Consider the following 58,338-nt stretch of genomic DNA (forward strand, 5'->3'; position numbering starts at 1 on the left):
CTTATTTTTCTCCAGATCCGCCTCTGCCACCACGCGCCGCCACTGCCGCTACCGCGCTCTACCGCATCCAGACGCCACCATGTCAACGCACTTGATCATCCAAACATTAGCCCTTTCATGTTGTAAGTAAATTCCCAGATTGACCCTTGAAATACTAACGTGGAATAAGTTATTATCTGAATATTGTTGCAGTCTGGTTGTGAATGAAAAGTGGCCGAGGGCCTTGTGGAACGTTGGGATATAATACAGTAGTTGGTGTTGGAATTGTTGCATGAGGGCCTGGTGAAGCGTTGGGAATCGCGTGTGGTTGTGATTTCTGAATCTGTGTTGTTCTATCATTGGTTGATGTATTTATTGTCATGTCATCCAATAACTGTCTCTTTACACAACTGCATTTTTAATTGTCATTATTTATCTTTATCGTATTTAACTGTGCTTTGCTCTATGTCTGTGCTGTAAAATTTGAAAACTGTGTTTTTGGTGTCAAGAGGCTAATGCGATTTTGGTGGGTGTGTTGGTGTAGCTGCTCTAGTCACTCGAGAGCGTGTAAAACTAAGTGATGTCCCCTAGGTTGTCATCAGGCTACAATGGGCTCAAATGAGATGGCAATGCTCTCATGCTGACTCTGTGGCCTCTCAGCTGGCGGAGGTTAGAGGATGCCTGGTAACTTACGCACTGGATGCAGAGCTGGGCATTACTCATTACGAAGTCATACGCAAGGTCGTTTTTCGTAGTACGACGAAAGGAGTCAAATGTGGATAGTCACTAGGGGAAACTATAGTGCATACCATAACAAAATGAATATTTTGTGTATAAAATGGGATTTTGGTAGGAGTGGGTTATCTATAAATTTTTCTGGTAAAGGGAAAGGAAAAGTAAATTTTGGAATATCTTTTTATGCTTGTTATGTGTGTGTGGTTGTCTATTTCCATTGTTTGTATTTCTTGGTGGTTGATCTGTAGGTTTACTTGCTGAAATTGCAAAATCTCATTATGGTGTTCCCACATGCGATTCCATTTTATGGAACCGTAGACTTTGATGCAAATGACAGATATGAGCATGGAGGACCGACCCCACCTAAGGAGTGATAACCTAGGGTTTATCCTCGTTGTAGTTGATTGGACTCTTATTTTATTTTATTCAGCTACATGACTGTAATAATCTTATGGAAGACTTCTTTGTTGGGTTGTATTTAAATTTTCTAATACTTAGTTTTTGGATTGCCTTATTGTTTTCTGTTTCGTTTATAACTATACACATATTGTATGTATGCACATACTTGCACTCTGCGTTAGGGTGCATGACCCGAGTGGCCATCACCTTGGTGTCGCAACTCCTACCAAATCACACATGGGGGTTGAGGGCACCACATAGAGTGCCTTGTGAAGCAAAAGGGTCAGAAACCATTCAAGTAATGCTAGATATAATTATGAGTTGTAAAAAGTGTTGCGCACTCTTTTAGAAAAGAATGAGTAAATGTAGATTTCATATTTACACACTAGAAATATCATTTCTCTAATCATAGTATAATGGAAAATAAATAACTATTCCTACTTGAAAAGCCCATCAACATATAGAATAAACATCCAAGCCCACTTTCTAGGATGTTATTATGCTATTTGTTGATGCAATTTCTGCCTAAGTGACTCTCTCCTCTCACATGATTTTTCTTGTTGATAGTATGTTTGAGATATTCATTCATGGCTTTCTTAATAATAAATTGTTAGAAATAAAGAAGACCACCATTTATGTGTGGAATGGACGTTTGCAATTTGCATCCCTATCTAACTAGGCCTAATTGGGAGGGATATACATCCCTCCCGGGCTGGGTCGACTTTATCTTAGAAGCCCAGTGTTCAATAGTACAGGCCTATGAATTGTGTAAGGGAGAAGGAGGCCTATGGCCTAAGCGGGAAATTGGTTGACGTGGAAAGATAAGACGCCACCTACCTTGATACCACCCTGCAAAAGTAAGTTGTGACAAAGCCACGCCACATTTAAGGATCAGATATGGGACATAGACAAAGATCACAACAAAATCTCCTATCACTAACAGAGTGCATCGAATGTGGCCACACCCACCCACCTACCTGCCACTCATGCCTCATTAAAGACAACGACGTGGTATCATGTATGGGATACTAGGGCCTCTAGCACGGGATACAAAGTACCATCTCGGCAAGCAGTATAAAAGCCAGACGCCAGGTTAGAATTCGAGACTTGCGTTCTCTTGCTTACTGGAATTCTCTCCAAGGAAAAAAAAAAAAAAAAAAAAAAAACTAACTTAGGCATCAAAGCTAACCCTTCAACCCTAAGCCTTTCATCCTCTTTGTATTGTAGGAAATTGAGTACCTGGTATGCGAAACACGTTATCAACAGTGATGCCGTCTATGAGATCCCCATAAAAATAACTTGTCCTTCGTATGCCGGCTATAACATGTTCTTAGATAACCCACGAACAGAAAACTTCATCACGAACATGAAAGGAAGATTTGCAAAAATGGAAGAGCGCATGAGAAATATGGCGGAGGAAGTGGAGAACCTTTGGCAAGAAAACGAAGCCTTAAAAAGGAGGAACAGTAAGCTGCAGAAGGATGAAGGGCCGAGTCAAAACGAACATGCAGAATCCCAAAGCATTGGCAGGGGAGAGACGTTAGTGAGGAAGAAAGGAGGATGAACCACGAATTGCGCAGTCTTATGAATAAGTATGAGGAGATGGTGAAGAGGATGGGGGCTTCATCGTCGGTTGACTAGCTATTCACTAGCACAAACTTGTCCTATAGGTGTTTTTTTTAATAATCATACTTTATAGCTTTATTATTATTTGTTCGTTCAATTATTAATAATCTCAAATAATCGCCCTTTTTTTTTCTTTTGTTGGGTAATGTATAAATTGTATACATTTTTTAGTTTATGAATTTAAATTAATTCTATTGATTTATTTAAATTGTATACATTTTTTTAGGTTATTGATTTATTTAAATTGTATTTAGATTTTTTTTGGTTTTTTTCTCCCAACCCAAAACAACAGCCCCTGAGCCTTGGACACATGCAACTACGATCAGAGTTCCGACTTCCGCTTTCAACTCTAATTGGATTTTTAGAGTCGAAGCCCACTCCTGATTAGAGTCGGAGTTTGGAATTGGGTTTTCCGACTCTATCAAAGTCAGCCCTAACTATCAGTCAACATAGGAAGAAAATGTGACCATACAAACTTTATTTCCCTTTATTTGAAGCAGATAAGGTGTGTCACGTGTTTCTATGAAGCATATGACAAAAGGAAAGAATAAGGCGCGTATGTTGCATGCACTATGAACTCCATACTCTCTGTTTTGGGCCAATGTGAGATTTGTGTTAATATGTATAGTTGTTTGTAAAAGACAAAGATCTACACACAAATCTTATGGTTTTGAGTCATAAATAAGAAAAATTTGACCTAAACATTACTCAAACACACTTACACAATCTTTCTCTATTTCAAATTTTAAATTTTTTATCTAATCATTGCCTAAAATTACTCAAACACAAAAATCAATACTTTTACAAACTTCAAAACAAAAATTATACTAAAAAATTATATTTAAACAACTTTTCAACTTTATCTATTCACTTTCATAAACTCTAATAAAACATCTCCACTCAAACTATTTCACCATTATTCATTCACCATTATTCATAAAATTTTGAGATACTTTAAGCATCCAAACATGCCCTTAAACGTTAAGAAAACAGTTCTAATTAAGGAGAGGGATTTATCAATAAAAAGTATACATTCATGCACAACAAAAAATAAATTAATTAATCCCATTTTCCACAATTGCACCTTCTGCCTGCATTGATAGAGAGTGAAAGATAGCTTGCTGAATATTATTATTTTTCCAAATCTTTTATAGTATCTAAGAGAGGAGATATCCATTATTTCAGCCTGGAAAATGGAATTAATAGCAATGCTGCATAATCACAAAATTTAAACTCAGAAATTAACAACTGTTTCTGCCTATAATAATAATAATAATAACAAAAAAAAATTATATTACGTATAATCCAGTGTTCAAATTAAAGCCACTAAACACCTAAAACAGGAAGCCAACAAACAAGGCTTCCAATCCTTGTTGTGTGCCAAAAGGAAAAGAAAATGCCTCCAAAGGGGTTCTGTATGGAAGGGTCAAGAAAACCTCAGCATATAAAAAGAATGATCAAACAATAGCTAAATATGAAACCAGAAGAATCGTGAGTGTGCAAGTAAAGGACTTCCACTTGGATGAATGATTCGCCACAGGTATAGGAGAAGTGTTACCACTACTTTGTTTGGTTTCCGGGTTGACGGCAAGAGCAGGGGAAACAGCAGGCGAGTGTGATGGTGTGGTAGGCAGAATGTTCGAATTCTCATCATTGTAGCCTGATGACAGCAAGCCTCATTATAACCACTTAAAAGAGTACACCAGGGGAAGCAAAATTTGCACGTTGAGGAAAAAGAAAAGGAATTTCACTCACAGTTTGAGTCCTTCCAACCCAATACCATCTTCTCACGATCAAAAACTAGGTGATAACCAACCATGAAGTTTTCTGGATGAAAATAAATCAAACAAGCTGTAAGGGGCAATTTTTCAATTCAAATATGTGAGGATACATAATGGGCTTTCAGTTATACATCGAGCCAAGAATATCCAGGTATAAGTGGCAAGGAATAAGATCCTCCTTTAAATTTGAAATGGAAAAAATAAATCCATTTCATACAACATATGGAATATTTTGGCTTTGCCATCCTTCTTATAATACTATGACTGAAATACTCGTATTTTGTATATCAATTCTAAGTGAAATAGAGGATTTAAAGTTACGAACTTGTTCAATGATACAATGATTAAAGAATTTTCATTGTTTCTATTGCAAAAATTATAGTGTCTGATTAAATGAGTGTGATTTGAACCCACACATTGATAATACATTGCTGTATAAAATCTCTCCCCAAATTAGAGACTACTGAAGATGTGCCCAGCCATATTGATTTTTAACCATCATAGAGTGACTATAAGTTAGGAAAGGAAGTCAAGTCTGAGAATTCTAAATTTCTAGTTTCTAAACTGGGAGGGACGACTAAACGTCGGATATCTAACCAATTCACCCAAATGCTTAAAGTACCGATCACGCTCCCTCTACCCCAAGAAACCAATTCCATCAATCCAGAAAGAGTTTCAACCAAAGAAAGGATACGTAGAATTTCCACAACAAGATGGTATCTCCATTAGTTGCCTTATAAAAAATATATGCAAAGTCAAGATTCCAAAATGACAAAACATGAAAATGTGTCCACATTAATAGAAACAAGTTTTAAAATAAACAAAAATAGTCTTACTACTCGATCAAGAAAAGTAACTAAGATATTGATACTCACGTCCAATGATGTTTATATTTTCACTTTTGAGAAGAGCCAGACAATACAAATATCCACCATTCTGGAGAAAATAACATCAAACTTTAGCATAAGTTGGGTAGGAATAGGAAATTAAAGTTTTATAAGTGAGATCATACTGGAGTTTGGACCACTGCAGTTGGATCATTGAGAAAATATTGGTCTCCACCTTTCATTGTCAGATTCATATCAGGAATTGTATAGTTGTTTTGATTTGCGCTGCATATAAAGTGGAAGTCAGCACCTTCGAGTTGAAGGAACAAAATTAATACAAAATAGAAAGGGGTTACATCCAAACTACATCACCTTAGTTCATAACAATATTCAAAGGGGATCTCAGAATCAGGTGAATGCCGCTTTTCTTGGACTTGGGAATTGAACTGTTTAACAACGTAAATAAAAAATAATCACATCTCATAAAATTATAACTCCAAATAATTAATCTCACAGAACAGCATTATTTAAAGAACTTACACTCTCTGAAATAAAAGCATAAGCAGGGTCACTCAGGAGTGTGAATGATGTACCAGAGTCGAATATGGCACTGAACTCAAGCTCAGAAGCACTGGTTCCCACAGTTATTCGAGTGATGCTGATGTTATAAGTTGGGCTGATAACAAGTTCCCAAGGATTACAAGTAGCATGGGATTCAGATCACATATAAGTCTACTTGCCAAACTAAACAAAGCTTTCCCATTAGCATTTGCGATATTAAGAGGTGCCAGTGGCCTTTGGACCAATTGGACTCAACCCCAGCATTTCAAGTGTCAGATCCGGGGTTCAAATCTCGACATCCCCATTCCCTAGGGAAAAAAACAAAAAATAACTTACTGCGATTGCATAACATGGAATGGAGTTTCTCTTTGCTCTGAGCTGCCATTATTTCCAAAATTGATCTTCCCAATCCCATCAGCTCCAAAACACATAGAAAAAGAATTTGAAGCTAGCCCATTTCTTGCTAAGACGCTTGGAACAGATATGTCTTCCATGCCAAGCCCGAACAGACCATTTGGTGCTGCACCCGACAAAAAAGTGCCAGTCTGAATTTGACCACAACTGCAACAAGGTAAGAGGTCAGATTGGAAAGGCCACAGATAACAAAAATCTGCTAAACAGATCTGAATATTAGGTAAAAAACAAGAGGCAACTTCAAGAAATTACAAAGTTATGTTAACCATCAATGAAGGAGATGAAAACCGTTGATGATTGTTTAAAATCTTGGACATATATGTTTCTGATTTTATCACTGACCCCTCTAGAGGTTTCTTTCTGATAAGACCAAGGCAATACAACTTCTTCACTCCTGACAGAATCATTCCTAGTTGAGGAGAAAAAGCCATTCCAAACTCTAGATCTATCATCCATCCGATCTAACATTTGTCAAAATATCACATTCTCCATACTTTGTCATTTTATCAGAAAATTAATAATAATCCCGTTTTAAAAATTGATATCACTAATGATATAACACCGGAATCATATTGATTTCAGAAGCTTGCCATCTGTACCTAGTAAATTTTTTTGATATTACGAAAAGCCAGAGTTTCCAAATATTTCCCCCGAATGTTATTGGTCACAAGGTAATGAGAAACATACCCAAAAGTAATCTGAGCATTAACAACTTTTGGTTGATCATCATCTGTAACTAAGTGCAAAACATCCTCTACCAAGACCCCCATAGATGAGGTGTTACTAGAAAGATATGCAACTTCATAAGCACAGTTACTATTTGCTGATGAGCATGGCCTTTGTTGGCAAAAGGTGCTGTCGCAGGAAACCTTTTTGCTTGTTGATGAAGTATTAGGGCTGTAGATGTTTAGTTTTATTTCCTGCTTGATAAAAGAATTAAGTAATTATCAAAGAATTCAGGACATGAAAGCTTTTTTCACCAGCAATCCACCAAAACAACCAAATACATGGCAAACACAAGTCCAATATAAATCTAAGGTGTGTAGGTTAGATCATAAGATTTTAGCCAATATGCACATAACTGACTTATCCAGATGTTAAAGAACAATAAAAGCTTCTAATATAGACCCCGCATAAATAGAATTTTCTGGGTGTGGCAAAGAAAACTTGATATATATTGAGCAAAGACTAAATAATTTCACATGTAGTCGTTAATGATTTGGAAATTTAGAGTTAATTTTCCCTTCATCCAAATGCTCTCCTTTCACAAAGATGCATGATTATGAAGATTCCAAAAAGTAGAGGCAGGAAAGTCAATATGAGTTTTAAGCATGAATGCTATACGAGAGTGACACATAACTAAGCTGAATAGAAGTAAATAAAAACACACGAATAGAAGTAAATAAGCCACATCAATTTGTAAGTTTGTTTTTCTAAGTACATGCAGCACTTCTCGTATAATATACCTTTCCAGATGATGATGACTTCAAGCCATCAATGCAACTGTCTTTCTTACAATCGCATGGTAGCCAGAACAAATCACTACCAGTGTCTAATGCCACAAGAAATGACATACTTGGTGTCCCTACAGATACATTGGCATAATGCAAACTGAAACACCAAGAAGAACATTGCAAGAAATGGTTAGTTAAGAGAAGTGTCAGGGAGAACTGGAGAAGAAAAACATATACCTTCATTCCTCGTTTGATCAGCAAGAAAATTAAAAGAAATCTCAAACAAAAAATATCCATAATTTTCACATAGAAAGATACGCTTTAAGAACTTATTTTCCGTCTCCGATAATAAATTATAAAGAAACGCAAAAAATCGAAGTGACAAAAAAAAAAAAAAAAAAATGCTACCAAACAGTTCCTTCCCATCTAAAATCCAGTTGAGTAAATACTTCGCAAAAGAAAAGAAAAGAAAAGGCTATAATTATTGGATTTTGAGGTTAATAGAAGTAAAATCCACGTCAAGTAGTAGCAACTAAGTTATTGGGTTCGTCTAACAAGTTAAAGGACCCGTTATCATCCAGCAACAGCAAACATAAAACTCCTATCTCTTCTCTTCTCAACTTTCTCAGCAACCAAACAATCATAATCCAAATTCTTCAAAAGGTCACTAGAATTCCAGCAAACAAAATAAATACTAATAATATATACATAGTAACATAAGGAATGGCTTAAGATCGTACAATCCCAAAGAGCTGATCAAAACAGTGTCGTTTCCATTGGCAAAAGTGAGCGGCGAGGACTGGCCATCGATGGCAGCGAGGTGACGGGCGCGAATTAAGCGGTCACGGTGGGCCATGGAGACGTAGTAGTCCACGCTTCCCTTCACCGGGAGGTCATCGACGCCGAGAAATCCCTTAACTGGATGGGAGAACCGGTGGTGAATGTCAAAACTGAACGTGGGCCCGAACCCATAACAGATCCGGGAACTCAAACCCAACAACAAAACGCACGGTACCCATAAAGTGGCAGAAGTAAAAGGAGGCCAAGCCATGGCTTTGAGGTTGAGGTGGTGGTTGTCGTTGTTGCAGAGTGTGTAATATCAGAGCTCTCTCTCTCTCTCTCTCTCTCTCTATATATATATATATATATGAGGAAAAGTGAATTTTAGGCAGACATAGTATGAACCAATGTGAAGGTATTAAAGACTGGCAAGCAACTGAGGAAGTTGACGCGTTCCCACTTCTTGCCCGGAAGAAGAATACAAAGCACTCTCACAGACACACACAGAGGAGAGGAGAGAGAGAGAGAGAGCGAGAGGGAGAGAGAGAGGTCCTAATCCTAACTATATTTTTGGTGGGTGAATTCTCCAAAAGTCAAAGGTCGCTCTCTGGCAATGGAATGCGAAGATAAAACCGCGGGTGATCCGGAAACATCATTTATTCCAAGTAAAGAAAAACGGGTACCTTCTTATTTCCGACTGTTGAAAGTCCCCTTCCCTCATAAAATATTTGCATCTCTCTCTGAAAAATACTAGTTCAAATATATAAATTTTAAAGAATTATAAGAAACTTATTTATTTAAAATTTATACTTATTTTTCATCATTTAAAAACACATTTATAAATTGAGCGGTACTACTCTACCGTCTGAGTAGCACTGTTTAAAGTGATCGCTAGTTAAAATTAACTATTTTTTTAATCATATTTTTTTATCATTTTAAAACATTTTAAAAAAATATAAAAAAATATCAATACACTAATAGTTCCTTCCTTAACTACTTAGTAAAATTAAAAATTAAAAAAATTAAAAGAAAAAAAAAATGTCAATATGAGGTGTCAAATTTAAGTGTCAAACTAGCATTTTCCTTATAAATTAATATAGCTTATTATTGTATTACAACATTATATTTCAGAAAATTTGAAAACATCTGAGAGAAAGTTGGGCCAATCTGAAAATATGTAAGACCCGGCGGGGCATATATAAATTATAGAGACGAACATGCAGGAACATTTCTATAAAATAAAATAAAAATGTTAAAATAACGGACCGAATGGTCGGAGGTAGTTGGCAAAGCGGTTGACGTTCATATTCGCTGGAAAAATCATCGAAAAAAAAACAAAAAAAAATAAAAAAAGCGGGCCACCACGTGTCAAACACCCACTGTTTAGTTCCAACCACTTCAATTTAAGTAGTATTGGCGTAATTAATATTAATTATGCTATGATGACTTGTATTTTCCTTTTTTCTTATATGCTTCCACTTTGAACGCTCAAAAGAATCACCATAAATTAATTATAATAATAATTATTATTAAAAGGCAGTTTTATAAAAAATATTTTGCATACTCTTATCAAATTTGTTTTAAGGAAATAAGTCTAATGTTTACAGAAAATATTATCTAAAAGATGGAAAAGTGAGCGTTTGGAAAAGTGAAATAAGATGATTTTAAATGAGTTAAATAAAATATTATTATAATATTATTTTTTAATATTATTATTATATAAAAATTTAAAAAAATTATAATGAGCCTAGTCTCCTTTCTCCTCTGTGCATGAGTGCAAGAAGCTTCGGAGACGTCCTTCTTTGACCAAAAAGGAGCAAAGAAAATACTAGCCACTTGGGTGGAGTAATTGTAACGACACGACACCTAGAAAATGATCTTCATCAGTTCTTTGAGGAAAATAAGTCCCTCAAAGTATTTGGGCAGGCAGTCATCAAGTGAGAGAAGGACATAGAAAGTGGGTTTTAAGGATGCTACGTCCAGTCGTAGAGTGTAAGTACTAGATAATAGTTTTGAAAAAGAATAAAATCTACTATTAAAAAATTAACATTTTTTTCATGTAAATTTAATATTTACTCATTTTTTTATAAAGAGATTGTACAGTACTTACATACTCAACAACTGTAAATATCATATCTCATTTAATATTACAGCCAGCAATAGATATTGTAAGACCCATTTTCTCTCACACAATTGAGACCCTCAAGTTCAAGTCTATAACATTAATTAAGGATTTATACTGCTAAAAAATTTCATATAGATAATAAAAACATTTACGACTAATATCAACTAATAAATATTAGCAGATAAGAACTTGAAGGAAGGTTGATACATTGCCTAAGTGAGTGTTGGGAATAATCAACTAGAAGCAGCCATGCAATGAGTACAAAGTGTGCACTGCTACAATGACTTCTCTCTAACATTACTCTTTTCAAAAACTCTACTTTAGCTTAAAGAGAGGTCCAAAACTGCGGCACTCCCACTACCTAATGATAATGATGGTCCCTTTACGTGAAAGGGTTTACTTGACCGTAATTGGTGCTAATTTTACAGAGACTTTCATATGTTTGATGACAATCTACGGTGGATAGCCGGCAGTCGGCAGAAATTTAAGGAGTAAATATCACATCCAAATGACAGTCAGTCCTAAAAGTAATTATAGAATGGAAAACAAAATCACAATACGAAGAAAAAAAAACAATTTTGACAAAATGGCAATTTTTTTTTTTTTTTTTTTTGAATTCTCTGGACATCTAACTGCACAAGAAGGATCATCAGACGGAAAGTAAAAGGCCACTGAAACATCTGTATCTGATTTTTTTTAAGGAAGGGATGAAGTTTTAAGGCATATGAGTCCATCATCTGATGATTTCATTAGATGATGAAAGTCATATGATAATGATAACAATTGGGAAAATACTTGTATTAATTTTGTGAATGTGCACCATGTCCACATTCCGCAGACACCAGACAGGATAGAGATATTCTGGCATACCCATGAGCAAGTGTAATGGGAACCCAAATATAGAGTAAAAGGGGAATCTTAAAGGGGGGCGAATTATATCAACATATGATACAAGGATATGAATCTTACTACAGTCGAGAAACTAAAATTGGTATTAAAAAAAATGATCATAGAAAAAAAAAATGATCATAGAAAAGCTACAACAGCAGAAACAATGTAATGAGAAATTTGAAGTAAGTCAGAGAAGTATGACTACAGAACAATGGCCATGCAGCCGAACCATGGGAACTATTCCCGGTCTCTTTTGTAGACTCTGGAGTAGAGGAGTTACCTAGTCCAGCGGCAACAGCAGGAGGCACCGTGGTACCGTGAGGCTTTGTTGGAGATATATTGTGATCTTCTTTGTCATAACCTGCATAAGGGCCCAAAGGGTGGTTGAGAAGGTTATAGATCAAAACCTGAAAGAACAATATAAGCATACGTGAGAGCAACACTTACAATCAAACTTCTTCCAGCCCAAGACAAGTTTTTCTCGGTCAAATACAACACGGTAACCAGTCATTAAGTTTTCTGCATGTAGAGGAAATTACTGAATTATAAGCAAGCAGAGAGTTCATAGAGAAATAGATAAACAAAAGGAAGCATACTCCTGATCCTAATTGAGATCAAGATTCTAGTTAGTTTCATTGGGAAACCCAACATGGACCTCTCATCAATAATTACTACGGGGTACTATGCAAAAAATAAACCCTGTATATGCCTGTTATTTGGTCAGTTAAATTTTCAGTACTACAAGATCTCCCAGACACTAACCTCGCCCAGGTTTGTACTTGAGTTACATGCAGCAATATAACGTGCACCCAATTCATTGTGAGAATTTGTCAAATGTAATATAGAAGACTTACGTCCAATTATATTCAGTTCTCTGCTCTTGACAACAGCAAGGCAATAAACAAGTTCAGTCTGTGCATATCAATTGGAGGAAAGATATTTTGTATTAGGTATAGATAAACAAAAATAAAATAGTACTGAAGTACCAAACAAAAACTAAATCAAAACAGTACCTGACTGTTGATGACTATTATGGGCTCATGGATGGCAAATTGACTTCCACCTTTCATGGTTAAACTCATGCTAGGTATCAAACTAGCATTGGCCCTAGGACTGCCCACAATAAAGAAAAGCTTCAGATATGGAGGGTAGAAACCAAACTGAAGTATGGATATAACTAAATGGAACCTCATATCATAACAATATTCAAAAGGGATCCTTGAATCTGGCGGATGCCGCTTATCTTGTGCCTGTGAATGGAACTGGCAAAGAATATAAAACTGCTAAGTTCCAGCACTCGATACATATATAATGTATAAAAAGCAAGTAAAATAAATTTAATCATTTTACATGCTTACACTCTCTGCAAGCCTGGCATAGGTTGGCTCAACCAAGTATGTAAAAGAGGTCCCAGAGTCAAAAAGAGCAGTGAAATCCACATCAATTAGAGTTTTGCCAACTCGAAGTTGAGTAACACTGATATTATAGTTGGGGCTACAATAAAAGACAAAAAGACCTAGATAAAAACCCTCTATCAGAGAAAACATAATCAATCTAGATTGATTAACAATTGGCACAAAGTAACAAAGAAATTACCACTTACTGTGATGGATTCAGATTAAAAGGGGTCTCTTCTTGATCAGGACTACCCTTGTCTCCAAAACTGATCCTTCCAATTCCATCATGTCCGAAGCACATGGAGAAAGAATCTGCCGTAAAACCTTCGCTAGATAAAATGCTAGGAACTGATATCTTCTCCATGCCAAGCCCAAACAAACCATTGGGAGCTGCAACATCCAAAAATGAACCACTTTGAACCTGCCCACAGCTGTAGAATTCATGTTGTATCTTAATCTCTGAATAGGTGTGCGGGAGGGAGAAATGGGGGAATAAGAAATGGGAAAATAAGAACATTCCAATAAGCACTCATCAAAATAATGGTGCCGGAATAGGGTTAAGAGTTCAGATAAGTTGAGCTAATCATAGAACTCACCCAAATGTGATGTATGCCTCAAAAAGTTCGTGATAACTATCTTCTGCTGTTAAGTGCAGAACATCCTCTACCAATATCCCAGATGTAGATGTTTCAGCTGAGACATAAGAGACCATGTAAGGGCAATTGTCGAATGTTCCAATGCATCGACTACGGTGTGCACACAGACTGTTGTTGCAAGTAACGTTTCTGCTCGTTGACGACCCTTTAGGATTGTATATATTAAGCTCAAAATCCTGTAGAGTAACTTGCTTTCATTGAAAATCAATGGAAGAGCAGCAAAAAAGCACTCATGAAAAGAAAACAGAAGGGAGAATCTTTTTTTTTTTTTTTTTTACAAGTGAAAAAAGAAAATAAAAGAAAAGAATTTTTTTCCAAACTTTTTTCAATGTGCCTTCAACAATGTTTTGAAAGCAAAACGTAGATATTACCTAATCTAGTATTCTCCACCCTAAACACACTCATGGGTACGAAAGAAGGCTTATCGCTTAGTCAAGAATCAAATCAGACCCCCAAATACTATAGAAATCTCTTGACTTCTCCAAGGAATCAAATAATTTATTGCCCCTCCCCATTAAAAAAAAAAAAAAAAGAAACGAATATTCTCAGGGCTTAAATATGAGAGAAAGAGAACATACAGAAGCATAAACTGTGCCCTCTGTAGGGGCACATCTGCTGCAATCACAGGGAACCCAAAACAGGTCACTCCCAGTGTCCAGCGCTACCATAAACTTCACTCCGGGCGTCCCTAACTGCACCGTCGTGTAATGCAAACTGAACAAAACCTCCACAAAACCCCAAAAAAACGAGAGGTAAAAGATCAAAAAAGATCAACAAAGAAATTACAGATTACAGCACAACAGGCATAGAACCATACAATCCCAGGGAGCTGATACGGAGGGTGGAGTTGCCGTCGGAGAAAGCAAGCGGCTCGTGGAGTTCAGAGAGCTTGCGGCCGCGGAGGATGCGATCACGGTCGGCGAGATCAGCGTAGTACTCGATACTGCCCTTCGCGGGGGCCGGAGAGAGCCTTGATCCGGCAGTCTCGGAAAATTTCTTGACCGGATCAGAGAAGCGGTGATGCATATTGAAGCTGAAAATGCGGCCGCCAAGGCTGGAGCAATGGGCACCCAAGAAAGAGATCAAGAAGATAAGGAGGAGGAGGAGAAGTTTAAAGAAACAGAACATGTTGTTGGGTTGGGAACGCCAGAAAGATTCATGCATTGGGAAATACAGAGTGGGGAAACCCCACTACACAGATCCTGGAAACTACAAAAAAGAAGAAAATGCGTTCTGGGTTGGGGTTTTCTGGCTCGGTTCCCGGAGAGAGTGGTTGGGGGTTGGTGATGGAGGTGGGGAGGATCTTGCAACTGTGACTCTGCGAGTGCAAAAAGGTATGTAGTGTAGTAGTTTTGGACTTTCTGGGTGAGTGTTTTGTCCCCACACTTCTTTTGTTTTTCTCAGTTCTGCAAGTTATGACTCATGACTCGTGAGAAATGCAAAACAGCACGAATTAAACAGTGGGCGCGGGAAAATAGCCTTGTTAAATTAATACTAAATTAATTTAAACTAAATATTTTGTAAAATTAAGCTCGTTTTATTTGTTTTCACAATCATTTACATAAAATAAAATATACAACTTAATTTTTTAAATCTTAAAATAAAAATAATATTAAAAAAATATATTTTAATAATATTTTATTAAATTTTTAAATTTTATCTCATTTCATCTACAAAAACAAACCAAACATATAGAATTTTTGATTTTATAGCAAATACTAATCTTTTTATAATAAAATAATTTTATAATTTAATATATAATACCAAATCAAGTTTTATTAAAACATTTAGAATCTTAAAAAAAAAAATAAAAAAACCTTTTTCTAAAGTAATTGGATATATACGAAAGACAACCTCTCCAACCTCCACACTTCATTTTTTTTAAAATTTTTAAATTTTTTAATATTTAAAAAAAAAATTTTGAGTCTATTCTTTTTAAATTAATTCAATTCTTCTATTCACTATTCATATATTAAATATTTGATATAAGAAAAAAATAATAAAAATTAAAAAAATGTAGTGTGTGGAAGTTGTGTGAATAGTAAGCGGTTGTGTAGATTTTTTCTATATAAAAAGAAAAATTATATGCATCAGCTATTATTCATTAGCTCACACCTCACATCTTATAAAAAATACTCTCACATTCTATAAAAAAAATTATAAATATGAGATGTAAAAATAAATAGTGACTGTTGTATAGAATCTCTCGTGCGAAAAATAATCCTAGTTTGGCCATTATACCAATTTTTTTTTATAGACTTTTTCATTCTTGTATTATTAATTTCGGTTGTTTTGATTCTTCCTTTGTGTACTGGTTTGATTCAATAATAGAATCCGTCACATGGTTCATAAACCATTTAAACGCAACAAGTATCGCAATCTATAAAATAGAAAAGAATATATTTAAAAACAAAAGCAAGTTTATATAAAATAAAATAAAACCACAACCAGATTTGTTGTGGTGGCCACCCTTTTTTTTGTGGTAGCCAACCTTAGTGGGATTTGTTGTGGCCACAAACCACCCCTAATGAGAAATGCCTTTGATATGTGGATGCACACGTGGCTTATATATGACATGGCAGGAGATTAGAGAATCTCACATTTGTTTTGTTATTCATTATTCTCATATACTATATTATATTTATTTAAATTTATTTTTATTTTATTCTTTTTAAAATAATTAAGTTATTTTATTCATCAACCATATATTACATATTTGGTAAGAAAAAAAATAAAAATTAAAAAATTATGTATAGTGTGAGAATGATGAGTATGATTTTTCATCTCACAAATATGTCGAACGAATTTTATTACTCATCATTTTTGCATATCACACATCAGATTTATTTTTATTTATTTTTAATATTTTTTTTAAATTAATTGAATTATTCTACTCATTATCTATATATCATATATTTAGTAAGAGAAGAAATTAAAAAATTATATATAATATAAGAATGATAAGTAGAATTTTCACGTCGAAAACATCCAAAGTAAAAGATTTAAAACAATTAAAATTAAAATAATTGGCCCAATAGTCAAATAACAATGGCTGTTTGAGTATTTTAGTATTTAGGTTTTAACGTAAAATAGATTATATTATATTAGTCATCTATATCAGCTTGCAATTTGTTTTTTGTGAGGAAAAAGCACACGTGAGTATCTCAAAAATTTCTTTTTACTAAGCGCCTATTTATAAATACTAGTGAAATATTTTAAAATTAGATATTTTAATGGATTTTTAAAAAGAGAAACCAAAAGTGAAATAAAAATATATAAAGTTAAAACATTATTTAAAAAAGTGAATATAATTTTTTAATATATTTTTTGTTTTAAAATTTAAAAAAGTAGTACTTTTTTTTTTGAGTTTGAAAAAACTGTAATAATTAGATAATAATTAGATAAAAATAAAAAATTGAAATTAAAAATTATTTTATATTTAAGTAATATTTAAAAATAAAATATTTAAAAATACCTTGTCGCACAAACAAAGCCCAACGAGGAGAAAGACGAAGAGAGCAGTCTTCCCCTAGACTGCAGTTTTATTATTATTATTATTATTATTATTTTAAGTTTTAAGTTTTATCTTTCTCAAATTTGTTTAATATTCTTGAGATATTTTAGCATAATCTTTGATTTTGTAATAGATCTGCTGATTTAGAACTAAGATGAAGCATGTGAGTTTATATCGATTGACGCATGTTATATTTGCCGGATGGCCTATCCTACAAACTATTTTTAAAACATGAAAAGGTGCCAGAGACACAAATGAATTAAACAAAAGTAAATATATAAATTGATATACGATACATTAGATCTAATTTATTATAAAAGTAATTTTATAATTTGAAGTACCATATCAAACTACTTCACTTTGTGATTTTACTTTTATACAATTCCTTTGTAGCTTAAAATAGTAACAGAGTGCTTGGATGAATTTCGATCACACACAATACATGTACCTCTTGTATATTAATATAGTAAGTACTTGTACAACAAAAGAAAGTCATTTATATAGAAAATAAATATACAGCAAGAATCAAGGAATAAATTATTTGGCAATATATGATTCCAACTTTAGAGTCCTTGACTTTGGTGGAACCGCATGACTTGTGGTGTCAGTCTGTGCAGCAGTAAATTCATCAATGGCATCCATAATATTTGTAATAGCCCCCGTCAAGCCAATGGGCGGTGCAACAACATTGAGCTTGGACCTCAAAAAGGAAAAATGCGTGGAAACCAACGGCTTCATAAGCAGATCAACAATTTGGTCTTTAGTGGATAAGAAACGTACATCAAGAGCACGTTGGTGAACCTTCTCACGAACGAAATAATAGTTGATCTCAACGTGCTTAGTGCGAGCATGGAAGACCGGATTGCTAGTTAAATAGGTGGTACCAATATAATCATAGTATAAAATTGGACTGTGAGCAAGAAAAATCCCAAGTTCCCGAACTAAAGATTGCAACCATATGACCTCGGTAGTGGCATGCGTGACGGCACGATATTCAGGTTCAGTGCTTGAACGAGCAACCGTAGGTTACTTCTTAGAACTCCAAGAAATAAGATTCGAACCAAGATAAACACAGTAACCACTGGTGGACTTTTGATAGTCGGGACAATCGACCCAATCAACATCCGAATATACAGAAAGCGGAAAGGAGGAGACCAAGATTCATGGTCTGTTTGAGATAGCGTAAAATACGCTTAACTGCCGTCCAATGGACCTCGGTGGGATTATGCATAAATTGACATACCTTATTCATCGAGAATGAAATATCTGGGCACGTAAGAGACAAGTATTAGAGAGCGCCAACCATGCTTCTATAGAGAGAGGGGTCCGAACATGCAAGAACCAGTAAAGAGAGATAATGGAGCAGAGGTTGACATTGGTAAAGTAATAGGCTTGGCTTCCAACATATGTGTGTGAGAGAGAAGCTTCAAAATGTAACCTCTTTGGGACAAGAAGAGCCCATCCGGAACGGGTGTGGCCTTAACACCTAAAAAATAATACAAATTGTTCATTTTCTTTTTGACGAACTCACGACCAAAAGATTCAATAACCCAAGAAACGGCATGAGCCATGTAGCCGGTGATGAAAATATCATCTACATACACAAGGATAAAGAGAGTGATGTATGAAGCATGATGAATAAAAATAGATGTGTTTGTCTGAGAGTTATGGAAGCCAAGTGCAATAAGTTTGTCACTTAGGTGAGAATACCACGCCCGAGGAGCTTGCATAAGGCCATATAACACCTTATTTAATTTACAAACATGAGTAGGCAGTTGAGGATGAACATAACCTAGAGGTTGAAATATGTAGACCTCATTTGTGATGTATCCACGCAAAAATGCATTTTGCACATCAATCTGATGAATAGACCAGCCCTTTGAAATGACATAGATAAGAATCAAACGAATAGTCGTCAGTTTGATAAACGGACTAAACGTTTCATCAAAATCAAGGCCTTCCTGTTGATGATAGTATTTGGCAACAAGACGAGCTTTAAGACGTTCCAGAGTGTCATCAGATTTTGTCTTAACTCAATACACCCATTTGTTACCAAGAATATTCAAGCTAGAGTCATAAGGAACACGAGTCTATGTGTTATTTTTCATAAGAGCATTGAATTCCAAGTCCATAGCGTCTCTCCAACCGGCATGTTTAACAGCTTCTGAAAAACATGTAGGCTCTACAATAGAGGCATGAGTAGTAAGAAATGCCTTAGTAATTAGATATCTAACCATATCATCTGGGATTTTCTTTGGTTGAATGATGTTGTGTTGTGATCATGTGATCATTTGGTGAGTACGAGCGGAAGGAAGGTGTTGAGCTAGAGCAGGAGGTAAATGAGCTGAAGAAGAGGCATGGTCGGATACGGTAGGAGAGTGGGAACCAGCTGGAAATGAGCGAGATGTTTCTGGTGGAGTAAAAGATAAGGAAGAAGCCGAATTCGGAGCATAATCAGATGAAGAGGGAATTATTGCCGAGTTTGGAGAGGATCCCGAAGCAAGTGGATCGGCTTAGTTTGGGTACTGAGAATACCTCAAGTATTCTGATAATACCTTACTACTATTTATTATTTTATTATTATTTTTTACATATTTTTCACTACTATTCATTATTATTCAATATTTTATTATTATTATTCACAGAATACCTGAGAATACCTCACTACCCAAATACAACTTACATGAGACTTGAAATGGAAAGTAAAGCTGTACACATAATCAAGTGGGGCATGGTATGATTGAGATTGTTTATCGGTGGAGGAGGGAGAGATGTGGGGCACTAAAGGACTGGCAATAGAAAGTTGACGTGAAGTAGGAGAGTGATTTTTAGAAGCATGAGAATGAGACACGATGGGAGAGGAATTTTTGGGAGTGAAGTTTAGCAAAAATCGTGGTAGCATGGAGGATGATTGAGGACGTGATCCATTTGGAGAGACCGACTGTTGTGGAGATATAAAGGAAAAATGATTTTTGGAAATACAACATGCCGTGATAGGAAAAGTTTTCCAAAACTGGGGTCTAAGCATTTAAAAGCCACGATGATGAGGACTGAATCCAAGGAATACACACTGCTTTGATCGGTAATCAAATTTGAGGGTATTAAATGGACGTAGATATGGCCAGCAAGCGCTCCCAAAGACATGAAGTTGCCAAAAATTAGGGGATTGATTGTATAATTTTTCAAATGGAGAAACCGTACCTAAGGGAGATGTAGGTAAGCAATTTATTTGAAACACAGCGAGTTGGGAAGCGTGGTCCCAGTAACAAGTGGGCACAGAGGCATGAGAGAGGAGAGCAAAACCATTTTCCACAATATGAAGATGCTTTCTCTTTACGGTGCCATTTTGAAGGGAAGTATGGGGATAAGATATACGATGATGAATACCAATATCCTAAAAATATTTATGCAAATTTCAGAATTCTCCACCCCAATCGGTATGAACGGATTTTATTCTACGATTAAGAAATCTCCCAACATGCCTTTGAAATGATTTGAATGTGGATAGAACATCAAATTTAGCAGGAATAGGAAACATCCAAACGTATTTTCTGAAATGATCCACAAATGAGACAAAATATTTATTCACAAGAGTTGACATTACAGGAGATGGACCCTAACATCAAGAAATATTAAATATAAAGGACCATTAGAGTGAAAAGTAGATGAATTAAATGGAAGATGATGACTTTTGCCCTGTTGACATGCATCGCAGACAACAGGAGCATTATTGTCAGATACAGGAAGACCAAATTTTGAAACAATGTGACAAATAGTGCGATATGCAGGATGACCAAGCCTTGCATGCCAAACTGGCATATGAGCCCATTGACAAGTCAAGGATTGTGAATAGGTCTATAGGGAATGTGAAGATAGAAATTGGTAGAGCCCATTTTTAGTCCTGCCTCGTTGAAGTTCCTTCCTCGTGCGCTCGTCTGTCATAGAAAAATAATTACGATGAAACTCAACAAAAATATTGTTATCATCAGTAAATTGTTGAATAGAAACTAAGTTCTTCCTAATCCTAGGAACATGTAAGACATTATTCAAAAGAAAAATAGAGTTTGTGGATTTCAAATGAGATTTCCCAAAGTGAGCAATCTCCAAAACTATGCCATCGCCTACTTAGATTTGATACGTGCTTGTGTTGGACTTGGCTTGATATTTAGCTTTTGAAATCATGGGTAATGTGATTTATGGATCCGGAATCTAGGTACCAATTTTGGTCTAGATGAGCTTGTTGAGTGGTGAGAAAAGCTTGCATTTGACTATATTGCATTTGATCTTGATATGCACGATCCAAACAGTGATAGTAAGAGATAGCAACATGACCAATTCTGCCGCACACTTGACAGGTTGGTCTTGATTGACCATAGTTGTTGTAACCTCTTCCACAACTACAGCCACGGCTCCTATTTCCTTGACGATTTTGAGAGCCAGAATTTCTACCACGTCTAGTATTGTTCCATGTGGACTGAGCCAATGGAGAGTTCAGCTGAAAAGTGTTGTTAAAGTCGGAGTTCATAGGCCAGTAAATGTCCAAAGACTTCTTCAAGAGACATGGGATCCACTCTAGTGGATACGGAAGTGACAATTGAATCATAGGAAGAATCCAAGCTAGCCAGCCAACAAATAGGAAACAAGTTCTTTTTTTTTTTAGAGTCTCTCCAACAGCAGCTAGAGTATCTGCAAACGATATGACCTTTTGAAAATAATCAGAAATGGAGAGATTACCTTTCTTCATGGTGGAAAGTTTGAGTCTTGTTTGCACAACTCGAACTTAACAGTTTGTCGCAATACATTGCAGGAATTTGTTAGACCAACCAGATTGGTTAAGATGCTTTCTGAAAGTGAAGACATAAAAAGATCAAGAAGAGCCTGGTCACGTTGGAACCATTGTACAAATACTGGATTTGGGATGAGACTTGGAGAAGCATCACTTGAAGATGTCCCTTGGATCAATGCCGGAGGACAGAGGATACTTCCATCGACATAGTCGTAGAGTTACTAACCGTGCAGGTAAGGTACAACCTGTGCCTTCCAAAGCAAATAATTATTCTTAGTGAGTTTGATCGTCACCAAGTTCTGAATGTTCATAGGGATAGGATTGACATTATTGACAACAAATGTGGTGTTTGTGGAGATGGAAGAAGTGGATAAGTTGGAGACCGAAGAGGTTGAGGATGCCATAAAAAAAAAAAAAAATTGACGTAAGTATAATGCTCTAGTACCATAAAGTAGCAACAAAGTGCTTGGATGAGTTTTCGGTCACACACAATACGTGTACCTCTTGTATATTAATAAAGTAAGTACTTGTACAAGAAAAGAAAATCATTTATATAGAAAACAAATATACAGCAAGAATCAAGGATGGCAATATATGGTTCCAACTTTAGAGTCCTTGACTTTGGTAGAACTGCATGACTTGTGGTGTTGGTCTGTGCAGCAGTAGATTCATCAGTGACATCCATAATTTTCGTAATATAGCTTAAGTATTTCTTTTTTTAAAAATAGATGTTTTTAAAACTCTTAATTGAAAATCTATAAAACTTTTTACAAAATGGTGAAAACTCACATTATTATGCAATTAATTAACCCTATTTTGTACCATAGATGGACAATGGAACTTTTTTATAAAGCTGGGAATTAACCCCTAAAAATATTATAGACATGGTCCAAGCACAACAGAACTTAACAAAATCCTCTTAAACTTACTAAAATGGACCAAAAACTAACCAATTAACCATTTATTATTAAAAAATAGGCCAAGCTGAAATAATTGAGATTTATTGAGTAAGCATTTGGATAGAAACTAAGGGGAAAAAAAGGAAAAGAAATTTGAGAAATCCCACAATGTGATTTGCACTTCTACAATTGATACAAAAATCAAAACAATCCCATCAATATTCACAATTATTACCGATAAAATCTGAAATATGGGGAAAAAGATGAAAGACCATTTAGAAGGCAATTTCCATTACTACACAAATCCCAACTAGAAAATGTGAGAATGATTCCTAGTTTGGGTACTATTCTCATAATACTTCACTACTATTTATTATTTTATTATTACTTTTCACCTACTTTTTATTACTATTCATTATTTTATTATTAATCTTCACTACTATTTATTACTATTCAATATTCTATCATTATTTTTTTACTATTATTTACAGAGTACTTAAGAATAACTACTACCCAAACGCAACCTTAGTTTTTAATAGTAAAAATACATGTTCTTTCCGACATTTTTGGTCTATGACTTTATGGATGAATGAGAAATGATTTGTATAGTTTTAATTTGAAATATCTGCGCAATCTCTTTAAAAGAAAATTGTGCAAATTGGGAACTCATATAAAAAAAATTTAATTTTTAATTGTAGACCCAAATTCGAAGGGAGTACGTGTACTTGTGCATCCTAAGAACAACTCTAGCATTATTCAAAAATGAATATATATATATATATATATATGTATATAATATTAGTGAATGAAAACTATTTTTATAGGAACAATATAAGTTTATATGACTTTTAAGCGGGAGTGTGTATAAGTGGATGAATAATCAACTTGAAACTACAAATAATATTAAGCCAACAATCAAGCACAAGAACATAAAACACAAACACAAGTGGCAAAATCCCCAAGACAAGAACGCAAGAAAAAACACATGACCCAACTCCATAGACTGCATAAAAGTTTTGAACCAAGCAAATGGAAAAAAAATTCAAAAATTAAATACACTAATGAAATCAAACCCAACAACTTTCAAAACTCGAACAAACACTCTAATCCCAGAGATAAATAAAAAAAATTCTTAAAAAAAAAATCAAATCACAAATGCTATTATTGTTGGAATTTATGTAGCAGTGAAGAAATGCAGAAAATGGCCTCTCAAGTCTCATTTGACAGCAATATGGCGTGTATATCCCAGAAAATCACAAAGACTCGTACAGAGTCTTCAAAGCTAGCTATATAATAAAAATAGATAACTTTTTTTGACAATATCATGTACAAGGTGCATTTTAACTCGTTCATCACTTCATCTCATAATATTTACAAGGCACAATGCATGTTATACCACAAAAAAGGGGAAAAAAAAAAAAAAACTACCAAAAACACTCCCATCAAAATGGTATTTTAAGTTTTTATCTCATTTTGGTCGTACTAATACTATCATACTCTTTCTCCACAAACTGCTAGCTGCACATTATTTCCGAAACTCATATTGGGGAAGCAGAGGTGAATCCAAACTTATCGGAGAGCTTGGTTCGCGTAAATGGTGAAACAAGTTCCATCTGATGAACAAACTGCACATCATGAACCAAAGGATTACCCGTTCTTCCCGGAGGAGACCCCGGAAAACATGATGGTGTACAGCCATTGCAGACAGTTTCCCTTCCATCTGTATTCTGCATAATCATGATCCATATCAAACCAATTGATTGATCAACTTCTTCACACTTCAGTCTTCAAAAGTCTTGAGAAAGTGATTAAAATTCACATTCTGACATTCTGGGTTGGGGTAAAACAGCATGCATGTGTGATGAGTCCTTACCTTTTCAGAAATTATGTTCAGAATATCTTTACGTCCATCTGTGTTGAATTGGCTGGTTAGGAAGAAGAGCATCACCATTGTTATTTACCAGGACTAATGTTTCAGTTAATGTAAGAGATGAAGGAAGACAACAACTTTAAAGCTAAAAACTTGTAATATTGAACAATCAAACCTGTGTTTGCTGCATCTCTGGGGCTTGAGAAACTCAGGTATGGCAGCCCCAAGCCGGCGGGGCTTCGGGCAAAGGGGGTGATCATTGTTGCCTCTAGACACAAGGTTGTTTGTCTCTGAACCTGAATCAACAAGATTGCTCTTTCCTCCTGCTAAATGATGCATAACTCTCTTCTACCTTCCTCTCAAAATGCAGAAGAAAAATCCAAAAAAGCCACAAGCAAGTGAAACAATAACTTACTTGTGACCCTTAATTTCAACTCTTTTCTCTTTATTTATCTCTCATTGAAATGGTAAATAATAAAAGCTATCCTTTAATTCAAGATTAGCCACATATTTTTCTCTGAGAGAGAGAGTTGGAAAAGTGAGAAATTACTTGTAAGTGGAGAAGCGTTGGCTTGTAGAGGCTGCTAGAGTGAGGGAAGAAACAGCATCTGCTTGGTTAAGAGTGGATATAGGATGTCTATTGACTAGTTGGCATTATTACCTCCTGGTTTTTCTCTATTTCTCACACTTGCCTATTTTTCATTCCGTCCAAGAAATTTTGTACCAACTTGTCATGGAACTCCTCATCCATTTTTTTTTTAAAGAACATTCTCGAACATAAATTATAAATTTCCTAACAGTCATTTCGAATGTCTCAACGGTTTCTTTTTCATGGTGACTATCATGAGGCATGTCATGCCATATTTGCATGAAACCCCTTCACATCTGCTGCATGGAGTATTGAGACGTTTTCTAATCCTGTTGTTTGCTTTTAAGCATGCACGTTATATAGCATAAACTTGTGATAATTAAAATATAATAATGCCTTCAATCGCCATGCACTATGTGCTTCTTTTCCTCTTTTTTCAAAAGGTCCTCTATCCATCACTCTCGATTTCTAATAATATGATGTAATTTGATGTGATACATTAAATTATTTACTATATAATAAAATATGACCACATACAGATTTGTCAATTTGTCCTTATAAAATATCTTAATAAGCCAAGCATTTCTCATTGTCATTACCAAAAAAAGGTCCCATATTGGCTATCAAGTACAATGTAAGCATCAACTTTAGTCTGATCACTTTTCCTCTACAATTTTTTCTTTTTTTATCCAAACATTTAGAATTTAGAGAGAGATAGATAGAGTCTGTGAACTCCACAACATTAAATGATGCCCTTTGAGCAGTGAGGATACCAATGATTATATCTCTCAAAACTGCTAAGTGCTTAGATAAAAGGAAAAAATTATAAGGAATCCTCATCCATGTTGGATCCCCATATAGTAACAACATAAAGGGAACGTAATTAACTAAAACTAGGTGTAAACTAAACATCATATATTTTGTAAATATAAAATGGAACCTCGCCAGACCCATCCGATCATCCGAATTCTCTATTGAACTAAACCAATCCACATTAGATACATGCACAAGCACATTGTGCCACCCAATCAAGTCTCAAAAGCTTTGAGCATTTGAGCCTAAGAAACAATCAGACTTTAGCAATGGCTCGAGACATGTCGAATACCCATGTGCCTTGCACGATAAAAGCAACATTAACCTCCTGACAAGCCATTTAGTTACCAAGCATTTATAATTAAACTACTCAAAACTACAATCTTTAGTAGATTCAACCAAGTCCCAAAGAAGGGATTATTACTTCCATGAAGCCACTTGTAATAGCTAGTACGAATTCGATCAGCAAAATTGAACCCTATGAATATGATCGCATGTCCTTGGCAGTTGTTTTTTAGCAGTTGAAAACAACGACATTGCTAATTGAAAGGAATAATAGGAAAGCAACTAATCCAATCGTGTACCTTCAATAAAGCTGCTTTAAATATAGCGTTGGCTGCAAAACAAAGTCATAATTTATATTGCATTCATTTCAGACAGCAAGAAACTAGGGGAAACTTTTACAATATATTCCAAAAAGGAATCAGTGATGCAATTACAATATTGAACACCAGAGAAATAATTTTTCTTTACTTTTTTCCCCCAGATTCAGTAAGGCCAACAGAGACGGATCTGCGTAAGTCATCTAACTAATTACAATGTGTAACAGCTCCACTCACGTATGGTATGTATCCCAGTCAAACTTGGGCTGTGAAAATACCTCATAATCTATTGCCCCATCTACAACATTGTCAACAGTTTGTATGCCTTCTAATAGAGCTGGATGAAAACCATCATTACGGGAAGGCAATAGTTTATACATTACTAACAACCCAAGCGTGAATATAGCTTGCAGTTTTGTCGAATCCCCTTGGACTGAGAAGAACAAGAGCATTGAAAGCAGGAAAAGATCTACACAGAACCGCATGATAGACAACACAGTATCCATTAACCTCCCGTCATTGCCAGCAGGAAAACCCCGGACTCTATATACGAACAGAAAGTTGTACTTGTCAACCACATACCTATAGCCAAAATAAACTGCACCAACAGGGACCACAAGTGGAGCAAATGAAGAATAAATCATGGTCAGGGCAAATATTGTCAAATTAAATGCATAATACTGTGCAAAATCAAATGACTGCTTGGGTGCGGCTGATGTTCGGTTGATTGGATACACATAAAGATCTTGCCCCGGTAGATCATCTCCATTGAATCTCGGACTGTCATACATACTCTCAGGCATCAATGGTGTCCTAAGACCATCTATTTCTTGATGTTCTAACAGGTACTCTTCACTTTGTTCTGGGACAAGCTGGAGCATATCGTTCTTCCTAAACTTTTGAATCTTCCTTTTAATCCAAGGGATTGGAGCTAACAGATCAAAAGATATACCCAAGAATGTGCTAGTGATCAAAAACGCAAGAGAGGAAAGGCATGATCTCGTCAAGAATGATGCACTCATGTATTGCTCAATCCTCTTACAATCTTCACCATCCAAATAGCACCGTCCCATACTCAGAATTGCACTCTCTAAGGATGATTCAACTAGGCCCTCAGAAGAATGAGATTGACCAGGAAGAAGCAAACCATCTTCAGAAGAGCAGCTCTTTGCTCCCCCGACACAGTGAGATGCCGTTCAAACTTGGAGAGATATGAAAGAGCTGATGGGATTACTATATACATACTCACAAATATAATAACATTTGGCAGGAACTGAAAGATAAGGCTAGCAAGCCAGCTTGAGCTTTGCACCCAAGCCAACCACACTTGGGCATTATCCATGGCTTCTGCATTAATTATTCGTCCAGCACTCTTCACAGCACTAATCACAGCCAGAGGAGAACTGAAGAACAAAAGCATCAACAACAAGCACGTGTTTACAAACCCTCTCCGCAACTTCAACTGGAGCTTTGTTGATCCCAAATGATTCCAATAAATATCAGTCGCCAAGGGAGCCCGCTCAACCTTCCACTGGCTCCTCTGCAGACGCAATTCCATAATGGAAAAGAACTTCCCAAAACGCCTCTTCTTCTCATTCTGAAAATCCTGAACAGCTTTATTCGTTGTATAAACATCCTTAAACATCACGAACGCCACGCCCGCACCCAGGGCTCGGCCTTCTTTGTAAGCTGCCAGTTCAGTCTCCAAATCAGCTCTTAACTCTTGCAACTTTCTCAGCCACTCTTCGTCGGTGAAACCCAACATTTCCCTTATCCGACTCCACAAGACCTTCCCTTTTCTCACCACCGAACCCCATCCATTTTCGACATCCTCGGTCTCACCATGAAAAACCTGAGAGTCAATTCGTGCAACCAGACGAGAAATCTGATCCCTAACACTAACTAATTCCGTGGCTAAATCATCCAATGCACATAAATCCATCGGCACGATAACCCTATATACCTTCCCGGGATACCTATACTGAAAATACTCTTGCAACACGGTCCTATCGTCCCCGAGAGTTTTCGGTAATCCCTGCACCATTATAGTGAAAATCGCTGTCGAGTTCGCACTCGGATCACTCAAATTCCCATTCCCGTCCCTAAACCTAGTGAATTTTAACCGTTCTTCGATTGCAGACATACCAAAATGGACCAAAACGACAACAACGAGGACAAAAAGAAAATGCACCCACAGTAAAGCCGAACCTTTCTCGATGTTATTAATCGTCGTTTTGGAGAACTGGTCGTGGAGTAGAGCAGTTCCTGCGTAGAGGTTGAGTGGGAGCATGACGAAAACCGAGAGCGCGGCGATGGGCAAGAGCAGCGCGAAGCTGCCGCCTTCGATCAGGAGGAACTGCGCGGCGTCGGCGCCACAGTGGTGGGCGATCTCACGACGGGTGGAGTGCCAGACGGCGAGAAGCTTTGCGGCGAGTGCGGTGGGGCCCGGGATCCGATGGTGGTCGCTGCGGAGCTTCACGAAGAGGAAGATGAAGACGCAGCACGAGGCGCCGATGGCCGAGATGTTAATCAGGTACTGGATGTTTCCGTACCATGCAGCGTCATCTTCAGCGCCGCCTCCGCCGTCGAAGGAGGCGGGGGAAGGTGGAGGAGAGAGGGAGTGGTTCATTGTAAATCGGGAGAAATTCTACGGAAAAATTTGGGGGTTCTTTCGGTGGAAATCAAGGGATATGGATTCCGATTGAACGGGATTGCCCTCAATTAGGAAGAAATTCTGGGTTAGGGTTTACACAGAGGAGGAGATTGATGAGGTGAAGTGTGAGAGAGGAGATGACTTTCGCAGGAGTCTGCAGAAAACATAAAAATCAAAGAATAAGAAATTAGGAATATAAAAAGTATTTATTAATAGAAAGAATTTATATTCCAAGAAAATGGAAAATATTTTTTGAAAAATGTTAGGTTGTCCCTCAAATTAGTCAAATCCACCGCTATAAATGTATTTATTTTTTTTATTATCTTTTTAGATGTTTAAAAAATTACAATTAATGAATTTGTATTTTTTTAAATATTTTAAAAAAAATTAAAATATACTAAAATGCACTCAAAGACAGGTGGAGGCTCATATTTTTATAGAGTTTTTCTACAGACAACCGCTACTGCACAAATGGGATATAACCAGGGGACGTGGCACAACTTATGAAAACAAAAAACAAAAGAAATAAAAAATCATGGAACCATTCTCTCTTTTCTTGTGTATTATCTTCTTGATTTCTTTATGTGACAAACACAGTTACCTTCAAGCTAAAAAAAGCAACCACAACAGTAGAGATGGGATGTTTCGGTTTCTGCAGCTCCAAAAGCCCTGCTCCCATGCAAACTTCCTTCTCTGAAACTGCTCAACAAGACCCTAAACCCAAAAATCTCAGACAAGAGGTCCTCTTACGGATCCTAGGATGCAAAGTTCATCTGATGGATGAAGGAGAGGCCATAAACTAATAAACAAGAGTCATTCCTCAGGGAGATCGAGAGAGAACTTGGTGATGATGGTTCCAGTAATGGCGAAACCCACCAGGAAAGGCTAGTTCCGATTCCATTCTCTCTTGAAGAACACCAGCTAGGGATTGAACTTCACATCTTCTTTTCGCTTTCTTTTCCTCAAATTCTACTCTCTCGTCAAAGCACATATTATGTAAGGGAAAAAAAAAAAAAGAAAAAAAAAAAGGAAGATGAAGAGGATGATTTCTCCTCCAACGAAGACAAACTCCCTTTTTAGATTTCATGTTTAACAAGTTTCTCTCAAATCCATTTCCACGATTTCTTTCTTTTGTTTTTGCCCTCAGAAATTTTCCTAAAGTTTCCAAAAGTTCTCCAACTTAAGGTTACTAACTGGATAGATGGAGAGGAAGAGGACAAGTGTTGTTCTTGAAAGCGGAGAGGGAGGTCGGCAGGTTCATAGAAACAAAGTTAAAGAGGGAAAATGGAGAGGGAGAGAGAAAAAAAGATAAAAAAATTATATGAAGGAGGGGGAGAGGGATAACATTGAAAACACACCGTTTTGGTTTTAAAAAAATAGCTAAAACACGGTCATTTCATTAGTGACATGCCTACCACATCAGCGATTCCAAGCCGGTTGTCCTATGGTCGATTACATCCAGCATTTTTTATTTTCATATCATGTTCATTTTACATGATTCTATTATGAAGCCCTTGTTTGAACACACCGGTCACACCAACTACATTGGAGGAGAGTAAAATGACTAAAAGATTAAGGAAGAGAAATGAAAGGCACTACACTACTTCTCACTTCTTGTGACCTAATTTTGTTCCTCTTCTCACCACTCTACTTCCCGTGACCTAACCCAGTTCCATTTCTCAACAGCGACAATCTACTTCTTCTCTGTTCCTCTTCTTATTGGTACCCAAGTTTCCTTCCCATGACCTAATCTATGCTTCCTCTTTGTTCTTCCCTCCTCTTCTTGCTAACTGCTTCCTCTTCTCTATTTAAGCATTTCCATTCCAAAAAACAATAATCACCCACACTCACTAGCAGTTACTTCTTCTATGTTCAAGCACTACCACCCCAAATAGTTGCTTCCACATTCAGTCGTAATATCTTGAGTGGGTTCATAGCCATACTCCTTGATGGCTGCTTCCTCTATGCTCCCTTAAATTTTCTTAATCAAGGTTAGGGATCTAAAAAAAAATCAGTGCACCGATAAACCGGACCAGACCAGACTGAACCGTTGGGTTTGGTTCGGTACCGAGTTTAGTTCAGTCCGGTACCAGTTTTATTTTTCTTAAAATTGGTCCAATTCCCGTTTTTCTTTTCCTAAAACCGGTTTAGACCGAATCGGACCGGTTCATATATACATATATTATAATTTTTTATATTGTATATAATTTTTATATATAATATATAATTATATATAAAATAATTTTGTATTATATGATAAATTACTAATTAATATAATATTAAATTTTAAAATCTTATATTATTATAGTCTATTGTATTAATAGTTATATTAATACTATATCACTATATATTATAATATACTATAATATATAACATATCACATATTATAATATATCACCATAGTCTATAATATAATATATCACTATATTCTATAATACAATTATAATATATATTATAATATACTACAATATATTATAACTACAATATTATATACTATTATATATATATATATATATATTATATAGAAATATCAATAGCAATAAAATAAGCAATAAAATAAAATAGTAATAACAATACTATCACCAATGGCTCTGATACCAAAGGCGTGTCCCAGATATAAAATAATAAGGTATTAGTAGAATATAATGTATTATTAAGAATTAAAGGCGGTAAGACCGGCCATATGCATGATAGCAAAGTAGGCAGGCGGTATATCTGACCATATGCATGAGGAAAATTAAAGAAAAGAGATATGAAATAAACTTATTCATTAAAAATATAATACTTACAAGGAGATTAATTCTCAAAGGAGTTGGGAGCTGAAGACATGAGGGAAGGATGATTGAAGATTTACAAAGAGAGGAGGACAGGACTTGGACTGGAGAGGTTTGGGCGAGAGAGGAAGGGATATCAGATTAGAATTCTTAATGCCCTTCTTGCCTCGTGAACCCCCCTTATATAGACACTAAAACAGTAACTTTAATAATACATGAATAGTACCGGCCGTTATAATAACAGTATTAGCCGACGCTAAAGACAAACACAGTACCGGCCGACATTAAAGACAAGAACAGTGTCAGCCGACGCTAAAAACAAACATAGTACATAACACGTAATCTAGTACAGAATTATTTGTCGCTTTGCTGGGCAATAATCTGTCGCGAATAACTTTTTAGAGGGATAATATCTGCATGTCATTCTGGTTAGTCAGATAATAATTTTTTTGTAGTCACAAATTCTGAGGATCATAATTTGCTAGTTCCAGTTCAAACGGGTCTTGAGAATCCATCAGTTGTACCGGATGGTAAGGTGAATAATTTTGAGAAGGAGATGCAGCTTGGTTGCCTTGAAATTGAGAGGCCTGTTGAGAAGGAGAGGCCTGATGGGCTGATGATAATGCGGGTTGCTGTGGTGGAGTTAATCTGGGTTGTGCTTCTTCTTCATCGTCACTGTCTGATATTTGTGACATTACTTCAGCTAATTTTTTCAAATCCTTTTTGTTTGTAATGGATGCCAATTGTGCTTGGAATCTGCTTCGCTGGACTAAGACTTCCGGAGCTTTGGTAACTTTTGAAAACATCTTCAGTACATGATCATAATTGTATTTTTCCCACCATTTGATGGAAACTTGACGGGCTAGGAACATAATGGTTTTGAGAGAGGGATGAGGTTTGATAACGTATTCCCATTTCATAATCCAATTTAATTTTGTTTTGAGAAAGAAGAGCAAGAGGGGTGAGCAATGGTTTAATGCTGGTGGGCTGTCATTCTGTGAGATGAAATTTTGGAGACTTTCCTGAAGGGGAAGAGGAAGGAGAAGAGGTTCAGGTCCATAATATTCCCACCATAGTGAGAACCATTTCGGGAGTGTTTTAATTTCCTGTAGTTTATCAAAATGAAGGAACCATGAATGACGGAAATTTTTGTTTTGTTTTAAAAACATTTTTGTCCATACTTGCTGGTAATCGTAATAATCATAATAAGGAGGATCATAGAGATGAGAGAATTTTCTTGTCAAGTAGGGATTTTTTCCCCATTGTTCCAGGGTGAGAACTTGTTTAATAGTGACTTTATAAAAGACAATAATTGGAGACGCTGGTGGAGAAGGTTGAGTTTGAAGGGAACAAGGAATTTCTGAGAGAATAATTGAGTCAGTATCTACTAATATAAATTCATAAAAATGCTGGGTTTTCTTAATGTTTTGTGGAACATAATGCCAGTCAGGTAGGAGAAAGGCATCAAGTAATTTCTGAGGGTCAGACAGATGTTGTATTTCAGATTCAATAGGAAAGACCGGATGCCAATGAGATTTGATAATAATAGGAGATGAAGAAGGTTGAGATAATAATGGAGGATTAATAATTTGGGAAGGAGAAGGAGGAGAAACAGCTTTGGAATAGGTTGGTAATTTTGGAGAGGCTAATGGTGAAAATGGATTGTAAGAGGGTCTAATATTTTGTGGTAATGATCCCAATACCGTATAAGGTCTTGGAGTTGCAGAAGGACAAGGTGAAGGATAGGGAGGAGATGGCGGCCGTGCATATGAAGATTTGGACTTTATTTTGGACTTTGAAGATGACATGATTTTCCCTGTAAGAATTCTCGGGATAGAAAATCAGGAAGAGAATTAGATTCTCCTTTAATATGCTCAATAAAAATACTTAATATAGCTTGCCATCTGGCAAATATTTGTTTGGTAGCCAGGTTTTTCACATCTTTAATTAAAACTTTCTTGGCTGATTTGCAATCTATTCTAAGCAAAAACTTTTGATTCAACAAATCATCTTGAAATTTAGAAATACATAATACAATAGCTAAAATTTCTTTTTTAATAGTACTATAATTCTTTTGAGTAGGATTCCAACATCCTGAATGGAATCGAACTATTTGTTCCGAGTTGGATGATAATTTTTGTTTCATAATTCCTCCGTAACCTATATCAGAGGCATCTGTTTCAACAATTTTAAAAGTATGAGGAGATGGAAGCCCTAAGCATGGTAATTTCTTAATATGAGCTTTAATCTGTTTTATAATACTAGTATGTTTTTCTGTCCAAGGAGGTGGATTCTTTTTTAATCTTTTAAATAATGGTTTGCATAATGGTCTGAGAGATTGGTAAAAATCTACAACATAGTTGAGACTTCCTAGAAATCTCTGTAATTGATTTTTATCTTTTATTTCATCTGAAAATTTATCAGCAAATTCTATTGCTCTACTAATTAGTGTAATAGTTCCTTGATAAATTTCATGTCCAAGGAATCTAATTTTCTCTTGGAATAGTTTTATTTTTGATGAGGAGACAACTCATCCATTTTGTTTGATAACTTGAACAAAGATATTTAAATGTTTCCAATGTTGTTCAATAGATGAAGAAAATATTAATACATCATCTATATATACTATTGAAAAATAAGTGAATGGAGTAAAGATTTCGTTCATAATATTTTGAAATTTACTAGGGGCGTTTTTTAATCCAAAGGGTATAACATTCCATTCAAAATGTCCAAAGGGGACTGTGAAAGTTGTTTTATACCGATCTTTTTCAGCGATTTGGATTTGCCAAAACCCACTTTTCATGTCGAATTTTGAAAATATTGTAGCATTATATAATCGGGATAATAAATCTTTTTTATTAGGAATTGGGTATCTAATCCATTGTAATACCTTATTTAAAGGTTTATAATTTATTACTAAACGAGGAACTCCTCTTTCTAATTCTGCCTGTTTTTGGACATAAAAGGCAGCACAACTCCATGGTGATTTACTTTTCCTTATTAATCCTTTTGTTTTTAAATCATTAATTTCTTTTTTACAATATTCTAGTAATTCGTTATTCATTTGGATAGGTCTAGCCTTAGTTGGAATGTTTTTCTCAGAAAATTCTTTTTCATAGGGTAATTCAACTATGTGTTGTTTTCTATTCCAGAAGGCATTGGGTAGGTTAGCACATATTTCATTTTCAATTGTAATTTTGAAATTATCAATTTTTTGGGTTAATAATGGGTCTTTTAACTGTTCTCGAATTCTTTTATATTTTAATTCTTGTTTTAAGAAGTTTATTTGGTTTTCCTTTCTTCTAATTTTATTTTTTGTTAAGAAATTAATTTCTCTGATTAATGAAATTTTCTTTAAAGAGTTAATTTCTTTTGGTACTGGGGGAAATATGAACTTAAATTATATTTCTTGTCCAAGTATTTTAGTAGAGATTCCTTCTTCTGTTACAGAGAAAGGGTAAAGTAGTGCAAGAAAGGGATTTCCTAAAATTACTTTGGTATTAATATTTTTTACTAAGATGAATGTTGTTTTAAAGCAAAGTCCATTATTACATATATGTGCATTGGATAATTTATAATTTATATTTAATTTTGTTCCATTGGCTTGGGATAATGTTTCTCTTGTTTTTTCAAAATATTTAGAAGGTATTAATCCCTCTTGTATACAATTTAAGTCTGCTCCTGTATCTAATAGAGCAATTGTAGTAAAAGAGAATTCTTGATTAATTGAAACTGTTACTTCAACATACCATTTTTAAAAATTTATCTTATTAAGAATATTAATGAAATTGTCCGTTTCATCTAATGTTGAACATTCTCCTTGTTCAATATTATGTTTTTCTTCATGGAAGTTTTTCCCATTTTTCTCAATTTTTAATAATATAATTTCTTGTAATAGTTGTTCGTTTGAAACTTCTAATTTAAGATTGGATGTTTTTAAATTTCTAATTTCCTGTTTTATCTCATTGATTTCTTGTTGTATATCTTGAATCGTAATTTTCTGTTTGTCAGTTTTAAATCTACTTATTATTTCTGAAAAATTGTAAGGTGTTGAGGATGAAGTTATTGTAGTATTTTGATTATTAAATGTATCTTTTAATTTTTCTAAATAATCTTTTCTTTCTTGAGGGTTGTTGATTTTGTCTATTAATTCTAATATAATATCTTCTTGTTTTGAAAGTATATTAATGGTTTTGTTACAAATACAATTATCCTTACTTAGACAATTACAGATATATACTTCATCTTCTTCTAATTCACTATCGGAAGATTGTTCTGAAAAGCTTGATTCTTTTAATTGATAAATTTCTTCTTCTTCTGAAGAACTAACCTCATCTTCACTTGATTTTATTATAAAAATGTCTATTAATTTATCTTTTAATGTTTCGGATATATCTAATTCATTAATTTGTTGTTTAACTTTACAGTTTGATTTGTAATGTCCTATTTTTCCGCATTTATAACAAACAATCTGCTTTTTCTTTTTATTAGTCTTTTTAGGATTTTTTAGTGGCTTATTATATATTTGTTTTTCTTTTGTCTTTTTATAAGGTTTTCTGTATTTTCATTTTTTATTGGAATAATTATTATAAACTCTTTTTCCCTTTTTGTGTCTTCTTGAGGGGGCTAATAAAGGAGTGTAACCAAATTGTTCACAAAAAGTACCTAATTCTTTTCTAGCAAACTTCTTTTCTTTCTCCATTTGCTTTTTTAATCTTAAATCATTGCACATAGTTAATCCAGTTCTATTAATCTTACTTATTATATCACCATATGTAAGATTATGAAAATCAATAGTACCGTCTGATCTTAATAATGATTCTCGTACCTTTTGGGCGAAGTAATATGGAAGTCCGGCTATGAACTTTTCTTTCCAGTATGGCTGTTGACAATCATTTCTGATCATAACTTTAGTTAGAAATACATCTTTATACCAACGGAAATCAGATAATTGAGGGCATTTAAGATTAATCAATAAATCACTAGTTCTTTCTTTAAATTGAACGGGATCACCTACAAAGTGTTTAGTTAATGCATATATTAATGTATTGACAGCATCTTCTAGGGGTAAATCATTTTCCGTTTTAATTATTTGCATATTTTCATCATATTTATAGGCTGTTAATATACGTGACCTTTCATCATATGAAAGATAATGATCCCACCAACCCTTTAGATGGCCAGTAAATCCTGTAACAATAATGTGTGCTACCTGATGATCAGTTTTTTCTGTTACTTTTATAGACGTTGGCTACCATAATCATTTCTTGAAAATGATTTAGTATTTCGTATTCAGATAATCCGTCTATATTCCATTCGTATAATACATCTGGTGCGAAGGCTGATCTTACTATATGTTCTCTTTCCTCGAATTGCATATCCGGTGGAGTAGGTCTGGGATACCAATTACGAGTAATAGAGACATGATGTTTTGAATCTCTAGCCGAAAAGTTATTAACATGATCTCCTCTAATCTTGTTTATCTGTAAATCTAGATTTTTAAATTGGTTTTCAATATTACTAATTTCAGAGTCAGATATTACGGGTGAGTCTATTTTGCTTAATACATTAATATGTGGTTGTTTTGAGGTGGTGGCAGTGTTGCTAATAGTTAATTTTTCTAATTTACTAGATATCTGTTCCAATAAATCATTTTTGTTTTTGGAAAATATTGATTTTAAATGGGATGGAATTTCGTGGGGAACAAATAAGGGAGTTTCTTCTATTTTTTTAATAGTGGGTTTTATAGGAGATATTTGGGTTTCAATCCTTTCTAATTGCTTACCCATGATTTTTAAATATAAATTAGTATAATTGTTTTGTTGTATTATATTATCAAGGTTTTTTTCAGTATTTGCATTATTATGTTTTTTTATTGGTGTAGCCAGAATTTGAGTATTCCTTTGATTGTACTTGATGGCTTCAAAAGGGGGATATTCTTCATAAATAATTTGGTTATTTTCTCATTTAATCCATTGATTAGCAGTCCTGTTTATGGTAGATAATTGGTTTGATTTATATATCTCAAACCATGTAAAGAAAGGAATATTGATCTGTATTTTCTCTAAATCTTCGTAATATCTTTCTTGAATATAATCTCTTTCTATTTTTGTAAAGGTTGAGAAAAATATTATTCTTTTGTGACTATTTTCTTTTTTCATATAATCTTGTTTGAGATATTCTTTGTTAATTTTAAATTCTTCTTTATTCAGGGTATATATTTGGGCATCATCTCCAACTACTTGAGAATACGTTGGAGAAGAGGGTTCTTTTTCAGGATTTTGGGAGGTAGATGCTCTATCAGGATTCCTAATAGCATATACTGGTGTATCAATAAAGTTTCCAGGAATGATCCCTCGAATCTGGGTGTCAAGATTTTGGGATCTAGTATCAAAAGATCTGGTGTCAAAATTTTGAGATTTATTTCTAGAAATTGATGTAAGAATAGATCTGGGTGTATGATAACTGGAAGGTGCTGGAGAGGAATAATGTGAGAAAGATCTTCTGAAAGGCTGAAAAGCTATTTGAACCGTCCCATCCGTTTTTTGATCTATATATTCGAGATTATCTTTAGAATTATTTTCTATTTTGGGTGTTGGAGTGATATTTTCTAATTGCCATTCATTAGGAAGTGTGACTTGATTCCAATTGATTTGTTTAGGAATTTGTATACTAGAATTTTGTGTGCTAGATTGTAATAATAATGTATATCCTTTAGGGCTAGTAATTAAAGCTTGTGGTTCTAATGTTGTTTTCATTAATTTATAATGAATCCTGTAAACTACTGTTAAAGCATGTGACCCTTTCATCATTTGATAGCCATTTGTTTTAATATTTAGTATTAAGGCGTGTAAAATGTTACCATCAAATAATGATAAAGAATAATTGGGATAACAGTTAAAATAGACCGGTCCTTGGAACAAGCTGGATTCTACCATTCCAAGTAATGAATCATGAAAGTTATAATGTCTTCCGTCTCTTAGACAAAGCAATACTGAGGTATTTAAGCCGTTTCGAGTGAGTGGCTTTATAGCTACTTGTACTAATCCAATATGAATAAAAGAATAATTTTACTTTTTGTGTTGATCAATAGCCTTTTTTGTTAAGAGATGTAATGATTCATAGTCATTATTTAAACTAATAGTTTTCTCTACTGTTTTAATTGTGTAATTTGTAAGGAATGAAAATTTAGAAGAAAAAGTTGAGATTTTATATATTTGATTGTTTGGAACATCGGGAATTGTCCAATCTTGTAGATTTCTTTCTATATCTAATATACTATAGTCTTCTTGATTAATATTATCAGATTCTATAGGGATGCTAGTGGTAGATTCATTAGGTTTGAATAAAGAATTCATTGATTCAGATTTTCAACAAAAATTTCCTATTTCCAAAGAGAAATAAGTAGATTAAGAACTTGAGGGAACACCACCGGGACCACCCTGAGAGCCCTCTGGCTTAAATGGGCTGACCATCGGTTTTTCTTGGCTTACCAACACAAGCTTCCCAATATACATTTTTCTCTCTAGTTATGGGTTATCATTGTTAAATTTGTATCAATGATTCCTTTACTCTTTTTTTTTTTTTTTTTTTTTTTTTTTTTTTTATAAAGCAAGTATTTTTAGATGGTTTCTTATGGCATTAATTTATTTTCTAAGGAAAGTGCAGTCAGCTTCATAGTATTCTATTGCAGACTGCCTACTTTGATATACATGGTATTTAGTCATCATTAATGTATAATTTTGCCTCATTAATTGTTGTTGTCTTTTAAGATCTTTTATATTATCCATCAAGATTTGTAGATCCATTCTTAAATTATATTCTGTACATTTTAACTCATACAAATCGCGAAATCCAGTACTATGAGCATAATAAAAATCCATCGTAAATATCAGGAAAATAAGATAGAAATGTCAATAGCAATAAAATAAGCAATAAAATAAAATAGTAATAACAATACTATCACCAATGGCTCTGATACTAAAGGCGTGTCCCAGATATAAAATAATAAGGTATTAGTAGAATATAATGTATTATTAAGAATTAAAGGCGGTAAGACCGGCCATATGCATGATAGCAAAGTAGGCAGGCGGTATATCCGACCATATGCATGAGGAAAATTAAAGAAAAGATATATGAAATAAACTTCTTCATTAAAAATATAATACTTACAAGGAGATTAATTCTCAAAGGAGTTGGGAGCTGAAGACATGAGGGAAGGATGATTGAAGATTTACAAAGAGAGGAGGACAGGACTTGGACTGGAGAGGTTTGGGCGAGAGAGGAAGGGATATCAGATTAGAATTCTGAATGCCCTTCTTGCCTCGTGAACCAAATTCTGAATGCCCTTCTTGCCTCGTGAACCCCCTTATATAGACACTAAAACAGTAACTTTAATAATACATGAATAGTACCGGCCGTTATAATAACAGTATTAGCCGACGCTAAAGACAAACACAGTACTGGCCGACATTAAAGACAAGAACAGTGTCAGCCGACGCTAAAAACAAACATAGTACATAACACGTAATCTAGTACAGAATTATTTGTCGCTTTGCTGGGCAATAATCTGTCGCGAATAACTTTTTAGAGGGATAATATCTGCATGTCATGCTGGTTAGTCAGATAATAATTTTTTTGTAGTCACAAATTCTGAGGATCATAATTTGCTAATTCCAGTTCAAACGGGTCTTGAGAATCCATCAGTTGTACCGGATGGTAAGGTGACTAATTTTGAGAAGGAGATGCAGCTTGGTTGCCTTGAAATTGAGAGGCCTGTTGAGAAGGAGAGGCCTGATGGGCTGGTGATAATGCGGGTTGTTAATTAAAGATGTGAAAAACCTGGCTGTCAAACAAATATTTGCCAGATGGCAAGCTATATTAAGTATTTTTGATTTTGATATTGAGCATATTAAAGGAGAATCTAATTCTCTTCCTGATTTTCTATCCCGAGAATTCAATTTTTGTTTTGTTTTAAAAATATTTTTGTCCATGCTTGCTGGTAATCGTAATAATCATAATAAGGAGGATCATAGGGATGAGAGAATTTTCTTGTCAAGTAGGGATTTTTTCCCCATTGTTCCAGGGTGAGAACTTGCTTAATAGTGACTTTATGAAAGGTAATAATTGGAGACGCTGGTGGAGAAGGTTGAGTTTGAAGGGAACAAGGAATTTCTGAGAGAATAATTGAGTCAGTATCTACTAATATAAATTCATAAAAATGCTGGATTTTCTTAATGTTTTGTGGAACATAATGCCAGTCAGGTAGGAGAAAGGCATCAAGTAATTTCTGAGGGTCAGACAGATGTTGTATTTCAGATTCAATAGGAAAGACCGGATGCCAATGAGATTTGATAATAATAGGAGATGAAGAAGGTTGAGATAATAATGGAGGATTAATAATTTGGGAAGGAGAAGGAGGAGAAACAGCTTTGGAATAGGTTGGTAATTTTGGAGAGGCTAATGGTGAAAATGGATTGTAAGAGGGTCTAATATTTTGTGGTAATGATCCCAATACCGTATAAGGTCTTGGAGTTGCAGAAGGACAAGGTGAAGGATAGGGAGGAGATGGCGGCCGTGCATATGAAGATTTGGACTTTATTGGTTCTCACTATGGTGGGAATATTATGGACCAGTCTCCAAAATTTCATCTCACAGAATGACAGCCCACCAGCATTAAACCATTGCTCACCCCTCTTGCTCTTCTTTCTCAAAACAAAATTAAATTGGATTATGAAATGAGAATACGTTATCAAACCTCATCCTTCCCTCATGTCTTCAGCTCCCAACTCCTTTGAGAATTAATCTCCTTGTAAGTATTATATTTTTAATGAAGAAGTTTATTTCATATCTCTTTTCTTTAATTTTCCTCATGCATATGGTCGGATATACCTTACTATATGTTCTCTTTCCTCGAATTGCATATCCGGTGGAGTAGGTCTGGGATACCAATTACGAGTAATAGAGACATGATGTTTTGAATCTCTAGCCGAAAAGTTATTAACATGATCTCCTCTAATCTTGTTTATCTGTAAATCTAGATTTTTAAATTGGTTTTCAATATTACTAATTTCAGAGTCAGATATTACGGGTGAGTCTATTTTGCTTAATACATTAATATGTGGTTGTTTTGAGGTGGTGGCAGTGTTGCTAATAGTTAATTTTTCTAATTTACTAGATATCTGTTCCAATAAATCATTTTTGTTTTTGGAAAATATTGATTTTAAATGGGATGGAATTTCGTGGGGAACAAATAAGGGAGTTTCTTCTATTTCTTTAATAGTGGGTTTTATAGGAGATATTTGGGTTTCAATCCTTTCTAATTGCTTACCCATGATTTTTAAATATAAATTAGTATAATTGTTTTGTTGTATTATATTATCAAGGTTTTTTTCAGTATTTCCATTATTATGTTTTTTTATTGGTGTAGCCAGAATTTGAGTATTCCTTTGATTGTACTTGATGGCTTCAAAAGGGGGATATTCTTCATAAATAATTTGGTTATTTTCTCATTTAATCCATTGATTAGTAGTCCTGTTTATGGTAGATAATTGGTTTGATTTATATATCTCAAACCATGTAAAGAAAGGAATATTGATCTGTATTTTCTCTAAATCTTCGTAATATCTTTCTTGAATATAATCTCTTTCTATTTTTGTAAAGGTTGAGAAAAATATTATTCTTTTGTGACTATTTTCTTTTTTCATATAATCTTGTTTGAGATATTCTTTGTTAATTTTAAATTCTTCTTTATTCAGGGTATATTATAACTACAATATTATATACTATTATATATATATATATATATATATTATATAATATAATATATAGTATATAGTATATTAAAACCGGAAAATTGGACAAAATTAGACCGAAACCTCTAAAATCGGGAGTACCGATTTAGGGGGGGTAACCGGTGCAAAATCGGTTCTTAAAAATGTAAAATCGGTGCATACCGATTCAGTCTCAAAATTTTGTCAAAAACCGGATCAAACTGGACCGGTTATACCCCTAATTAAGGTGATCTTTTACCTTCCTTGCTCTAGTTTGTTGTAATTGTCGAGTGCCTTCTTAGGCTTCATTTAGATGTTGAGCTAAATTAAATTTTTTATGAATAATAGTGAGTTGAGATGGTAGAGTGAGTTTTGTGGGGCTCACCTAAGATAAATTTAGATGTATTTGAATATTAAGATGAATTTATATATATGAGTTTTGCTACACAACTACCCACTATTCATGCAATCTCCGCACTTTAGCCTATGTGGCTTTTTTTCTTCTTCTTCTTATTTTTTTTTTAAAAAAAGAAAAGTAAACGTGAGTTTTGATCCTTAGTCCAGAAGGTTCATCCCCCCTTCCCCCCCCGGCGTGTTCTTCTTCACTTCTTCAAAAATCTTAGAGAGAAAATATTGAAAAATCCAAGATTTGGCAACTACCAATGAAAGGAAATCAGTGGAAGAAAAATGGGTAGGTAAATTGAATTTGGATGAGATTTAGCCAGTTCTCGTTGGATTGGGACGTGCGGATTTTTTTTGGCCTTGTGTAATTTTTTTTGCAAATCAGTTGTATACAAAAAAAAAAAAAAAAAAAAAAAAAATCAACCAGATAAATCAACACAACCAGTAGCAATTTCTAGAAATTGTAATCCTTTGTTCTTTCTAATTGATGGCTTATGAACAAATAAATCCTTTGTTCTTCAGTTTGTGGAACGATTTGATATTAGAAATTGTTGTGGATGAATCTGGATCCAGAAATAGGGTTTTGATTAGAAAGAATTGAAAAAGATTGATTACCCAATTGGATTGCATCAGTGGAACCCGAAAACCCCCTAGGATGTGGAACCATTGTCACCTCCTTTGTAAATCCTCAATCAGAAGTCATCTTTTTTTCCAAGACCGAACTCTGCTTCAAGAATGACTTCCTCTTGCTTTTGGCCCCCATCTAAAAAAAAAAGAAGCAGGCTTCCTTACATGAACACCTCCAAGGCTTCCTTACAGCTTTTGCACCTTCATACATGCAAAAAAATTACACGAGATCTACCAAAAATCAACCTTTTCGAAAAAATGGTGTTATCATGCGATCTAGGTTGGTGACTTGGTGTCCATGCGGGAGATCTAGCTTGGCCCGTGACGTCTGGAGGCAGATCTGGGTTGAGGGAGAGAGAACTATAGTTGGGGTGAGGGGCGTCAACCTGTTGAGGAGCTTCGTTGGCTAGGGTGAGTGGCGTCGGCATGCTAAGGGGCGTCGCTGGCTGGGGTGAGAGTATGGCTCATTTTCGGGGTGATGGAGAAGGGGAGAAGAGTAGGGAGAAGTGGCTAGGGTGCTCATTTCTAGGTGATGGAGAGGGGGAGAAGGGGAGAAGTGTGAGTAGTGGGAGAGAAGTCAAAATCCTAAAGAAATCAATGAACGGGTAAGGAACTGAGTTCGCCACATCAGGAGTGTGGAGTGCGATCCAAGAACCGGAGGCTGAGTGGAGTTTTTCTATATATATTTATGGAAAGTTGAAAAAGGTTGTGGGTCCCCCGTGTAAAAATGTGTTGAGTTGAAAAATGTTATGGGTCCTGCGTATAAAGAAGTTTTAAGTTGAGATGAGTTTAGTGATTTGAGAGTTGGGTGTTTGGATATTAGACTCAATTTAAAATTAGATTAAACTGAATTGTTATTAATTCAGTCTAAGTTTCAAATGTGGCCTTAATCAAGGTGATCTTGAGTGGGTTCAAGCACTCTATATAGCTCTAATTATGTCAATTATGGTGACAATTCACTTTTAGTCATTTGCTTATTATTAATCTCTTTTCGTTTTGAGTAATGTTATATACAGTCGTGGAGTGCGCAAGTTTTGTGTAATCGTTTTAAAAAAAAGTAGGGCTTGGTACTAAAAAATTAGTTTTTTTTTTTGTTTTATGTGAATTTCGTATTTACTCACTTTTTTAAAAAAGATTGCGCGACTTCACAATTCTAAATATCATTTCTCTTTCTCTATAAATATTGGAACATGATTCGGTTTTAGGGTTTCTTTTAAGATTCTAGAGAAAGATTTTGACTATTGGATAAAGATTTCTATGATTTAGTTGATTTTGATAGTTTGAGTTTTAAGGTTGTAGGCGTACTTTGGAGTTTGCATGAACTAGTAATCGTCCTCTATTTAAGCTGCTGCTAGGGTTTTGTTAATAGACCAAAATTACAATTGCTCAATCCAAGCTTTTTTTTTTTTTTTTCAACATTAAAATCGGTCTTTAATGGTTGAGTGTTTAAACCATATATGTTTCATCCTAATTAAGAATTGAGGCATCTTCTTGAGTTTTCTCCAAAACAATATATATTATTGGCATCAAGATATTATTTTTATTCATGTACTTTTGTTAAATTAACAGTTAAGAAATGGAATAGTATTATTTGGTAAATTGAGAAATATATCACATGAACATGAAAGTGTAGAGTGCTAAAGACTCCAAGAACTAGAAGGTAGAACTAGTATTGATGTTGTTCCTTGTTAGTTACTTGAGAAGTATCATCGATATTGACCATATGTGGTTTGCACTAATGACCTGTTTAGGAACAAAATTGTTCTCATGTATTCTCAGATATTTTTAGATATTCTCAGATATTTCATTTCTAAACATCAAACACTTTTTAAAAAAAATTAAATTTTCAACTTTTACATCTAATCATTACACATTTTTCAAACTCTCAAACAAAACACAAAACCCTATAAAACTTTTCCTAACTTCTAAACAAAAGTTATGTTTTAACTTTATAATAATTTTATTCAACTTTTTTTTTCTTTATTTCTCAAAACCCAATAAAATATTTTAACTCAAATTATTTCACTTCTATTTACAAATCATTTAACTATTATTCACAAATAATCTGAGATATTATTAATATCTAAATGATCCATAAGTATGCAGTCTTAGGGTTAGTCTGAGAACACAAGTATTCTCATCTATTCTCAGATATTTCCTTCCCAAACATTATTCAAATATAAAACATTTCTCAATTTTAACTTTTTTCATCTAATTATTACCCAATTTTTTTTTGAAAAATATTATTACCCAATCATTACAACTTCTCCAAACTCCCAAACAAAACACAAAAAACAATACAACTTTTTCATAGTTCAAATAAAAAATAATATTAAAAAACTATATTTAAATCTTTTTTAATTGTATAACATTTCTTTAATTTGTTTCCTCTTATTTTCCAAAATCCAAGAAAACATCTTAATTCTAATCATTTCACCACTATTTATAAACTATTTCAATACTATATATGTACAGATATTCTGAGATATTTTAAGTGTCCAAACAAGCCCTTAAATATCATTTGAAATCATAGACCTATTTGTTGAAATGATTACAATAGATTGGCTTTAAAACTGTGGGGAAGTATAAATTGTCATTTAATTGAATTTGAAAGAGATTAAATTATTTTTCAATTGTTTCATCCTAGTACTTTTGGCTCCTACTACTGCATTATGGTGATTATTGTTGCCTTCTATTAGATGTCATCCCTCATATATTATATTTTCTAGTCCACTTGGTTTGGTTTAGTTGATATCAGTTATTTCAACCTCTTCAATTTTTCTGGATATCTAAATGTTCTTTATATGAAAGAGGGTGTAACCTGTACACATGAAAATTCTAGCTATACTTGATGACTGTCAAACACAAAGGGGCAGTTTGAGAGCATCACTACAGACTTCACAAACAAGAAAACCAGACGACAATTAGATGGTTGTCCGAGATATAAGATGGTAACCTTAAATTCTGTTAAACAAAATATATAAATAGTTTAACTGTTTCTTATACTAAGAGGCCTTTTATTTTCAGGGGCATCCCAAATGTCATTTCTTTATATGGCAAATGATTATAAAGAAAGACAAAATGAACTTTCAAAAAGATTGAATGAAGCTTACAAAAGGGAGGATGAAGTCTTGAAACGAGAGTTTCAAGTTTAGAAAATGGAGGATGAATTCTTGAAAAGGGAGTTTCAAGTTCAGAAAATGGAGGATGAAGTCTTCAAAAGAGAGTTTGAAGTTAAGAAGATAGAAAATGAACTTCTACAAATAATTTCAAATGAGATACAAAATTAGAAAGATGAGATTAGAAGGCAATGGGTGGAGAAGAAGTGTTCATGGTTTGCTTTAATTTGTGCATATACTAGCTAGAGGATTGATTATGATAGTCATTATCAACTACTTTTGGCAAGACTAGGAAGCTCTCTCAAAAGGGCCTTCTCAGTTTCAGTTTTGCATTTGATCTTCATGTGGCAGTGATAAAAACAATTGAAAACTCATCTTATTTCAATGAAATTATTATATCTTTCTCTTTCTAAAAAGGATCAATGTGTGAAACTATTTTCTTACTAACCTTGTGGAATCAACCAAATAAAGATATACATCTCTATAGGGGTTTTAGAGCTAGAGTCCTTTGCATTATGTGCCCATGTTGCATATCATTTGGGGCCTCACTAGTATGTGATTCACTTGCTATGCAAGTCTGCTAGCACGAATAGCAATAAGCATTAGCACAAAAGCATTCATTTCATTAGTAAATCAAAGCTTACACATGGCAATAAGCATTAGTAAAAATAAATAAAAATATTGTAGAGAGAGTTTATAAATCTTCTTCTCCTTTTAACTATGTTATGGTCCACAAATCGTTCCTTCTTTGACTACAATCTTTTTACAACCTTAGAAACTCTTCGTGCTTTTTGTGGCCTCCATTTGCCTCTTACAACGTTTGGACTAATTCTTACCCTTGGCTGCATGAGCGTCCGTTCTATCCCTATGAATTGAAGGCCTCAAGTCACATAAGATCAGTTTCACCTCAAGCAAATATTCCACTACGTCCAAGTAATGATCTTCACCTGTTGATAAATTTGGTGATACTTCAAAAAACAACCTCCTCAGTATTCATGCCTCTGTGCATCGGGATTGTCATGCAAATCATCATAACTACTCTTGTTGAGAGTGTATTTGCGCTTCAAGTGCTTTCTCCAACGGCCTAGAATGTACTTTGACGATAAGGATGAATTTCTCTTATGGAGTCTAAGTACAGCAAAGCCATGTCTACACAAAATTCCCCAAGTCTCAAAACACGCACACTTACATTTCACTTCGAGGTCCTCATATTGAGGCAAACAAAGAATTTGAATTCTTTAATAAAGTTCTCAATCTGCAAAGTGTTTGAAACCTCGTATGTGAAGATTTCACCTTCTGTTTTAACAAGTCATCAATTACATTATATCATTCTCGTTATTCCACATTGTACCTCATTGATTTTAGCATTTGTATACACACTTCAAAATTGTTTTTCTATGGCAAAAAATAAAACACATGGTATTGTGGCGTTTCACGAGCTGAAGTCGACAAATTGTTCATTCTCAACTTTCTTCCCAAAGACATTATTAAATTGATCGAGAAATTCTTTCAATATGGTACCCAAATGCACAAACCTATAAAAAAAATGTGCTCATGCTTTCGCTTCTATGTGTGGTGCTCATCTTAGCCTAGAACACATTTTTCAAGAAAATCAGTTCCCAAAGTCGCTCATTGTATAAGTCACTCAACCATGCATTTTCTTTATGTTCGCATGCATGAGTTAACCTTTCCCAAATCTCTTCAAACTCTTCACATGTTTGGGAGACGTAAAAGACAGCGCTAAATGGATGATTTCAGCCCACAATTATATATTGTGTGTGAGCCAAGCTTCTTCAGGAGTTTATTCATCATGTATCATAGACAATATCTATATCTAGTTTATGGAAAAATAATCACAATTGCACTCTTCATGACACGATCTTGGTCTGTTATGATTGCAAATGGAGCTCTACCATTCATATACTTCAACTATGTTTGAAATAATCACACAAATATTTATGTATCTTCACTAGATATTAATCCTGTACCAAGAAGTACAGACTGACCATGATGATTTATACCAACAAATGGTTTAATCAATCTCATCCACACGCTGGACGGTGTGGCCTGTGTAAATAGGGGTTGCTCCCTTACAGCTCTATTCATTTTAACTTGTAAAATTTGTGGACTATGTTTCTAACAATTGTTAGACATGTTGCCACACAACAATATACTAAAGAAAATTATATAAAGAAAGCCCATCAAATCTAAAATTCAATAATAGAATTTAATGAAAAAAAAATCATGGGATCCATTTGGTGTTAGATATTATGTTAAATACCATTTTAGTATGTGTTTTCCTCTTTAGATAGACTGATTCTTTTAACTTTAATTTTAATTTTATAGTTCCCAAACTTTTAGTTTGGATCAAATCACTTCTTTCATTAATAAAACTATTATAAATCCGTCAAAATTGAATAGTGCCTAGGAGGACCTCAATAGCACGACCTAGGTTGCACCTTGGTAGCTCCTTATGTAATACTCTATATTAAGTGATAAATATATGTGGTATATAAGATCTCACATTACTTGAAAATAAGAAGTTATTGTTCTTTATAATAATTTCAATAGGATTTCAATTATATTATTGATTAATCTTTTTAAAATATAGGCCTAGAGATGATTTGCCCCCCTTGATAACATGAAACAGACTTGTAACGGTATGTTAATAGATGGATCGATTTTAATATAATTATTTTGATATGACACTTGGTATACCCTTAATGGTGATAGCATGGCATTTTAACTGGTTTGTAACTGTTTGTTAATATCAAATGTTAGAGTTAGAAGTGGCATTTTAACATGGCATTTTGATCCTCCCCCTGATGGATCGATTTGGTTAGGAGTTTTTTTTTTTTTTTTTTTATATGTATATGTGTATGTATATATATATATATATATATATACATTTGGGGAGGGTTTCGAACAAAGTTTTGAATTTTATACTGTACCGGCTGGATACGGTCAAAATATACCGTTTCTATGGCATAATCGGTACAGAGAAGGATATAGTTTCGTACTGGTCAGAATTTCAACTGTTTTAGCCCTTACCGGTCAATATTTCGGCTTTTACTTTTTTTTTTTTTTTTTTTTCATTTCTTCAAACTGCAAGCTCATTTTTTTACTTCCAAATTCATACCAGACTATTTATAATTTATAATTTATATATAATTTATTCATATATAGACTACTATTTTAGAATATAATTTATATATATATATATGTATATATAATCTATTCATATATACACCATTCTGAAATGATATCCAAAATAGTATAGTATTGAAATATCTCGTTTCAGTACCCCGACTGAAATAGTATTCAAAACATTAGTTTTGAACCCAAGACCTCCATTTTGGAGATTGGGGGTTTATTCCAATTTTGGATTAAAGTTAATTGTTTGGGATAAAGTTAAAAATTAAAGTTAAGGGATTCATACGTCTAAGAACAAAATACATGGATTAAAATAGTATTTAACCTTAATTAGAATATACCATATAATAACCTAGAAAAAGAATATCAATATGTGGTTATTTCTTAATTAAAACTTTTGAGAATTTTATTATATTATTTTTAGAAGATAATTATCTAGACTTATATAATGAATAAGAGTACTACTATGGTGCTGTCCAGCAGTGACTGCTTGGCGTGTCCCCTAAGGTAAAATCTATTTTTTTTAATTTTTTTAACATCTTTAAACTTTTTAAATAAATAAAAAATACTAATATACTAATAGTCACTTCCTTAATTAATAAAAAAATTAAAAAAAATTAAATATATGAGCGGTCAAAATAACGAATCATACTAGCATTATTCAATGAATAATGTTGTTGCCCGAATTCCAACCTCTAAAGTTAGAGACATGTATACTGTCTTCATGTCTACTAGTATGAATAATATATTTTTAATATGTAAAGATCTTTGTTCATTTCACTTGATAATTTAATTATTTTTTTAAATATATTAACTAAAATATTAAAGTATTTTTAAATTAAAGTAATACTATCAATCTCAAATAAAAATGAAGAGCAATTTTTTTAATTTTCTAAAGAATGCCCATCAAACCCAAAATCAAACCTGGATTGACCAAGTGCGGAATCACCCACCAATTTTTCTTTTCACTTTCTTTGTTTTTATTTTGTTGTATGTGTTTTACGAATATATACGAAAAGATAATCACTAATGAGTTACAATTTTCGGATGTACAAATTTTGTATTTTACATTTGAAAAAAGGTAGAGTCCATTATTAAAAAGTAGTTTTTTCATATGAGTTTCAGATTTATCTATTTTTTTAAAAGAATGTAGGAGGCTTTCATAGTCTAAGACTACACATTATTTTATTAGACTTTCTGTATGATAATCATAATCATTTAAAATAAATTCAAGAGAAGTTTAGACGGTACCAAGGATCAGATTTGGATTCAGTCAGAGCTGCTTTGGAGCGGTACCTTCCGTTTTTGTGGGAAAACCAACCTCAAATAAGAAACTGTCACATCATTAATATAGTAAAACCTTATATGAGGACCACTCTCCCATAATTTTCCCCAAAAATCCCTAAATATTTTTTTTCCTCAGCATTTCACCTCACCCAGCCACACGTAACAACACAGGATGATCCTTTTTTTTTTTTTTTTTTTTTTTATAATAAAATATTCTCATTCATAATAAAAACATTTTATAGATATCTATCAAGCCAAATAGCTTGAGAGAGAAAATTTGAAAAACAATCCCACCACATATCAAGTGAGTCAACATTTCAAGCATGTTGAGCTAGTCTATAAGCAACCTTATTTCCTAACCTACCAACATGCAGAAATTTAGATTCAGTAAACAAAGATAACAGTTTCTTTGTTTCAAAGAACAAAATACTACGCATAGAAGACAAGCCAACTTCCTTTTGAAGGTCCTGAATCAATGGCAAGCAGTCACTTTCAATTATAATCTTCTGAATTCTCATATTCGCACAAAGTTGAAGGCCTCTGAAAATAACTAGGAGTTCAATATCCTCAGAATCTGCCACCTCATTTTTTGCCTTGCTAGCCGCCATAATGACATCTCCTTTAGCATCTCTTAACACCACTCCAACACTAGCTTTATGTAAATCACTAAACATAGCCCCATCCACATTTAATTTTAGGAAACCAAATTCAGGAGGCTTCTAACTGCAGAAACTCTTTAACTCACTACTAAGCACAGATTGCAAAGCACAAAACTCATTTTTCAAGGATAAAGCATGCTCAACTACTTGTATCAGCTCCATTCAGATTTTCTCACTTACCAACTTGTTCCTCCTAAACCAAAAACCCCATGCTACCAGGAAGAATACAGCTAGATCATCATCACTACCACCCTCATGTATCTTTGTTGCCATATCCATAACTGACAATTCATTGCCCAATACTCCCACCATAGGCAATAAACTACACTAGTAAGGTCTAATATGAGTGCAGTAAAATAAAGCATGAGGATGGGTTTCAGTACCTATTTTGCAGAAAAAACATACATCCTCTGTTGGCACATTCTTTTTCTTCAAATTTGACAGAGTTGGGAGCCCATCTTTACACGCCCTCCAAGCAAACACCTTAACCTTATGAGGTATCTTCATCTTCCGCAGGGCCCTCCACAAAGACTGCCCTCTACTAGCTGAAGAGCATTCCCCTAAATTTTCCTGCAACTTCCTTTTAATGAGTCTATAAGCACTTCTAACACTAAAAGTTCCGCTCTTTTCTTGTGCCCATACCCACCTATCTGGTTAATCTCCAGAGACTATTACAAAATTTAAAATATTAGAGGCTACATTTGGATTGAAGAGGGCTCGAATCTTCTCTACATTCCACCACCTTGAACCAGCATTCCCTATATTATCAAATAGACTATCCACTGTCTCCATATCCCCCTCTGGCCTTATTGCACTAGCACCCCTTAAAAGGTTTGGATGCCCTGTAACCCAGCTTTCAGACCACAACTTAGTAGTTTTGCCATCATCAATCCTCCATCTACATCCTTTTCATAACCATTTCCTAGCTGTCCATATCCCTCTCCAGGTAAATGAAGGGTTGTGACCCAACCTAGAATCAAAGAAAGTACTCTGTGGAAAGTACTTTGCCTTGTATATCCTATAGACTAGTGAGTTTTCTACCTGTAGGATCCTCCAACCCTACTTGGCAAGAATAGCCATGTTAAAGGATTGCAAATCCTTGAAATCCAGCCCACCTCTAGCTTTAGGTTCACACAATTTTCCCCAACTAAGCCAATGTATTCTTCTTTCATCATTCTTTTGACCCCACCAAAATTTTGCCATCATAGATTCCAGCTCTTTACATAAGGTTCCAGGTAATAGGAAGCAGCTCATCGAGTAAGTTGGAATTGAGAGAGCCACAGCTTTTATCAAAATTTCCTTGCCCCATTGAGATAGAAGTTGGTCTTTCTAGTTTTGCAATTTACTCCTAACTTTCTACTTTATCTATGAAAAAACCCTTGTTTTTAATCGACCTACCATGGGAGGAAGGCCTAAGTACTTCTCAAACTGTTGAACCTTAGTAACCGCCCAAACCTACAGAATTTCCTCCTTTACTGCATTTGACACATTATTTGAAAAAACCATAGCTGTTTTCTCTTTGTTTATCTTCTGACTCGATGTCTTCTCATAGATATTAAGAATCCTTTGAACAGTATTGTTTTCCTCAACATTTGCTTTGCAGAAAATTAGACTGTCATATACAAACAGCAGATGGTTACTTGAGGAGCCCTTCTACAAACTTTAATCCCCTTGAGCACTTGGTTTCTCTCAGCCTTTTGTAGTAAGGTAGTCAGCTTTTCTGTGCTTAATAAAAAAAAGGTAAGGAAAAATGGGGTCTCCTTGCCTCAAACCTCTACTAGGGACAATAGGTTGTTTTGGCTCACCATTTATCAGCACAGAAAAACTTACAGTAGTAACACACTTCATAACCATATCAACAAACTTCTTTTCAAACCCCAAAGCAACCATAATAGTTTCTAAGAAGCTCCACTCAACACAGTCATAGGCTTTACTCATATCGAGTTTAAGTGACATATACCCTTGCTTACCTACTGTTTTGTGCTTTAAATAATGAATCAGTTCTGAGACTACAAGGATATTGTCAGTAATAAGTCACCCCGGCACAAAAGCACTCAGTGAATCAGGCACAACATCAGGTAGTAATTTCTTCAATCTATTAGCAATAACCTTTGAGATCAACTTATACACCACGTTACATAAGCTGATTGATCTAAAATCAGCAACATTTTCAGAGGCTCTCTTCTTTGGAATCAAAGTAATAAATGTGTGGTTCAAGACAGAAGGGAAATCACCAGTTTGTAAAGCTTTTAAGACTACTGTTGTCACAGCTTTTCCAATTACATGCCAATATTTCTAAAAGAAGATTGGTGCCATTCCATCTGAATCTAGGGCCTTTAAGGGGTTCATCTCTTTCAATGCCTCAATAACCTCATTTTCAGTATAGGGCCTAGTCAAATCTTCATTCATCAAAGCTATCACCCTTCCACCTAAACATTCCAGGAAGTCTGTTTGACCCCTATCATTAGTAGCTGAGAACAGATTCTGAAAATACTCCAAAATAATCCTGTCTTTTTTCTCCCCGTCCTGCCATTCACCATTAGTATCTTTTAATCTCTTAATGCCATTTCTCCTTCTTCTATCATAAGCTTTTGTGTGGAAGTATTTAGAATTCTGGTCCCCCTCTTTTAACCACAATGCTTTTGAACGTTGCCTCCACATGGTCTCCTCCCTCTCCAGCCAGGTTTGAACCTCTGCTCTTGCTAATAAGTGTGCCTTTCTATCACGATGGGTGGAGTCAGTCTCTTGTAAGTATTGAAGTTTTTGCTTAGCTTTTCTTAATTGATACTGGACCCTGCCAAAAGACACACGATTCCACACTTCCAATTTCTAGCTGCAATTAGAATTAGAAATCATAGCCATCACCTCTCCCGTATCATTCCTATCAGCATCATTCTTCCATGAATTTTCAATAATCCTTTCACACTCTTTTTTCCCTACCCATATAGCTTCAAACTGAAACAATCTCTTTCTTGGTCTTGGCAGTGCTCCCCCTTCTAACTCTAACCAAATATGGAGGTGATCAGAGTAGGCCATAGAACCATGAGTAACAATATCATGTGGGAACCAGGTACTCTAATGAGTGTTTGCCAAAAAACGATCTAGTCTTTCACTGATACATTGCACCCCCTCTCTCCCATTGCACCAAGTATATTGTGGCCCTTTAAAGCCTAAGTGTCTTAAGGCATATTGATTAATCATATCCTTAAACTCCCCCATCTATTTTTCAGGCCTCCTCCTGCCACCCCTTTTTCATTGAGACTAACTATTTCGTTAAAATCACCAAAAGCTACCCATGACTCCTCTCTTCTATATAAAGATTTAATCAAATCCCAAACCACATGCCTATACTTTGTATCAGGATGCCCATATACACCCGTGATAAACCAACACTCATCACCATTTCTATGAGACCCTTTAGTTTTAATACATGCATCAATATGATTCCTAGAGTAACTCTGAATAGTAAGCTTAATATGTTTTTTCCACAATAGTACAATTCCACCACTTTTCCCTTTACAATCAACAGCTAAGCAATTAATAAAACCAAGTTTAAACTTACATTTCTTCATAGCACGAGCTTTTAGTCTGGTTTCTTGTAAGAAAACTACATCGGGCCCTTCCTTTGTGACTAGGTCTCGAAGAGATCAAATGCCACGTGGGTTCCCAAGCCCCCGGGCATTCCAGCTGAGGAGTTTCATGGCTCCTATTGGGGCTGATCGTCAGCCACCGCCGATATCTTCTGTTTTTCCTCCATTCGATCTTCATCCACCCACCCATGTGACTGGTTCTTCTTCGCAGCTCTTTTCTCTTCTCCTTCTGTCTCGCCAAGTCCTTTTTTTTTTTTTTACCGTTACTTTCTGAATCAAAACAACATTCTGGGTCAAAGCTGGGTTGCTAAAATGGGACAGACGGCTTCCTTTTCATTGGGCTTTTGCATACTTTGTGTTATTGGACTCTTCACCACAGTCCCTGGGCTCTTCCCCACAGCTACAACCCGTTTATTTTTTAGCACCGATAGCTCATCTCTCTGCATTGATCCTTCACCTTTTTGCCTGAATTCCATAACCACCACTTCCTTTGTCCTTTTGTGCCCATGTTCCATGCATTCCATTACCACCTCATTTGCCTGCATTCCATTTGTCCCCCCTCCTTTGCAAGAATATTCCCACGGTTTTGGAACCCTCCATGTCATCATCTCCTTCCTTCTGTGTTGATTGTACAGGCATATCTGTCGTACCACCCTCTTCATCACCATTTGTAACAGTCCCAGGATTAGCCACCGGAGTCGCCTCCCTATTGGCAAAAGCTTTTCATCAACGTTCCCCACCTCCAGTTTTATAGCCATCTATTTTCATCTATATGCCATAGGGGAACTCGTATTTCTCATTTCTGCCCTGTGCTGACCTCTCTAACTCACATTCCTTATGCCTATGGCCCAACTGACCGCAACAATAGCAGAAATTTGGAAGACACTCATATGAGAATCTAATCCATTCTGTTGTCCCCAAACTAAAATTTATCATCTTCCCCCTGAGCAAGGGCTTTGTTATATCCACCTTCACTCTTACTCGCATAAATTCTCCCCATACCATTTTCCCCGCCACAAAGTCCACTTCCACAACCTCCCTAATCCTACTTCCTATCAACTCTCCAATATACTCATTCCTTGCTCCAAGAGGTAACCCATGTAGGCGAACCCAAAACATGGCCTCTGTAAGTCGTATCTGGTGGACAGGTTGAAGTCCTTCCACCTTTTTCAGCAGCACCAAGTTTTTGTCAAAATACCAAGGACCATCACGAACCACTCGCTCCTTATCTTTGATATCACCAAATTCAACGAGACTCAACGAGGCTGTCAAATCCTAAAATCTAACATTAGTCATCGGCCTCCAGATCCTTGTCATCCTATGTTTAAAAGCTTCTCTATTGTAATGTCGTGTTGTTAATACTTGTGTAATTAAGCATAACCCTCCACCACTGAAAGCATCTTCCAGCTTATGAGTCTCCACTTGAATATCCTCTTGTTCTTGATCTGTAAGAGCCAATCGTTTATATAGTTCCTCTAGATTCTCCTCCATTGTGAGAATCAAACACCTGCCCTGCATAGCATGTTATTTCTTTACCGAATACTTCCATTACAGTTCATTGGTTCCTTTATCACAAATGATGATACGAAATCCAAGTAGATTCACAACAAACATCTATCTCAGATCCAATTTCTATCCACCCATTTAAAGCAATAATCCACACCAAATTTATTGGAAAAACGTATCACACCTATCTCAGATCCTAGCTCAGTCCAAACCGATGCTAGATAAACATTATATGAAATAATAAAAAAAAAAAATCCAACGCACTACGTACCACTCTTGGGCTAGCTAGCATCGATGGGTATTTGATGAGAGAGAGAGAGAGAGAGACGAGCACTTCGGTGTGATTAGGAGAGATAGAAGGGAAAGAGGGAGAGTTGACCTCTGTGCGATACGTTTTCTAAGAGAGAGAGAGACGAGCTTCGGTGCCCACACTTGGGCTTAGTTGCATTGATGGGTAATTGATGAGAGAGTGAGAGAGAGAGAGAGACGAGCTATTCGAGAGAGACAGATGAGCATGAGGGAGATAATAGCTTCTGTATGATGCATTTTCGAAGAGAGAGAGAGAGAGAGAGATGAGGTTCAGTGCGGTGCACGACCATTCCTTCAGTAATGGGTTGGCTATGTGGCTTTATTATATTGAAGGTTGTTCTCAAGCCTACTTCAGATTTACCAACCAGAAGGTTTTCTCTTTGAAGATAATCTTAACCACATGAGATTCAAGCCCGCGTTCAAGACTTAATGTCTTCCATTCCATCTTCATCAGCCTCATGAGCAAAGTGAGTAACTCTTCATTCCTCTTCGATTGTCGCTACCGCTTCAATCGTTCTGGCTACAACACCGGTGAGACTCTCTCTCTCTCTCTCTCTCTTTCTCTCCCCTTCCTTCCTTGCCTGCCTTTCTTCTGAAATTTTTATTTTTTATTTTTTGTGAAAAATCGTAGACAAAATTATCTTTAGGTCGGGATTCATTGGGTTTTTTTAGTAATGAAAAAACAAGTGAATTACAACAAATTTGCTCGTTCTCTTTTTTCACTTAGGAACTTCGGAACATTAATTTTTTCAGCCCATAGTGCACCACCCAACATCTATTGCTCCAAAG

General features: G+C 34.9%; 4 protein-coding genes across 4 annotated transcripts; all 4 read right to left on the minus strand.

The window, feature by feature from the left end:
• Positions 1 to 4,012: 4,012 nt before the first annotated feature.
• On the minus strand, positions 4,013 to 9,281 carry LOC121259348 (aspartyl protease family protein 1-like). The gene is made up of 10 exons (XM_041160901.1): positions 8,517 to 9,281; positions 7,789 to 7,933; positions 7,010 to 7,242; positions 6,245 to 6,469; positions 5,888 to 6,023; positions 5,720 to 5,793; positions 5,533 to 5,632; positions 5,396 to 5,456; positions 4,495 to 4,566; positions 4,013 to 4,399 (listed from the first exon to the last, which is right to left on the minus strand). The coding sequence occupies exons 1-10, from the start codon at positions 8,825 to 8,827 to the stop codon at positions 4,197 to 4,199; spliced, it is 1,560 nt and encodes a 519-aa protein (XP_041016835.1). The 5' UTR covers positions 8,828 to 9,281; the 3' UTR covers positions 4,013 to 4,196.
• A 2,308-nt stretch (positions 9,282 to 11,589) lies between these two features.
• On the minus strand, positions 11,590 to 15,030 carry LOC121261357 (aspartyl protease family protein 1). The gene is made up of 10 exons (XM_041163688.1): positions 14,443 to 15,030; positions 14,204 to 14,339; positions 13,566 to 13,801; positions 13,176 to 13,400; positions 12,931 to 13,066; positions 12,761 to 12,834; positions 12,586 to 12,685; positions 12,427 to 12,484; positions 12,020 to 12,091; positions 11,590 to 11,933 (listed from the first exon to the last, which is right to left on the minus strand). The coding sequence occupies exons 1-10, from the start codon at positions 14,787 to 14,789 to the stop codon at positions 11,719 to 11,721; spliced, it is 1,599 nt and encodes a 532-aa protein (XP_041019622.1). The 5' UTR covers positions 14,790 to 15,030; the 3' UTR covers positions 11,590 to 11,718.
• Positions 15,031 to 24,017: 8,987 nt separating this feature from the next.
• LOC121259816 lies at positions 24,018 to 25,680 on the minus strand. The gene is made up of 3 exons (XM_041161589.1): positions 24,870 to 25,680; positions 24,698 to 24,749; positions 24,018 to 24,551 (listed from the first exon to the last, which is right to left on the minus strand). Exons 1-3 carry the CDS (start codon positions 25,031 to 25,033, stop codon positions 24,363 to 24,365), a joined length of 405 nt encoding a protein of 134 aa, XP_041017523.1. The 5' UTR covers positions 25,034 to 25,680; the 3' UTR covers positions 24,018 to 24,362.
• A 1,048-nt stretch (positions 25,681 to 26,728) lies between these two features.
• On the minus strand, positions 26,729 to 29,527 carry LOC121259815 (CSC1-like protein At4g35870). Its single transcript, XM_041161588.1, is given in 2 exon segments — positions 26,729 to 27,809; positions 27,812 to 29,527. Coding segments are annotated over 2 exon segments (2,394 nt in total). The 5' UTR covers positions 29,328 to 29,527; the 3' UTR covers positions 26,729 to 26,931.
• Positions 29,528 to 58,338: the final 28,811 nt, after the last annotated feature.

This window comes from Juglans microcarpa x Juglans regia, chromosome 4D (genome assembly GCF_004785595.1).
Source record: "Juglans microcarpa x Juglans regia isolate MS1-56 chromosome 4D, Jm3101_v1.0, whole genome shotgun sequence".
Classification (NCBI taxonomy): domain Eukaryota; kingdom Viridiplantae; phylum Streptophyta; class Magnoliopsida; order Fagales; family Juglandaceae; genus Juglans; species Juglans microcarpa x Juglans regia.

Coding starts and splice junctions, on each gene's coding strand:
- LOC121259348 (XM_041160901.1), bottom strand. CDS start 8,827: ATGGCTTGGCCTCCTTTTACTTCTGCCACTTTATGGGTACCGTGCGTT. Junction 7,934..8,516: donor TTGATCAGCTCTTTGGGATT/GTACGATCTTAA, acceptor TTGGTGTTTCAG/TTTGCATTATGCCAATGTAT. Junction 5,633..5,719: donor GAATATTGTTATGAACTAAG/GTGATGTAGTTT, acceptor CTTTATATGCAG/CGCAAATCAAAACAACTATA.
- LOC121261357 (XM_041163688.1), bottom strand. CDS start 14,789: ATGCATGAATCTTTCTGGCGTTCCCAACCCAACAACATGTTCTGTTTC. Junction 13,802..14,203: donor AGGGCACAGTTTATGCTTCT/GTATGTTCTCTT, acceptor GTTACTCTACAG/GATTTTGAGCTTAATATATA. Junction 13,067..13,175: donor TTTAATCTGAATCCATCACA/GTAAGTGGTAAT, acceptor CTTTTATTGTAG/CCCCAACTATAATATCAGTG.
- LOC121259816 (XM_041161589.1), bottom strand. CDS start 25,033: ATGCATCATTTAGCAGGAGGAAAGAGCAATCTTGTTGATTCAGGTTCA. Junction 24,750..24,869: donor CAGAGATGCAGCAAACACAG/GTTTGATTGTTC, acceptor CTTCCTAACCAG/CCAATTCAACACAGATGGAC. Junction 24,552..24,697: donor TGAACATAATTTCTGAAAAG/GTAAGGACTCAT, acceptor ATGATTATGCAG/AATACAGATGGAAGGGAAAC.